Source organism: Oreochromis niloticus, linkage group LG22 (genome assembly GCF_001858045.2).
Source record: "Oreochromis niloticus isolate F11D_XX linkage group LG22, O_niloticus_UMD_NMBU, whole genome shotgun sequence".
Classification (NCBI taxonomy): Eukaryota; Metazoa; Chordata; class Actinopteri; order Cichliformes; family Cichlidae; genus Oreochromis; species Oreochromis niloticus.
In genome coordinates, this window is record NC_031985.2 from 31,312,855 (window position 1) to 31,374,603 (window position 61,749).

Genomic DNA, 61,749 nt, shown 5'->3' on the forward strand with positions numbered 1-61,749 from the left:
AAAATGTCTTGAGATGGCCTCTCCATCGCAGGTCAACTTCTGCCATTTCATTTGGCTCTTTAGACAGAAACTGGCTGCCGCAGGCAAAATGACTTCAGACCAATAAAAACACACTCTGTGTGCAGAGATGCACAACATCTACAGAAAAGGGGGTATGTCAATAAAACATTATTATTATTACTACTTATTTTTATTTATTTATTTGTTTTAGTTCAGCCTTAACATTCCAGATAGTCGGGAAGAGTGTCGGAGCTTTATTAAAATGAGCTCACTGAGAGGAAAGCTAGAGTTAGATAATGAGACAAATCGTCTCATCGTTGAAATAAATTCATTCAGCCCGCAGTGAAACCTGAACGTCTGATCTGCTAATCCAACATATTCCACTAATGTTCTAAAAACCACTGGCTGTATATAAAAGATGGCCATAGTTTCCAGGTATAATAAGCAAAGCTAACATCTATGTGCTTCTGTAATCTGTGACTGTCCTCATTAGTTTATGGTCTCAATAAAATCTCACAAAGACTGTATACATGGTGGATCACCCACTGATTTGGCACGCCACATTACCAAGTCTCAATTTTAGCGTTTTGGCCATCACCAATCTCCTTCTGATGAGGAAAAATCAGTGATTGTGTTACATTTTTTGCTGTTGGAGACTGATTTCAAGTAGTTGCAGCAGCCAGTTGGTGACCCAGAGGTTGAGCAATTAATTGCCATCCAAATTTATGCAGATTGGTTGAGAACATGCTGCAATCAGTCTGTGCCGAAGAGCAAAACTCATCTGTGATGTGTCTCTTTACAACAGGGGCTTGACTGAACCAGCTGCCAGCTGCTGGCATTCAGGTTATATTCCTATATGAAGCAAGGTTGCCAGGTAACTAAGTTACATATACTGCAGTCCTGCAGCAATGACATCGCTGTTTGTGGAGGAAATTCTGAATTTTTGTTTCAAATCTGAATACAAGAAGTAAAAGTAATTTCTGTGTATATAGACAGCAACAGATTTGTGATGTTATCACAGTAAACTGACATATTATCTCAAACAGATCGCATTTAATTGTCAACTTGGCCTCATTCAATCAAAGACTGACTCCATCTTGTTGCTGTTTTTGCCATTTTATTGCAATCTTGATGCATCAAAGTTGCTGTGAAGACAGCAGTTGGCTGTGAGTGGTTGCAGACTGGGTCCCAAACCTCGAAATAACCGTTTCAGAGGCAACAAGATTGCAAATTTACTGCAACAGTTTGCAACCATTGTTTTCCCTGAAGTAGGAGACAAGGCTGCCAAGGAAATCTTTTGTGTTCCCTGTTGGCAAAGTTATTGCCTGTATGAAAATTAAATGTATCCATGAGTGTGTTATAGTAAGATTCCTTAAAAATATGTACTAGCGCTGGTCTTAAAGTCCACATTCAGTTCTTTCACTGAAACTTTCTTCTCAGCTCTCTTTTTCAACAGAAAGCTAACGACTCACACCTCTCAAGACCGCTCTCTGTTGTTAATGACTCTGTCTTTAAGCCGACCAATGGATGTACCACCTTGGGCACTCAATCGTTAATCATGAGGGGACAAAAAGGGAGCAGACAGAGAGAGATGAATGAGGGGAGAACGTGTGGGCATGGGGGTGGGTGATTATCTCGGATTGGACAATGACTCCACTCCAGTGACTTAACATGGAAAGAGGAAAAAGGCATGATCAGAGAAAAAAAAAGAAGGAAGAGAGCAAGAAGGTAGTCTGACAGATCCTTAATTAGCTGTGGGATGGAGCAGGGGAGGAAAAAAGAGGAGGGAAGGAGGGAGGAAGAAGCGTTATCACCGATCAGACATGACGTTAAAACTACATGATTAATATTGTGTAGCTAGGTAAGGTGAAGGTTTGCATTATGCCACCTGAAAAGCTCTGACCTGTGGGGGCATGGACTCTACAAGACCTCTGACTGCGTCGTTTGCTTACAGAAGCTTCGTAATGTGAAACTCGGGGGAATCTGGAGGTCATGTTTTAATGCTTGAAAGTGAGTCACAAGCCGTTAGTCATTGAGCACATGCTTTCTGAATCTCAAAATGATAAATAATAAATTACAAAATGACCTGAAGGTGGTCACTGTCCCCATAACCTCTTCAGAAAAGTGTTTAGTGAGCTCACTTTACAAAGAATGCAGGTTTAAGGCACTTCTGCATTGGCTTCACCACATCCTATATCAGGCGTGTCCAAAGTCCGGCCCGCGGGCCAACAAGTAATCTTATAAATAGAATAGAGTATGGCCCGCACTTCAACTTTTGCTTGAGTGTATTGCACTTCTTAGTTTTAACACCAGGGGGAGCTGCTGCTGATCAAGGCAGTTGCTCCACCAAAAAGGACAATCACAGAAGAAATTTACCCCCAAGTTACTAAACATGGCAGAACCAAAGAAGCCAAAGGTCGAGTGAATATTTCTTCAAAGAATTCAAGGGGAAGTGTGTCTGTTTGATCTGCACTGAAACTGTGGCAGTTATGAAAGAGTATAATGTACGACGTCATTATGAAACCAAACATCAGGCCTATGCATCCTACACTGGTGCTGAGCGAGAGCAGAAAGTAAAGCAAAGGGTAGCTCTCCTGCAGGGTCAGCAACAGTATTTTTTTTTTCGTGCTCAAATTGTCCAGGAAAAGGCTCCAATAGCAGCTATGAGGTCGCCCAACTCATGGCAAGACATGGCAAGCCTTTTTCAGATGGAGACCTCATAAAACGCTGCCTCGTTAAAGTCACCGAAATAATGTGCGCGGAAAAAGTGCAGGACTTCAACAACGTCAGCATGTCCAGAAATACAGTTGTGCCACGCATTGAAGACTGTCAGCCAACATTAAACTGCAGCTGTCTGATAAAGCTGTGCTTTTGATTTTTACTCCATCGCATGCGATGAGAGCACTGATGCCACAGACGCCGCACAGCTGCTAATGTTTTTTGCGGGGAGTGGACGAGAGCACGAGCGCTTTAGGTGAGTAAAAATATATTCCACAGTACCCGTGTGTTAATAAGCATGCATGTGCAGGTACACATGCTTCAAATATCAATAATGCGCATCAATTCTGTCACTACCCTGCTTTTGCGCACCACTTTCTTATATGCGTTTTTCTTGTTAACACACAGAGTACACACCGCTGTGCACAGCGCACGCACACGCAAAGTCAGCTGATCTCATCTGATGCAGATCTGCTCCTTGATCAAGTGACATTTGTCCGGATTTTTGCCACGAGTGGCGTCGGACCAGCACCGCAGCTGGATGGCCCGATTTACATACCCAGCGCAGCTGATACTCCAGAATAATTTACTAAAATTATATGGACTCATGTTATTAAGTCCAGTTCAGTCTGTTAATGTTGATAACCGTTTCAAACGAACGTTAATAGGTGTGTTGCTAAGCCTAAGTACTTAAATAACAAGCTTGAAATGTCCCCGTCCCATTTTCCCCTTTATTGTTTTTTCTCTGTGCTGTAAATCTTCTGTCCAAGAAGAAATCTGCTGCTGTTCTGAGAATGAGCTACCAAAGCTTTTTCTGAATAAATCAATAAAGATCCATTTATGGAAAGCTGTGATGAAGGCAGTTTTGTCTTTAATTCAACAATATAACACATTTGACCACTTTTAAGTGATTTTTAATACAGTAAAGTTAAGGTTATATACCTAATTTCTAGTAAGTGGCCCAGCCCCTCCTATATTTTTATGTATGTGGCCCTCAGCGAAAAAAGTTTGGACACCCCTGTCCTATATACTGTCTATGGTTGTATGTGGAAAAAGTTACTAACAGGCAGCTAGCATGAAAATGGTAATTAGAGTGGTACTTAAAATTACCATTCATGCACTCCCAGACAGCAATACAGCACTTTATTCTATGCCTTTTAGTACTACTTCAAGCCGATGCACTGGGGACTTTATCCGGTCTTTAAGTCTGACGTCATTAGCCGTGCTTGGGCCCAAACTCCGCTGCAGGTCTCTAACTCACAAGATCACTGCGGCATCACTGAGAGTTAAAAACTGTCTAAATTCTTTCATCTGTAATAAAATGATCAGCGTTGCTGCTCTACCAGGTGTAACAATTAAGTTTAACATCCAGGCATCCATGAAAACAGAATTTATGAAATTTAACGGAGTTAGAAGTTAGCAGGAAGTTAGCTCGCTAGTTTCTATCTAAATATAATATACCATGTTCTGACTGAGCGATTTCCAAAACAAATTAAGACGTACAGCTCTGCTATCACTTCCGACATAAATGAAGAGAGGAAACTAAACAGCAGTGACATTTGTAGGGTTACTGAAGTTGGGCTAGCTGGTATATAATGATGTGCTACGTGATCGTTAGCGACACAACTATGTTAGCATAATTAAAACAGTGAAGCTGGAGGATGAACGCTAACTTTTTTCCACTCGATAAAAGTTAACGTGAAGGTTCCTGATGGTTGTGGACAAATGCAATCGCATGGCAGGATGCTGTAAACGGACCAAACGTCAGTCAGGAGAACAACTGAGATAATCCATCCACAATACGAGGTTAGTCATTAATATACTGCTGCATGGGCTGGGCTGTAGTTACGTCATAAGATTTTAAAAACTGAGCTTTAAAATGAATCGTGGTAATAAAAACTGAGAGAGGCCAACAGTGATCACTGACTATTTTTAGGGGCTTGTTGAGATTGATCGCCTTGAGGCGACTTTTGTTGTGATTTGGCGCTATATAAATAAAATTGAATTGAATTGAATAGAACAAGATACAAAGCATTAAAACATGTTAAAAACACAACAACCTTAATAAAAGCAGAGTAGTTTGGGCCCGGAAGCAGGATTCATTACGTCATCACTTTAAGACCGGATAGGTTTCGGTATCTTGCCCAAAGATTCTTCAGCATAGAGACTTTCCCAGACTGGCTCTGGTAATTGTTTGTCACTATGACGAAAACTAGCAAACATCACCGTCCCAAACGTCACACACTGAGGCAAATCCTACGTAACGTATTTACAGTTTAGACTTAGCAGATAAACTTTTATCCTGTTGCTTCAACCACTTATAGCAGATGGCTGTCCCTCCCTGAGCCTGGTTCTCCCAGAAGCTTCTTCCTATTAACATGGAGTTTTTCCTTCCCACTGTTGCCAAGTGCTTTCTTGAATTGCCATTATTGGGATTTTCTCTGTATTATTGTAGGGTCTCTACTTTACAACATAAAGCACCTTGTTGTGACTACTGTTGTGATTTGGCACAATATAAATAAAACATAATTGAACTGCTTGAGCAGAGAAGGAGATGAGCCACTGAGAAGTCTGAGGAGAAACACTAACCAGGCCATCCTTAACTCCTGATTTTTTTCTCTTCTGATAACAGATTTGTGTAACGAGTAATATACGCTATGGTGACTTTGACATGCACTATGTACTGGTTCAGATTTACAGTACAGATTTCAAACAGCACTTCACAGTGACTGACACACTATAGGGCATTACATATTTTCTAAGTTGACTGTTTGAACACAGCCAAAGCAACATCCACATGAATGCCAGGGTCCAGGTTTCCCATCAGTGAGTCCACTGGGGACAAGGCTGGGATTGGGGCCATCTTCACTGGCAATCACACTTCTGTGAATTATCTGTTTCTAGCGCTTGTTAGCGTTATTTACAATTACACTCATGAACTGTCTATGAGAGACGGGCGTAGCTTCCTGGCCCAAGAATTAAACCCAACACAGGCGCCCTTAAACCTGCATATTTTTATGGCTGACATTAACATGGCTGACACTTCTCTGGTGAGTTTATGAGATCAAGTCATTAGTTTCAGGTCTGTTTGAACACCAGGTGAAGATAAATTTGTACTTTATTATAAGAGTCAGAAATGAGGATTAACCAGGCTGTGTTCATTGGCTAATAACTCAATAATAATAATAATAATGATGGATTGCATTTATATAGCGCTTTTCAGGACCCCTCAAAGCGCTGTACAATTCCACTATTCATTCACTCTCACATTCATACACCGGTGAAGGCAAGCTACAGTTGTAGCCACAGCTGCCCTGGGGCAGACTGACAGAGGCGAGGCTGCCATATCGCGCCATCGGCCCCTCTGGCCAACACCAGTAGGCGGTAGGTGAAGTGCCTTGCCCAAGGACACAACGACCAAGACTGTCCGAGCCGGGGATCGAACGGCAACCTTCCGATTACAAGACGAACACCCAAGTCTTGAGCCACGATCAAGACTTGAGCATGCAGTGTTCCTCACACCTAAAAAATACTTTTCTTTTTCCTACTGCATCAAATGTATATTCTTTTCTTCCGTCATAACCTGTGTTCTTACCTGTTTTTATACCTCAAATATACCTTTCAAATCTCCTGTCTGAATGTATTTATTTTTCCCATACGTTCAACTTCCACTCAGCCTGTTTTTCAAATTGCTTTTCAAGCGTCTCCACTCTAAATTTCCCTCAATTCTCCATCTAGTCATCTTTGATCGCCACACCTTTCTCTGACTCTTTTGGCGTTTCTTTTTTCCATCTCCTCTCCACATGTTCCCATCTTATTTCCAATCGCTTCATCCCTCTCTATCTCTTTGTGTCAGTGAGACATGGGTGTGTCCAGGGATTGGCAGCTGGCAACCGACCCCATCTCTGTCACCATGGAAACTGGGTCAACTTCTCGGTAGCCATGGCATTGAAGCAGCAGTGTGTGTTCTCCTGCAACAGGTGTGTTTGTGTGTGTGTGTGTGTGTGTGTGTGTGTGATTCAGTGACATGACTGTGCAAGTTGGGGGGATTCTGGAAATAGACAAGCCCAGGAGATGAAAAGCACACATGTGAACAGGTGTGTGTACACGTGTGTGTGTTCCTTGATTGTGTTCTTGTGTAAGTCTAGCATCTGTAAAGACATTAGCAACTTAAAAAATTAGCAAAACATTACTTATCGTCCTGTTCTGACAATGCTCTTCTCCTGTAGTTTAGTGAGAATGTTGATAATAAGGTTCCTCGATTAAGCTGATAACTACCTCAGGGCCCACACACATTGCTGCTAGGACTGAGGTGCAGACATGCTCTGATGGTTTTTTTGCTTGAAGGTGTTAAATGTGTCAAAATATACAAGTCATTCTAAGCTTTAGCAGCTATAACAGTTATTATTTTTATTAGTAATAGTAGCACATCTTTATTAATGATCATTAACTTTGAACACTAAGATTCAGCCTGACTTTTAACTCAGTATCGTGTCAGCAGTGGTGGTGTTATAGAGTGGGGGATATTTTCTTGGCACACTTTTGACCTCTTATTACCAGTTGACTTGAGTATTATTGTTGACCATGTCCATCCTTTAATAACTATGGTGTACCATCTTCTGATGATTGTTTCCAGCAGGATAATGGTCACTTCACAAAGCTCAAACCACCTTAAACTGTTTTCCTGTGAAGTCACTGCAGTCAAACATTCTCCACAGGCACCAGATCTCAGTTCATGACCAAAACATCTGATGAATTTTTCAGGCTCACTGTGAAAACTGGGCCATGAAGAATGAAGGCAGTTGAGTAGTTGTACCTAACAAAGTGTCCAGTGAGTGTATACATGAAAATTACCCAATTTACTTGATGGCTTTAGGACCTCATTAAATACTTTCCAAATGTTTAATGATCTCAAATGCTACTTCCAAGCTCATTTGATACAGTTTGATGTTTATATTTTAAATTATATCTTAATTATTATTTAGAGTAAAATAGATAAATACTTGGTGTGGGATCAAACGGTGAGGGTGTGCACCAATAAAAAAGCAAAAACTTGATCGCAGCCTGAACTTCCTGTCTTTTAAGCAGAGATTCTGTTATTGCAATAACAATCAAAAAGCACAAGTACATTGTAACAGCTCTTTCATAAGCGCTTCTCCAGAGTCCAGAGAACAATCTGGTTCATGAACCAAATGTTGTTCATCTACAACGCTGTCTTATCCATTAGTGCTGATGATGATAATTCCCCAGCAATCCAAGTCTTTTTAATGGTTCTTTGATGCAAATGAAGAGAACAGAGTCATTCTTGAGAAGCATTCTTTGTATCATTGTGCCCAAATTTCATTAGTGTGATGTGTACCACCCACCGAAACACTGCAGCAGGCCGAGCACACCTCCACTGCAGGAGTAATCCCCGGTGATGGCAGCATCCTCGGAAAAGACAGAGTACACCTCCACACATCCAAACAGCTTAGAAAAGACTGGAAGAACACAACAAAGAGGCAAAGGCACTGACCCAACCTCCAAACTCCCCAAATCCCAATCCAATCAAGCTTTCGCAAGATGCACTGAGATTAGCTCGCTCCACTGAGGCCCCATCCCAAAACCTACAACATCCCAGCGCCAGACACAACAGGACCCACATCTGTGTCGCAACAGGTAAGAGCACAAGAGGGGCCGACGCAGTATTAGCAAGCTGGTTGTGGGTTGAGGTCAGTCACGTGGCTAAATGTCAAACATGCAGACTACTGGGGCATGCTACAATTTACTAATGTTCCCTGGATGCCTCACAAGCTGGCTATTTGTAAATTACTATTGAAATGAGCTGCACTGTTGAACTGAAAGAGCAGCAGGTGATAGGGAAACACCACTGCTACCGCTAATGTTGCTGTCCAACAATGGTAACTCACACTGTCACCAGTTCTCTGCTTTTTTTTACTTGCCTCAGAGTGGTAAATGTACAAAATAGACCTCTGACTCTTATCTTTTGGTAAGATAAACTTTAACATCCAAACAGAGAGATGTACTTTTTGATAGAAATAGACGATTAACACCTACAATGATTGTATTTGTAAACCATGTTAGACTGCTTCTTTAGAACCATTAATGGCCTTTCTTGTATCAAAAGCTAGAAATATTAAAAACTGCTTTTTTTTTCAGTTCCTGAAATAATGTTGCGGCACCATTAGCTCAACTAGCTAGCTTGTTAGCTAACCTTGTGTCAGAAAAAAAACACAGTTCTCTGCTAACAAACTTAAATCTCGAGCACACATTATTACTTTGAAGAGCTTTAGTGCTTTATGTTTGATACCAGAGCCTCCTATTTATTCAAATGTATTGAAATTTCTGAAATTGCAGCCTGTGATGCTGCGGAGGTGACAGAAACCAAAACATGTAAAAGGACTGCACTGACGTGTGTTTAAAAGAAGCTCAGGATTCTTCAGTGTTGTGCAGGAAATAAAAACTGACAGCGTTGTGTGTTTAATTTACATGATTCATGTAATACTGTAGATACACGTTTCTTATAGCTTGTCACTTCAGTAGTAGGTTACTGTCCTTTCTGTTTTGATAGTTCGGGCGTTTTTTGTGAGTTTGTGCCGTGTTATTTGTTTGTTTGTTTGTTTGTTTGTTTTTCTTGGTTGTTTTTAAGTTGCAGTGTGTTCGAACTCTCAGTGCCACTGTGGAAAAAGCCCACATTTTAGTTTTCAATTCAACATTTCAACACAAAATTTAAATTCACAGTATGAGTAAATTAAAATAATACATCTGTTCTTCTTTTTTTCTTAAGAGTACGCTGCTTTTGCCCATAACACTAATGCTAATTTGACAGGACATGTTCCTTTGACAGCATCATTGACAATACAAATAACTGAGCATTAGCAGTGTAATTAAACCACAGCAGAAACTCCACTGTGTGTATAAGAAGCAGCAAGTTGTGGTGGCTAAAGGTGACTGCTATCAGGAGGCTACGGCTAGAATCAAAATGTTTGATGCCTTAAAGGGGATCACGATGCAGGAAGGTATTTTATTACAATAGAATCCTGTGATTTAAAAATCCTAAATTAAACTGTTTCTATTATTTCAAACACTTCTATGAAAAAAAAATGTGGAAATGTGCAAGATGATCATTTTAATTTCCTATCCAGCATATAGACGTTCTCTCCCCTTCTGTGCTGACCTCCTTTCCTCTCTCTGCTGCTCTTTACGCCATCCACTGCCCCTTCTTTGTTCCAGCCATGAATTGACTTTTGTGCCAGAACAAAGTTGGAAATTTGTTTCTATTCCTGTGGATAGAAAATGTATTACGGCAGACAGAGGGTGATGTATGTTACAAAAACCCTAAAATAACTGCCGGGGTAAATTTAGCTCACTGCTGGCACAGTAGAACAGAACATACACGGGCCAACATATGTGACTGTGAGTTAGGCTCCTAAATGAGCTGCGACTCTGAAATTACAATGACAAAGATAACAGGTGGTCATTTGCGGTTTGTTTGCATGTGCGTGTGCGGAGAACGAGGGCGAATGTGGCCGAGCCAGAGGCGAAGGTGACAGGATTTTCACTTCAAAGGCAGGCAAGAGCACAGCACAGATTAAAGCACGGCAGGAATCAAAGAGCCTCAGGCGACCGGCAGCACACAGGTGTCTTCCGTATGCATGTGTGTAAGCTTGTTTGTCGTGTCGTAGAAGAGGGACCTATTTTTTACCTCCGATCTTAGAACAACCTCTCTTGGTTCTTGCACTCTTTATTTTCCTGTGAAATTTAAGACTTTTAGGAGAGGGGAGCAGAGGTGATCCTCTGCGGATGTTCACAGAAGGTGAAGCAACATTCAAGCACCCTTTATGCCACTATTCCATTTTCCACAACTGCAAGGGAGATTTTGGTCATCCGAGGGATTACGGCTGTTGGTTGAGTACCTTCCATTTTGTGGTGATCTCACAGACAGCAGTGTCACTACGCCACAGGGGCGCTCAGTGCTCTCGTGTCCTCCAAGTGGTTTCAGTACAGACTAAAACAGTATAACACGAAGAACAAGGTGTTGGAACTGAAGCTGCCCACGTGCAATCCTGGCACTGACATGTGAACGAGCGCTTTTTGCACAAAAAGGAAAAAGAATATCCTGCTGCTCAACATTTTTTAACATTATACTAATGCATTTACACAGAGCAGATGGCACGGTAAAAATAACTTAGAAATTTGTTCAAGTTCTGCCAACTTGTTGGATTTTGGGAAATTTAACAAGCTATTGAATCATGTAACCATAATATTTGGGGGTTTTCTTAATATGACCAATTATAATATAACCATTGTGGTAATTAATTTACCACAATGACAACTTAATACCACAAAAACTGTCAAAGGAGACATTTCTACTTGATTGTATAAAGTGACAAAACAATCAGAAACAAACAAAAAACAAAGGGATGTTAATACTGATATATGTCACGTTTATGCTGTCATCTTACAGACACACAGCTGTATACTTCTTACAGAGTGAAATGATTTAATACATTTAGATTCATGCTGCATGGTCACTGCACAATAAACTAAAGCTGCCAAGTTACTGTTATAATAACCCAAACAGGCACATTTCTCTATGGTTGTGTGCAGCACTACTGTGATGAGGTCAGAGTGGAAATTACAACACTTCTGTATCTAATTTCAACTCAACAAACAGCTCAGTGCAAGTTATCAAGTACCTAAGGTAAAAACACGTACTGTCTGTATGTTAGATAAAAGTGCAAGAAGACCAGATGAATATAAACACACTTACTGTTTATTGTGTGCTGTCTTACTGTGGAGATACTGTAACAAAAACAAAAACATCACATTTCTATAGTAAATGGTGAAAAAACTGGAACTTTTCTCCCTTTTAACTGTTTCTCTCTTATATAATTACTTTGGTGTAGTATGAGAGGCCATGGGGGAGATCTTTATCAACTGTAAAATCTATGAAAATACAAACTCCAAAATTTAAGCCCTCCTCCACATTTAAAAGCGTCCAGTTTGCCAGATTGGAGTCCTTGCCGGGCCAATTCTAGCCCCCGAGCCTCATGTTTGACACCCCTCCTCTGAAGGTGCTGCTTTTCCCGTGAGTAGAGGTCAGGCCACTCTACTTTCATGCATAGTGGTGACTACAGTGGACAGCTATTCAAAGGCTGTTTTCTTGTATTTGTGTCAGCGTTGATGGTATACTTGCACATAAACACAACACACAGTGTAAATTATTTATTTATTTGTCAAATTCATAAGTCAAAAAGTATGTTGTCCACCTAAATGGACATGTAAAAAACTCTTTGAAAAGTACGTTTTAAAAACTGAAGTTCAAAAATCTTTTTTTCATGCCTAAAGATGAATAAAAATACTTATGAAAAAATCCTGATTGAGGTTGTCATAATTCATGCATGAAAGGGTTAAGGGCAACATCAGTAAGACGGAGCTGAAATAGGTGACTGGGTTCGTAGTGATGGAGAGATAAACAGCTGGATCGTAGCTTCTGCTCCACTGCATGAGGAAACCAGAGGAAGGAAAACCTCAGGCACACGTGGGCGTTTGTCATAGATGGAAAGACGTTAAGAGAAAAGAGAGGAAACCACTTTGGATTATTGACATTTGCCTTGTTTCTCACATATTAAGTGAAGTGTGCAAAAGTGGCATTACGGAGAAGGAGAAATAGGGCGAGCAATTGTACACACACTCTCTGAAGTGCCTTACCCTAGCCTGCGCCAGAGTGCTAACCATGTACAGCCATTAAAGCCCCCCTCCCCTACCGCCCACCCACCCAGCGTGGGCCACAGGGCTGAACCTCTCAGCCTCCAATCGCTGCCGGTCACCGCTCTCCACACACCCACTCACCACTCCACCGCCGAGGAGAAAAGTGTGTGAACTCCATTTACTGCCCCAACTGCTAAAGTAGTATCATGCAATGCTCAAAGTGTCTCATGCTCACACTGAGCCGGGAGCAGAATCCATCAGCGTGACACCCCTCCCCTCTCCCCTGCCTTTGGCTGTTTTCCAAGTACACATAGCCATGCACATGGGTAAACACACACATGTGCACACACACACACACGCACACAAATACACTTACATAGGCTGGTAAATGTCTGCCTTAGCACAGGCAGCCATAGCAACACGTTCAGCAGTGTTCTTGCTCTTTGGCTTCGGTGAGCATCACAACGAGGCCCACTCACGCACAGGCACACATGTACCCACCTCTTCACACACACACACACACACACACACACACACACACTGCACATGCAGCCAGTGTTGTTTTATTTCTATGTAATATTTCTGCAGGTCTCAAAGGGGATTTGGTGTCTGTCTCAAGAGGAGGACAGAAAAGTCATGCAAAAAAAGGGATTTATACCACTGCCATCTACAGGTGAAACACTGCAAATGCAGCTTTGTGGTCTGCTGTTTTTTGGATTTGCATGGAAAAATGGAAAGGTAAAGCTTTATGTCTGTTATGCTTACCTTTTGATTGTGCATGATTAAAATGCCCACATGTACTGTTGTGCCATTGGGCTGAACAGCTGAGAACTATCATGGAAAAGTACAAAAGCACAAACACCACAATACTGTTTAAGAAAGCACATCTAATCACAGTTTTAGTCTGTTTCCATCCTCTTCATCAGGTTCACATCACTGTATGAGTTAGCTCAAATATCAGCAGGAAAACTAATGCATTAAGAAAAAATAATGTGAACACTTAAACATAAACTTTAGTCAACTCTGGTTCCAAAACTGTGGGTATTAATCTGTTCTTCCCTCTCATCAGGGAAGTTTTCCACCAGATGTTGGAAACTGGCACAAGCGTTAGTGAAGTCCAGCACTGATGGTCAGAGTAACACCTGGCACGCTGTCTGTGTTTCACTTCATGCTAAAGAAGCTTCCAAAACAAATCATGAAAACTGTTTGATTTAGCTCTGTGTTCAGGATCATGGTGAAACAGCAAAAGGAACAAAACAGCAAAGTGTTGTCCAAAAACATCATCACATGATGCTGCCAGAAGATTTCTGACTCTGATCTAACAATTGATGTGTTTCAAATTTTATTACTATGCAGGCACAGGCTGATGAAGGACACTTTCAGCACCACGGTCAGCAACAAGCAAATGCACTGCAATGAGCACCTGTGACCACTAGAGGGGAGTGTGAGTTCATTTTAGCATCATTTAGACCAGGGGTAGGGAACTCCAGGCCTCCAGTCCTTGATCCAACACAGCTGATTTAAATGGCTAAATTTCCTCCTCTACATGTCTTGAAGTTCTCCAGAGGCCTGGTAATAAACTAATCATTTGATTCAGGTGTGTTGCCCCAGGGTGAGATCTAAAACCTGCAGGACACCGGCTCTCGAGGCCTGGAGTTCCCTACCCCTGATTTAGACTATTTAACCCTACACTGGGGATACAGCAGCACAAGGGAAACAAGGAACTGGGCCCAGTCCCATTCACAAACTGACACCCTCTGAGGCTGTCCCAATGTCAAAACATCAAGTGCATGAGAGCACTGTGACTGATATTAAACATGGAGTGGCAGTGGACACCTTACCAAAAAACAAAAACAAAACATGTGAAGCAATGTGCAAGTGACCGCTGCACAAAAATGTCTTTGTCTGTCCATTTTTTTATCCTAGTTTAAAGTTTAAACATCCAATATGGAAACTTTAAAACTCTTTAAAATAAAAAGTTTAATCTCCACAAGGGGGCAGTGTTTTACCAGAAAAGTACACCTGTTTAGGTATAAACAAAAAAATGCACAGCACCTCCTAAACGTGTCTCCACATCCTTACCCTATAAGCTCAAGCTAATTTTAATACTCAGTCAGTGGATTCAATAATGTGATTAAAATGATCACAAAAGCTTTTCCTTGTTTTTTCTTGACAGGATCAGGATGCTGGTAAGATTTCTATCAACTTGTTGTTCACAGCATACAACACAACTGAAACCCACATTCAGTAATTACAGGGCACCTTTTTAAGAATATGAGTCAGATCCAGAGCAGATTTAAAGGTTTTTTCTCTTTTCCCATGCTCCACCTCTCCACACAGGTTTACGGAATTTGGATTGGTAGCAGTCGACATGTCTCTGTGGCAGTTTTGACCTTAAATTCACTGGTCCCTCCTTGGTGGCGCCCCTGTCTGCTGGACCAATCAAAGTTCTTAAAGACCCAATATTTGGAGTCTTCTTAGCTACTATTTAGGAGCAGCTACTCTCCAGATACAACACACCACAGTTCACATTTTTACCTGCATTTCCTACCAACTTGTTGCCTTTATAGTCCACATACTGCAAAGCAATGTAGAAAGTGTTAGTGCTACACATTCAGTTAAAGCCCCTCCTCCTCACAGGGCAGTCCGGCCCTCGTTTCACTACTACAGGTTTAGTTCATTTTATTTTCCTAATTTCCTCAATACACTGGATGCTGTACGTGAAACAAAGTTACACTGACAAAGAGAACATGTAGAAAAATTTAATGATGGTGGACATGCTGATATTGCACATTAAGTGATATTAAGGTCACAAAAAACTGCATAGATTTTAAACAGCATTATCTCCCAGAAATGTTACATTTAAACTGATAATTACATTTTTATTTTATGCATAGATGCAAAGTCAACAAATGCCTTTCAGGATTTAGACTCAAGACTATGTCACAATATTTCAACAAAAATTGGAAATAAATACTTGCAGTAAATAAATGAAAAACATTTTCCTTATTTTTCCAATGAGCTACTGTCACTGACGACACGCGTCTTGATTTGAAGTGTGAATGTACTGAACAGCATGAGGCAATGTAAGCACTGTAGCATCCTGGGTAATGTTTCCCCGGTCATTTTAAATATAAAGTAAATATTTAACACTTTAGTTTAACAATAACTAAAGTATCTTCACCTTGTAACTCTCCAGGAGCTGCACTATAGTCCCCCAATAAAACAAAAATATTTTCTAGCTGGGATGTTTTTATCTCAGGTTGAACTTTTTAACCAGCTTAACCACTTCTTGTGCAAGAGCACGTGTGTTGTGGACAAGCAGGACTGAATGCAATGCTGACTATTCACTGATATTTGCCACACTGTGACAATGTTCAACTCACGGCCATCAGAGCAGACCAAACCTGCCCAATTCTGACAAGTGCAACGGATGTCTAACAGCCATCCTACTACTAGGTGGGAACCTGCCCAGGTGCATCACTGTTGCAGTTCAGTGCTGTGCACCATGTTCCTCTGCACCATGTTCCTCTGCCTCGATGTTCAGCTGCTTTGTGAGTCCATGCTGGACTGCAGATCTGCTGCAACATTCAGAGCTACTTTTGCCAGAACCGCAGCAGGTAAACAGCTGGTTCATGTGCCGCTAAGCAAAAGTCAAAGACTGTAGAGCAGAACACGGACTGCTGTCAGCAGGTGCTGTCCATGAAGGTGGACCTCTTCATACACATGATGAGGCACTTGTTGTTGAAGAGCAGCTGGTTTATTGCTCACTGAGTACTTTCTCATGAAGTACTCACCAAAGTAAAACATTTGTAGACGAGAAACGTATAAATCTAACTATTAAATGATTTTGGGGTTTTTTCTATTTGGGTGGTTAGCCACATGTGAGTCCATGTAACCCCAAACTGATGCTACAAATACAATCAAAATCTCTGGAAACCAATGAATCAGCACAAAAATGGAAAATTCCAACATAAACATTGTGCACCGACACACTACAAACACTACAAGTCTGTAATGTGTGCATTTATCATATGGAGAACCTGCGATTAGCATTAAGACATCAAAACTTTGAGAACTCCTGGTCTCCACATCGGTAAAACTCAAGGATCCAAAATTCACATCATCTTTTGATCTGCATGTGTGTAGTAGACACACATCCACAGACGTTACTGAGGTAAAGGTTGTTAGAGATAAAGGGTAGTGATGTGCCAGTTAAAGTAAAGACAAACATCATAACAAGCAAACAGTGGCGTTTTGAGAAGTTAATAAAGCTTTTATAAATGCACCATGCTGTTGATTTATTAGACTTCCCTGTAGATGCATTTCTGCATAACAGCTTAGCCATCAACCCAGCCTTTAATAAGACAGGCTTGCTTGTAACTGGCCGAGGTTCAGAGAGGTATTTCATTAATTACATGTTTACAGCCAACAGACTGTCCTGAGGAGAAGCACACAGCTGAAGTAAGACTTCTGTGAATGCTTCCAGTCACAATGAGAGAGGTCAGCTTTGTCATGCTGGAGTACGAGGCAGAACTGTTGTAACTGATTGCCCAGATTGTACAGGTGTACCTAATGAAGTGGTCAGAGGCTGTACTTCATGAGTTGGAAAAGTGGAAAATGAAACTGTCTGATTGGAGGACATTGTTTCCAATTAATCTCCAAGGTTACCCTGATTGGATATGATCTGAACAGCACATCATAGCAGCTGGAAAAATAAGGACATGTTAACATGAGATCCACTGCTTCAGGTGGGACTTCACCATCTGAAGTCCCGCTTCAAGACCGATGAAGTGTAAGGTCACAACAGGAAACAGCTCATTGGACAGATGAGGCGTCTGCCTGGCGTCACTTTGAAGACGCCTGCGCCTCCATACCAGCCTGCGTCATGAGCTCAGTGACGTTCCTCTCAAGGTCGTTGATGCGGGTTCCCATCTGATCAAGTGTGAGCATTAAGAAACAAACAAGTCTGCATTTATGAGAAGCTAACTACATCTACAGTATTTTCATTTTTTCCCAGCCGTTTGAATAACACCACCTCTGAGACAAGGAGCAGAGGTCAGAGGACACATTTGTCAAAACTGCCACAAAAATTGAACAAAAACACTGATAACACAACAGCAGCAGTGATGACGACGCTGGCACAGAGTCTGTTTACACACCGCAAAGAGGCGGAGCTGTGACCGACACTGTGAGCTCAGGTAGAGTGAAAGAAAACGTGCTTCTAGTGCCCAAAACAGCAGCGCTGTTCCTGTGATCACCATTAAAACCTTTACTGGGAAAAAGCGAGCGGGAGTCTTTCATCAAAGCACCTGATCAACAAACTCCAACATGAATAAGAGCAAACTTTGTAGCTGCCCCATCCTCGCTGATTGTTTGACACAGAAAAATCTGCAGTAAGGCTCCAGAAGTTGTGTTAAACCTGTAGATGGACTGTTCACTTTATTCATTCATTATACAGCTCGCTGAAGCAAACAGGGGTGAGTCTAAAGGGGGGGCATGGGGTGTAATAGACCATATTTTTTCCAAGGCCTTCGAAACATTTTTCTGATTGAAAACGAAATAATACAAAATATTGTGTTAACTAAAACTATGTTAATATTTTAAAAAAAATAAATAAATAAAAGCTTTTTTCGCAAGCTAATAAAACATACATGAGCCATTAAACTCTGAGCCACTGGCCTGAGGGTTGTTAGGTTGGACACTGAATTATAAATAATGTCTACACCATCATTGGCTCCTATTAACATCAGAAAACCTTCCAAGAAGTAAAGGCAGATTTTTATGCTGTTGTTTAAATACTTGAGATTAATATATATTTTTTAGGATTTAAGAAAATGTTTTCTTTTAAAAATTAAATTTCAACATGGCACATAAATACAATTAAAGGGCTTGGTTGGGGTTTTTTCACAGATATGTATGCAGTTAAACTTTAAAACACTGCAATTTCTAAAATGGAAACCACTGAGCATTTTATTGTGAAAGACCCATGTTTTCTCTTTTGTCTTATTAATTAGCAATTACAAATATTCAAAAGTATTTCTTATCCAATTAGTCAATTAATCGATGGAATAATGGACAGATTACTCCGTTACTAAAATAATCGATAGCTGCAGCTCTGTTAGCTTTTAATAACTATTTGATCCCCTGCTGTAAATTTGTAAGTTTGTTCACTGACAGCGAAATGAACAATCTTTTATTTTTATGACAGAATATCGACCAGAAATCCAGGAAAAACACATTAAATAAACGTTAGAAACGATTTGCATGTCACTGAATTCAAACATAATATGACTCAGTACTCGGTGGAGAAGCCCTTGTTGGCGATTTTACCTATTTAGAATTAATGCGTTCATCTACCTGCATACAGTGCGTTCAGAGCACAGGTGACCCGCATATTGCAGCAGGGCACTTACATCCAAACCCCTCAGGGTGCTTTTGTCTATTTTTGTCTGAGCTTTGATTTTATTGAAATTGCTTTTCAATAAAAGATTTACTGCAATTTGAAGCTGCATCTCCATTACTGTGTGTATTTTCTGACTACATCAGCAACAGTTTGAGTGTTTAGTTTTTTGGGTCACTGCCATGCCAGAAGACCCTTCTGCGGTGTTTTTGCTGAGGGAAGGGGTTTATATGTGGAACATGGCTCTGTCTGTTGGCAACTCTATCTTGTAAAGTCGTCCTGTGCCCTCAACAGAAAAAACACCCCCAAAGCATAATGTCTCCACCTCCATGCTTGACTGTGGGGATGGTGTTCTTCGGGTCATATGTAGCATTTCTCTTCCTCCAAACACAAAGAGCTCGACTTTGGTTTAATCTGACCACAGATTAGTTGTTCAGTGGTAAACTTAAGACAGGCCTGTACATGTGTACATGCCGGTCCATACCCTCCTCAGGATAATCCTCATCCAATGATGCAAGATCTTACATGCAGCTCCAGACCCCGGGCGAGCAGCTGTCACCTCCTCACCAAACTTCTTGCTGTTGGTCTTGGGCAGGTCTACAATCTTGTCCCCGATGTCCTTTGACAGGACAGCTCTGGTCTTGCCCATGGTGGTGGAGAGGTTAGAATGGAGGACATTGGGCGTTTCTCAATATGCGTACTTGTGCGTACTTGCGTTCTCGTGTACTCGTGATACGTCATCAGTCGGAGACCAAGTACTGTTCCAATTCGAAGCACGCATCAAGCCGAGAACGCGAAAAAGTCCCGGATGTGTTCTCGCTCCGCCCGTTTTATCGAGCATGCATCAGTGTGGACTTGGCACAGCTAAATATCCCAGAATGCATTTCGTCCAAAACTCAACAGCGGACTCCCGGCACATCGTTTTCAACCCCCCCCCTCTCGCGGTCTTCTCACTACTCAGGTTAAAGAAACCCCAGCAGCTGTCTATAGTATTGAGTGTCCACTAAAATAGAAATAAAAGCGTTCTAACATCTCACCTGCTTGTTTTTATTAAGGTATGTACACGTATGTACATGTACACTATTTTTATTAATAGAGGTTTCACTACTGAGGTTAAACATGATATATCAGTCACTTAGATCACTTCTAAATGTTAATGTTTGGTTTATTTCAGTGTTTTATTTGTTCCTGAGTAAACCGGTTTGGCTGTGATTAAAGTTAAGCTTCATAACATGTTACTCACAGTTAAATTAAGAGGGGACGGCAGTAAAAACTCCGGACCTGTGACATCATCACGTACGCAGGTGTTCCAATTGTACAAATCGCGAGTCCGTGCTCGCGTTCTCAGCGGGTACGTACTCCCGTGCGTTCTCGGCGAGTACGTACTCACCGAGAACGCGAGTACGTACTCGCGTACTTGAGAATTGAGAAACGGCCATTGATTCTGTGTGCTTTATACACTGAAATAGTTGAGACCTGGAGTATCTGTAACTGACTGACTGAGGTGTGCACCACAAGGGCAGACAGCCAAACTGTGGGAGTCAGAATTCTAGTACACTAATTTCACCCGGTGACACTCAAATCAGTGCAAATTCATTTATAACCATTCATTTCTTCGTAAGTGAGCAAACTTACAAAGGATCAAATACTGATTTCTCCAGTATTTTCTCGCTAAACTTGTACAACAGTTGAACAGTTTAAGAGTCTCGGTAGCGCTCGGTCGCCCTCTAGTGGCCACGTGTTCATTGACAGGAGTCAAAGTGAAAGTCTCATTAGTGAGCTCATTGCTCTCAGGTGTGTCTTAGCAAGCAGAACTTTGAGCTGACTGACTGCGTGGATAAAACGCGCCTGAAATGGAAGAAAACACGGCTGGAAAAAAAGGATATGTTTGGACTCCAGCTGTTCAGAGATGCTCTGGAATCTTTGCTGAAGTCGCTGCATGGTTGCCTCCATCTAAACGGACGAGAGAAGGAAACCCGTTTTTACACACATGTTTGCCTGCCCGGGTTGTGCTTTTTACAATATACGTAGGTCACATGAAACAAACTCACCGCCTCGGTCATGTCTTCAGCTGCTTTGCACTCTGTTTTAGACATGGTGTCTCCAGACACACACACAACCCGCTCGGCTGCACTCAAACAAGCCGCACACACGCCTGACCGGGATTGTTTTGCCGCACCGGCCTGTGAAACCAAGGTTAAAAAATCCCAAATGAGTTTCCTTTCTGTGACGCTGGCGGTGACTCCCTTAACTTTGCGGTATGCCGAGTTGACACAAACTTCCGCTTGTGGCGCTCGTCCCTTCAAACTAAAAGCGTCGCAGGGAGACTAAAGATCACCCTGAAGACTACTTAAATGGAAAACAAGCTTCATTCAGGGACTTCACGCTGTGTAGAAGAATAAAAGAGGTCTTAAATCTGTGTGCCAATCTGTGATATTACCAAGGTGTAAATGCCAAGTAACTGCTTTGACATGAGGGTAGGATCATTTAGTCTTTTTGATTTGGATATAATTCAGTCATCAGTGTTAACTGGTGACCATTGTGGATAAAACAGACATAGAATAGGAGCACGTCTAACACCAGAGATTTCTAAGAATGGGTGGATTCATCCTTAAAGTAGTCCAGAAGAGCCAGCGTGGGTTTAAGACGACTGAAAGATTAAGAGGGGCCAGAAGTTGAGGTTGTTTCTCTCTGGCCCCTGAGACAGGCTGGTGATCTGCCCAGGGTGTACCCCACCTCTCACACCGTATTTCACCCTAAGCCAGCTGGGATAGACCCAACCCAACCCTAAATATAATAAGTGGAAGAAAATGGATAGATTGGAATTTATGCTAATAAAGTCCACTTAATTTAATTGTTAATAATGAGGTAGGTCACATTCAGGGGGATAATATTGATACTATGACCATGAAGACAAACTGTGAGTTTGAATTTAAGCAGCAAATCTGTAAAAGTAAAACTCTTCACTCAAGTAAACAGATTAGAAAACACACCGCGCCACATGTGTGAGCTGGAAACTCTGTTGAATTCAGTCTTGCGCTGTGGCAGGATGTCTACAGTATAAATGTCCACAAGGCATTTCATCCAGGCAAAGGCGCAAAGCAAAAAACAAAAAACCAAAAACCCACTTGTTTTCCCCAATTTCCGCCTTTTATTTTGAAGGCGAATGTTGTTACACTTCCCTTGTTGTAACAGCTGCCTTTCTCATCCTTAATTGTGACAGTGGCGGAGATTTGTATGCGTGCAGCACATGGGACAAACATTTTTTTAACTCTTTGTAAACTGGTTTATCCTGTCAGTCAGGTCGCTGTGGGTTTTGTTACTGTGCCCCCAGAATGAGGCTTTGGTTTTTATGTAATACATTATCCTGCTCACTGTGGGAGATGAGAGAAAACAGCTGTCTGCCATGAGGGTTACATAACTTTTATTAAGCCTTTATAAATCTTTCTTTATTTCGGGGATTGTCTCATTCACTCCTGCTGAATATAATACATTTATACTGTATAACATCATTACAAACGCTTGTTAAAATGGACTGCAGTGATTAAAGGATGGACTGTACAAAGGAAGAAGTCAGCTAACATAAACCAGGTTACATGAAATATTGAAAAAGATGTTGCTCTACAGTCAGTGCAGAAAACAGGCAGAACCAGATGTGTCACTTTGTTTTAGGCCTCTACAGTTGCAGTTGACTAAAATATTCATTGTCTGCAGCAGGGCCAGATTAACCTGCTTGGTGTTCTCAGGGCAAAGACTTCGGGTGGGGGTGGGGGACTGTAGTTGTAGCTGTATGCTGCACACTGAGGACTGCGTCAGAGATTTGTAAAAGCACAAATGTTTCTTAATGCTCTTAGCAAGTGATAGAAATAATTAAAACTGTCCACTGCAGCTTGTGTCTGTGCAGCTCATTGAGCATCTTTGTTCTTTGTTCTGCTCCCCTTTTCTTTCATCTCTTTCTCCTAGTTCACCCCCTAAAAAGCTGAGGCAGGCTGCCCAGCGCTGACCCTGGATCTCTTCCTCCCCACTTTCACCAAGTACTTTGGAATTCTCTCTAATATTATACAGTCTTTCTAAATAAAATACAGTTAAACTTAGTGATATTTGTGGTTTTTGTACTTCTTCAGATATCTTGTTTGAGACCTCCTGCTCTGCAGTTTGTGTCACTGTTTACAAATATAAATCCATATTAAAAAGCTAAGAAGAAGGACCTGCGAATGTGAATGTTTTAGTGCTTTGTAACGGTCCGAATGGCCCAAGGGAAAAGCTGTTTGTGAGTCTGGAGGTGTGGGACCTGATTGCTCTGAGACGCCAACCAGAGAGCAGCAAGTCAAACAGGTGGTGAGCCAGATGCAAGTCACCTGTCATGGCGCTGGTTTTCCTGAGATAGGAGGAGCTGGCAATAGTCTCCAGGGGGTGCAGAGGGTAGCCAATGAAATTTTGGGTAGTGTTAATTTCCCTTTGCACAGCCTTCCTGTTATCATTTGTGCCCCCTGCGTACCAAACACACAGGCAGTAGGAGAGCACGCAATGCACTGAGGAGTGGTAGAAGGCCAACAGCAGCTTCTGGTACAGGTTATTCTTCCTTTGTCCAGGTGAGATCAGCGGAGATGTAGGTGCCCAGAAACCTCTCCATATATAATGAGAGTGGGGAGAATCTGTCTATGCCTCCTGAAGTCCATGATAAGTTGTTTTGCTTTAAAGATGCTCAGTTTCAGGTTGTTTTCTGAGCACCAGTGAGAAAACTCTCTACCTCTACACTATCTCATCTCCATCAGAGACTGATCAGAGATCCGTCTGACTGACTGAGGCTGGTTGATGAGGAAGTCTTTGATCCAGGAGCAAGTGGCAGGGGGGATCTGAAGGTAGTCCAGTTTGGTAGTAAGGATGTCTGGTATTATGGTCTGGTATTATGGATGCGAAGAGCATCCTGTTCCCCAGATTTCCCGCCGCTCTGTGAAGGGTGATGGTGATGGCATCCTCCATGGACCTATTTTCTCTGTAAGCAAACTTGTGGGGGTCGAGAGAGGGAGGTAGGCAGTCTCTGATGTGCTGAGACACTTCATGACTACAGACGTGAGAGCTATAGGTCTGTGGTCATTGAGGCTTTCTATTCCAGTCTTTTTGGGGTTGGGAATGATGGTGGAGGCCTTCAGACAGGTGGGAACAGTGGCATGAGTCAGGGAGAGGCTGAGCAGGCTGGTGAGGATTCCTGCCAGTTGGTCTGCACAGGGTTTGACCACTGGCTCTCAGTCTCCTCCCGACCTCATGTTCCTCATGTTGCACCTCAATCAGATGTTTTTGGTAGCCATCAACAAGCTTCTGGCATAATTCTGTCTGAATATTTCACCTGTGCTTGTGGCAGAATAGACTGAAACTGGTTGGTTTTCCTGGTGCCAACCTGTTTTTTATGAGTAGTCCAGGTTGAAGTGAGGGCCTAAATATATATACAACTTTTTCTTTCTTTTTTTTAAGAATGATTTGTTGAGTATTCTTTGAAGTGTGCGTTTTTTCCAGGCATTCCAAAATGCAAATTGGATATTTAATGATAACAGATTCAGAGCCCAAAATTACCATAACACTCACGTTCTGCCAAACAGCTGACACAAACTATATGTTAAAATTCTTTCTTTTATTTATTTACTTTTTTTAGCTAACCTGCTAGCTAGCTAGCCACATACAGTTTGCCTGTGTGTGAACTATCTTGATCAAGTTGGATAATCTTTGATTGAGCGCGTGACGTGAGACGTTCCAGGAAGTGTTGGGAAACATTACAGACGGGCAGGACAGCGAAGAAGAAACGATGGTGATGTAGGGACACTGCAAACAAAAAATGCTGTTTTATTTCAGGTTTCTTCACATTTCAGGGGCTTTTTATACATTTTCAGGGGAGCCGTGTGTTTCCTATAACGACTCAAGTTCAGCCAATGCTAAAACGCTCACAAGCATCAGCAGTGTTGAGTCAAGGAAATGCGAAACACAGAGTAAATGACCGTACTGCAGAGACTGCACAACCGCTGCTTTTGTACCGAAGCTATCGTGTTTACTGCTCATTGTTTCCGCTATTGTAACGTCAGCCCCGGATACGTCGTTTGTGCTTCACGGCTCTGTTTATGATGGCGTGGCATTAGCTGCTGTTTCTCAGTCATGCGTGGAAAACACGGATGCTTCTCTCCTGATCTCAAAGCCACAACGCGGAACCGGAGGAGGATCAACAGCCAAAAATAGTCTCTAGAGCCACTGACAGCCAGCTGACGTCTCTTCGCTTATTCCGCCGACGAACAGCATGGAAGATGAGTTGTTTGACCAGATCCTCACCGTGTTTAACAACCTGGTGGCGTGGGTCGCTGCCGGTGCCATGGTGTTCGGTGGGGTGGTGCCCTACATCCCCCAGTACAGAGACATCCGCCGGACCCAGAATGCAGAGGGCTTCTCCACCTACGTGTGCCTGGTGCTGCTGGTGGCAAACATCCTGAGGATACTCTTCAGGTAACAGACTCTCACATCCTTTGAGAGCTTGTGAGGTTGGTATGGGAGGCTTGGGATATTCTCTGATATTCAGCTTTTAAAAAAAGAAGAGATCCTCTTACCTCCATGTTAACCGCCTCATAGAGGAAAAGCTGCCTGCTGGGTTGAATGCACTGCAGTCACTGTCTGCTGGTTACTGTCAAACACCAAACTATATTTTACCTCTGAGCAGTATTCAACTTATAGCAGACACTGTTTTTTACAGTGGTTATAATAGTGGATATTAAATGAGGCCACAGAAATAATGATGTAGAGACTTGTACATACAATGTGGATGATAAGAGGCACAAAAATACACAGTATAAGATAAGAGCTGTGCATTGTGGCTCTGTAGTGCAGTAGTTTGCATGTTTGCCTAACAAGCAAAGTTTTCCTGGTTTCCTGTATCTCATCCTGGTTCCCAGGATGAGATACAGATCCCTTGGCGGTTGTGTCAGGAAGAGCATCTGGTTTAAAAATCCAACAGGTTAAGTATGCAACGCTGCCTGCTGTGGCGACCCTGTGTGAATAAGTGAGCAGCTAAAAGTAGCTTTAATCATGCAAAGCTACTCTATTAGAATCCAAGCATTGATACACTGTATTGCCAAAAGTATTTGCCCGTCTGCTTTCACACACATATAAACTTAAGTGACGTCACATTCTTAATCCATAGAGTTTAATATGATTTCGCCCACTCTTTGCAGCAATATCAACTCTGCTAGGAAGGCTTTCCATATGGTTTAGGAGTGTGTCTATGGAAGTTTATGATCATCCTTCCAGAACCACATTTTTGAGTGCAGATGCTGATGTTGGACAATAAAACCTGGCCCACAGTCTCCATCTAAGTCATCCCAGAGGTGTTCTGTCAGGTTGAGGTCAGCCAAGTTCTTCCACACCAAACTTGCTCATCCTTGGTATGCTGAAGCAGTAAGAGTTCCTTTTGCTGGAGCTAAGGGAGCTAAGCCCAACTCCTGAAGAGCAACCCCACACCATAATCCCTCCTCCACCAAACTTTACATTTGGTACAGTGCAGTCAGACAAGTATCGGTCTGCTGGCAACCGCCAAACCCAGACTCGTCCACCAGATTGTCAGAAAGACAAATGTGATTTGTCGCTTCAGAGAACACTCCAGAGACCCTACTGCTTTAGGGTCCAGTGGTGGTGTCCTTTACACCCCTGCATCCAAGGCTTTGCATTGTGCTTGTTGATGTAAGGCTTGGATGCAGCTGCTGGGCCATGGAAACCCATTCTGTGGAGCTTTCCATGAACTGTTCTTGAGCTGATCCAAAGACCACATGAGTTTTGGAGGTCTGTAACGACTCTACACACTATGCCCCTCAGCATCTGCTGACCCCACTCTGTGATTTTACGTCGCCTGCCACTTCATGGCTGAGTTGCTGTCATTCGCTTCCTTTTTGTTATAAAACCACTAAAAGCTAACTGTGCAATATTAAGGAAAATTTTACAGCTGGACTTGTTACACAGGGATATCCTATCAATGTACTACACTGGAGTTCACTGAGCTCCCGATAGCGACCCGTTCTTTCTGCATATCTCGCTGCTTGATTTTATACACCTGTGGCCATAGACATGATTAGAATTCAATGATTTGAATGGGTGAGTGAATACTTTTGGCAATATGGTGTAATATGCACTTGGGACTGAGTGTAATAGGTCCCCTTGAAGGTCTGGTGACCAGCAAATGGGTGAGAGAACCGGAGGGTAAATATGAAATCTTAAAATCCACATATTGTTTTCTTCTTCTTTAGATTTGGACACTACTTTGAGACGCTGCTGCTGTGGCAGAGCATCATCATGATCTGCACAATGCTCATCATGCTGAACCTGTGCACCAACGTCCGCATGGCCACTGAACTCAGCACGAAGAGGCGCTCCTTCTTAGGTCAGAACACCCAGGCGGTGCCCCTTTACAGTGCAGATAAGGCTCAGTGTGTGTGAGTGTGTGAGAGGCTGGTGATTGTTGCCTGTGATCTCCTGTGCAGGTTTTTTTTTTCTAAAACTATATAATAAGCTTTCAAAAGCTGGTTTTATATTGCACTTAGTTCAAATAACTAATATAGGATGTATAAACTTGTTTTGCTAAAATGCAAGTACATCGGAATTTTAAGCCTCAAGCAATAACATTTTTTTCACCCATTGAAAACTGATTTTTACATTTACATTCCAGATTTTTCAGTTAGTAGAAAACACTGGGTAATAATGAATTATCCAGATATGTCGATCTGTTGTTTGTCCGTAAGGGGAAACACGATGATGGGGTAAAAAATATCACTAACCATGAAACTTTCCAGGCTGATTACTGACATTAAGGTGATTACATTTTGTAATTTTTGTCATAAAGTTATTCAGCAACCCATACGGGGAAACGCTTGATTCTGTTTTGTGACATTTATCCCTTTGTACACAAACAGCTGCCCTTTGTTGTCTGACAGGTTATGTCTTTGAAGCCTGTAACGCGTGTTGTACGCAGTACTGGGAGTGCTGCAAGTTCCTGCTTACTTCAAGGAAATTTGACTAAACCTGGCTGCTAATATGAAGAGGCTCAATGTCAGATGATGGGAGAGTATCAGTTAAACTAGTGTGGGCAGGATTAAATATAATCCAGTGTAAAAGGAAAACATGGAGACACTGTTTTATGATCAGAGCCTCACACATTTCTTTTTAGGTCAATAACAATAGTTGGCGCCTCTAAAATCTGATACTTCGGCAAATATACATAGACAGATTTGCCTAAAATTTGTATTGTGTATTTATGTATAAATCTTTATGAGTCATTGCTAACACAGCACAACAGTACAGTTTAAATGCGCAGTTATCTGCAGCCGGATCAGCTGGTTGTGGCGTTTGAAATGCTAACAGGAGAGTTGCCCTCTGGTGGACAAACTGTGCAACATCAACACAATGTTTCTCCTGTCAACTTTTTTGTTGTTGTTCATTTCTCAGTTGTTATAAATGCTGATTATTGGCAAAAGCTAATACCGGCCAATAATATCAGCATGCCAATATAACTGGAGCATATGTCAGGAAGTGCAGTGCAATAAAACAAGAGTTTTATCCATCAGCCTTTAGGATAGATTGTTAATTTTACTAAATGTAACAACATTTTTGGGCTTTGTTACTTTAACTGAAGCTTCAGACTCGCGTCTGAATGCAAATCACATGAGAAAAACAATAGCTGTCCTGTGATTCTGCTATCTGACATCTAAAATGATCACACAGAGGAAGTTTGAAACAACAGGAAGTCTCTTGTCTCTCTCGTATGTTCCACAGCTGGTGTCTGTCGGTCACTGCTCACTCACTCAGTGAACAGTGCACAGAGAGAGACAGAGGGGCCGTTTAGTGCCAGGTTTTTCTGTATTTTGGCCAAATGTGTAGTTAGTGCATTTTGCCTCAGTAGGGCAGTGTAGCTTCATGTTTAAGTGTCTACACCAAACAGCAACTGTCAGAGAAATTCCAAACTTCCAGTGAAGCAAACCTAAGATGTGAAAAACAAAGTTAAAAAAACTGTTGAGTTAGATGGGGAGATTGTTAGGCTTAGCTTAAATACTGAAGTCAGGGCTAAAGGCTTTATTTTTCAGTTTTCGTACAAATGTGTGTATTTAATCCACAATCATTCACTGCTTCCTGTAACCTGGAGGACTGTATAGTGAGCTTATCTGCAAAATTGAAGGAGCAAATACATTGGAGACTACAGGGTTAATTTTCTCAGCATTGTGAACTTTATAATTGTAGTCACGCAATTAAAAGATCACCAGTCAACGTTAGCTTGATCAATAAATACATGCCAAGCATATTCATTTAAATAAAAACACACAAATGCTTTGGTAGATTATATTGTGCTCCTCTCTTTCATCTTTGGTCTGAGATGTGATGCTTAGGTCGTGGCCATCGATTGTACTCTAAACTCTTTTTTTTTTTTAGAGGTTTTGAGTGCACTATATAAAAGCTTTATACAGAACATGAATAAAGGCAATGAGAAGTCACCCACTGATTTTTGGCATGGCATCAGCCACAGTATCAGTCTTTTGGCTGATACCAGGTTTGTTTTATGGAGTCAAATGTGACCATACTTGGATGGGCCAAACACAGTATGTAGGAGCGAGCATTAGGTGACAGTGGGATGGAAAAACTCCCTTTTGACAGGAAGAACCCTCTGGCAGAATCAGGGTCAAACTGAGCCATTTGCTGCGACCAGTTGGGGGGTGAGGGGGTGGCTGTTTTCCATTGTGGAAGTGATTAATGCAAATGATTAAATGCAGAGTGGTGTATAAACACAGAGAGTGAAAGGGAGTGAAGAAGAAACACCAGGAAGCTCCCAGCAGCCTTGGCCTACTGCATCACAACTAAGTGATGCTTCAGGGTCACCTGATCCAGCCCCGACTATATATTGAAAAAAGGAAACATTTAATTTTTAGCTTTTTCTTAAAGTAAAGAGCGTGTCTGTCTCCTGAATCCAAACTGGGAGCTGGTTCAGAGGTGAAAGCAATGTTTAAAATAACAATTTTCCCAACATCACATGTTCCTATAAATGTGTGTGTATGTGTTTGTTTGTTTGTGTTTTCTTTTGTGCGGGGTAGTTACAGAAATCTTTGCTATTGAACATATAACTGAAAAGCTTCACAGCTCTGCATCACACCATCTTGAAATATTAAACCCGTGTCAAGTACATGTGACACTACAGATAAACATCGTCCTCAGCAAGCCAGATATCGGCTCATTCCAAGGTCTGGCTAATAGATCCGTGTGTGAAATATACTTTTATGGAGCTTTTATGTATCTTTTGGTAGTAACAGCTACGTTTAAAGTTTGAATAACATGATGAAGGCTATTTTGTGTCTTCCTATGCATAAAGTGTAAGTGGAACAAAAAACTGTGCCAGCAGTGCAGCAGAAGCTGTGAAGATGAGCAAGCTTAGTGCAATAAATGCTAAAACACATAAAGTAAAAGGAATGTACGAAAATTGGAAAAATAGAACTTTGGACTTTGCAGATGTCACCAGATTTGTGGATTTAAAGGTGGATAAAAACACCTTGATGAAAGGAATTAAGTTGAGCCTCAAAATTTTATTGATTGCTGTTTATTAGCTATAAAGGTTATGCATCTGAGCAAGCTAAGCAGGTGGGAACACTCCTAACCTCACAGATCACTGGTGTAACAAATCACAGAATCAGTGAGTTCTGTAATTTGACAAAGATCAACTCCAGTTTTGCTGAAGAAAACCAAGCTCTATTTTTTTTCTTTTTTGTCTATATATTTGTTGTTTTTTTTGTCTGTAGCCACAGACATTAAGGACGAAGAGGTCAGAATCCCTAAGAGGCTCTTTCTGGGTATGTACTTACTGTGTCTGTCATGAAACATCAGTCGTAGTTCATCTGCCTCTCCCATCTCCACTCCTGTGTGTCTTGTGCATGGTGATAACCCTGCCTGGCTCTCATTCACAGCCCAGCCGTCTCACTGACACGACTAACAGTTTCCAATGAGTTGACGTGAAGCATGAGCCCCTTTCTCTCGCATGTTTTTGAATGATCGAGCACATTAACCGTTTGTCCATTATAGACACTTTTGTGATGCTTTACAGCATGTTTCACTGCACGCCCTTAGTGCACAACAATGTAGGAAGAAAAAGAAGCTAATGCTGTTACACCTGCATACTGCCACTAGTTTACAGTAGTTAGTGTACTGTTGTTAGTACAGTATGAAGTAACTCAACGAAATATACTCATGTTACTGTGATACTTTTGCATTTTGAAAAGCAATAATTGATCTTGACGAAGTGCAAAAGACAAAAAGGAAAATCACTGCATCATGAAACCCAGTCACAAAATGTTGTTGTGTTTGTTTTGTTGTTGTGATTTTGTTTTCTCTTTCTGACATGTCGTGTTTTCTGATTTGTCTTTGTGTTCGCACCTCAGGGTCAGCATACAAGCAAAATTGACTTTTGTGTATAAATAATAACCTTTAAGCTGCGGCATGTTGATTTTTATTCTGGACTAATACAAAAGGCTGCAAAATCAAACACTAATGACTTTGACACTAATGATTTTGAATTAATGTTGTCTTCCTACTGGCTGACTTCAATACTTTCAGTACAGTGTAAACCCAAACAGAACTCAACACATTTAAAGAGGACTCAGGACTTATGTTGCTGAACTTACAAGTCAAGCTGCATTTAAAGTAAACTCAAATATTCTCATTTGAATTGACGAATCCCAGCATATTACTTGGGATTAAATTAAAATGGTGACACTCGTGTGTTACACTTAAAGTATATTTTGTAGTTCTTTATTTTTCTGTTGACCAAAGAATTGTCAGAAAACCATACTTGTTTTTCTGACATGGTGTGGATCGTCAACTTGGCAACCCACTGCACTCTTGGTGTCACAGTTTTGCTAATCTAATATAAAGGTAAATGACATGCAGTCTAAACGGAACCCATATATTTTATTTAAAAAATAAACCATAGGAAGCATATGAAATGTTTAAGAAAAAAACAAACAAAAAAGTAAAATATATGCTTTCATAGTTTAGGTTATTTACATATTTGTCTAACAAGTGAAAAATGTCTGGTTGAATCCAAGGAGGAGATACAAACCGCCATTTACCAGTTAACCACTGTGTAGCATCTCCTTTTAACAACAGTCCAAAAAGCATGGGAACTGATGAGACCAGTTGGTGGATTTCAGGAAGATTAATTTTGTTACATTCCTGTGTAATTTAGGATTCTAGCTAATCCACAGTATTTGCTCTTCTTATTCCTATTTGTTTTATTTGTTTCATTTGTAATAGTCGAAATGACTGTGGCATATAGAGTACCGCCTAAAAGACTTTAGCCACCCTTCATTTTTTTATATTTTGATAGGAAAATGGAAATGATGATTTATCAAAATGTGCAAACACATATGGAAATGCATTTTTCATAGATTCAATAAAAGAAATGGGAACAAATTATTTGTTCTGGAGACAGCGTGTTGGTATCAAAGTGCCTAAAGATACAATTTGTTCTTTTTAGGTTATCTGTAGACACAACACCCATTCAGATTTTAGTTAGGTGCCTTTTTTGTGTTTGAATGATTGATAGGTCAATGATAAGTGGCCTAGCAAACAAAAGCAGTCCTCTGGGAAGCGTCAGGTGTAAAAACTGGCTGCTTATTCCACTCACTTTCAGATCAATGTCCAAAGAAAAACTTCAGGAAAGCCTGGAGAACTATTGCTCAAGACCGCTTTTCTATAATGACAAGAAAGTCTGGCTCCTGGGAATTAAAATACTAATAAATGAGAAGTACTCCAGATTTGTACACAGTCATATGCATATGTTTAAATGTGTATATACTTGCAATTGGTATACACAGTTCAATTGGGACACAGCATTGGTGAAGAGAGGGCTGTTGTTTTTGCGATGGACACTAGATGGCAGAAGGAAACAATAGATGTATGAATTGAAAAGGCAGCGAGCACTTTTAGTTCAGTGTGTCCTAATACAGAACAAACTTTCCTGTTTAGTATGTAGTGCACAGTAGACAACTTGGACAGAATTGCTGTTTTCCTGTCATGAAAAAGTCAGAGCGCAGACTTTTCATTAGCGTCATTGCTTCTTTGATTCAGTGTTTTCTGACCTGTGTGTGTTGCTGCTGCGTGACTTTGACCACATGTGGAAGCTGCTATCGCTGGGCTTTGAATGGTCATCGATCAGTTAGCTCTGCCAAGTGTCATTAGACCCTTGCTGACAGAAAGCCATGTTCTTTGATCGCAGCTTTGCTGCCTTGCTGCTGTTCATTGATTCGCTAGTGAAAATATCAAGAGCAAGCATGCTGTAGTCCGCCGTCGATAAAAAGTGAGAAAACACACAGGGAGAGAGGACTGTAAGACTGTTGTTAGATCAAAACTGCGGCACAGAATAACACATTAGAGGGAGCAGATATTCGGTTCACACCATGTCGCTCTGTAGTGACTCACTGTGGTGCTGTTTAGTCCTCAGGACAGTTTCTCAACCTGTGCATTTGTCTGACTGTCCAGTTTGTTCCCTTCGCGTTCTCTGAGCCTCAATAATACCTCATTTGTTCTCATAAGAGCACAGCGGCATTATCACACCAGGCACCTTCATCAAACAGCAGGACATTTGTACCTAGACAGACAGAAGGTAGGTGACTTTTAATAGAACTTCCCAGGATGGCCCAAAGGAAGCTGCAATAGATGTGACTAGCTGCAGCCTTTCTATATACAGGTGCCTCAGACTCACTCACATATGTGTGCGTCGGTGCTGGACTGTAAGTCTTTTGTTTTGGCATGTGTAGTTTTCAGAGAGAAGTTAAGTCCTGGTGTAATAGCAGCTCAGTGTGATTTATGTGCAAGACTGCCTGCTGCAATCCTTTAAGAAGATTAAAAGATCAGATCATTTGGCTGTGTCTGAAGAAGAAATGCCGGCGATCACTCAGGTGGAGGTAAAAGGATTTGGGGGGGAAAAAGCAAGAAGACAGTGCAAAAGTTTGTTTTTGAGTCAAACTTTTTAGAGGATCTATAAAAGGAGAAATTGGATGCCTTTTTTAAATCTGCAGCAGAATAAATATGAACTTTTAACAAGGAAACCAAAATGTGAAACTCCACTCCACCATGACAGGAACTGTGTTGGTTCCCTAAAGGGTGCAGCTCTCTCCGTCACATCCACACTTTCATTTGTTTTGAGCTCCATTCAGTCATCTAATTTGATTTTTATATTAGGCCTTTTATTACTTCTGTGAATGCAAATATCAGCACATCTACACAGAGTTCAGGGAAATGAGAGAAGTTTAGTATGGAAACGCGAAAGCTTTAACAACAGTTTTAGCAGATGGGCCAGTGCACTTGCACTTACTTTAACTTCTGATCTTTACTAGGCTATCAGCTACAAAGATACATATGCAGGGTGTAGTTGTGAAGAAGCAGAGTACATATCTTTACTTTGTGCTGATGGTGTTGCCCTTTCTTTTGGAATCATCATGATTAACTTAATGATGAAGAACATTCTGCTTCCTGACATGTCTTCTTAAGGGGCGTCCACACAGGAAGCAACTAGCAGTCACATGACGACCGGAGACCAAATGAGAGTTCAAGGGACTTCAAATGACTGCTAGCAGAATAACCATTGATGACATGAACCGGGTCCAACTGTTAGGCAAGCGACTGAAGCACCTGCCAGTGAGAGCTAAGGAAATTTATGACATATCAGTGAGTGCTAATCACATTAGAAGAGTACTTAAGCAACAGAAGCCTACAATGTCCACTAGCGACTGGCCATTAATGACAAAGCGATGAGCAGATCACTTCCTTGACATCCTACTGCGAAATTCGGCTGGAGTTGGACACCGCTGGTCTACATAAACACAAATTCACTCAGTGTCCAGTCACAACCACACATCCCTCCACAAGTACTGACAAGGTTGCTGCAGGACGGCAATTTAGCTGCAAAATGACCATCACCTATACAGTGTTGCAGACTGAATAGAACTCGAGAAAATGGACTGGTAATATTAACTAGGCTTTTAGACTGAATAGCAATACACAATGTGTAACTTAGTATTTCTGTGAAGTCGGCGAAACACAAGCCGATCTGGGTGGTAAACTCACTGTTCACATTACAGTTTGTCTTGCGGGGAAACTTAATTCTTTATGTTCCTTCTCAATCATGTGGCTACACCCAGACAGTATACAATCCCAAATTTTCTTTTAAAGAAAAAATTAATTAGTAAAAGTCCAAATGTTAAAAGAAGCCTCTTTTGTAGCATTTTTCCCACAAAAAGAAAAGCATCCCTGTGCTGATGTTGTGAAGAATTTAATAACTACAGTTATGTTATGTGATTATGTCACAATGATTCAGTGGTCCCATATCACAGAGATGTTGGCCTAATGATGTTATGGAGGTACATGGCAATACAAAAGATTTCCATTTCTTTCTATTGTCTGGGAATGGCTCATTGCTCATTTTGGTCCCATGGGGGTCTGCACCTGTATAGCTTCATTGGGTTTGGCAGCTTAGAATATATCACCTTATCCTGTAGGTGAAGTTATCCATTCCCTACAGGCAGGAAGGAGCTGAACTTTTAGGCTGAATGTGGAGGAAGTTGCTGTGACTTGGCAGTGAAAGCCTATTAGTCACCGTGAAAAAGCTACCTGTCCAAATTTCAGAAAATGAAGCCCGCTGCAATCCGAGGTTCAATTTCCCAGGTTGTTATAACCGTCTTTTATAATAATGTTCTCGTTTCTCCCACGGGTGCTTTTGACTGACAGCCATTATTTCAACTACCCCCTTAGACTTTTCTGGGGCCTAAGTGAAGCTGGCAGGAAACAGCCGGTAAACAAGCGATTGAAATCGCCAGTTCTGACCCGTGCCTTCCTACACATGTACCGCAACCCTGCAGGACTACAAACTGAGACATTCGGCCACCGCGGGGAGTCTATTGTGTGCAGCTTCAGTCTGTTCCCACACAGTGCCACTACGGCTGCCACACAGCATGGGGATTAAAGAGGAAGGCGAGAGTTCCCCGGGGCACGCAAGTGGCACAGCAAGAGAGGGTGTATGGTAGGGAATGGCCAAGGTACACTACAGTGATAAACATCCATTTGTGGTCCCTGTGAAGTGGGCCGACAGACTACTTTTAAAAAAATGTTTGCTACTTTTTAGTGCTGAAGGCAAATAAGTCTCCAGAAATTGAACATGCAGGATTGAAAGCTGATTACGAGGCAGCACCGACGTGAAGGAGTGTATTTACTGAAATAGGAAGCTGAAATTGCACAACAGTGAAGATGCATGTCCCGGTCACAGTGTTTGCCTTTTATTTGCGAAGGTTAACAGTCTTCATTTGAAAGGTGTTGCAGAATCGGTGAGCATGCAGTCAGGTTGCAAGATGGAAAAAAATGAGGCTTTCATTTCATGCTAAGGCATGAAATGAAAGCCTCTCCAGCCCCCGGTTCCTTACATCAGCGAAAACTGGGAGAGAAGTCAAGAAAAAGAAATCCTGTCGATACATTAGTGCTCACACATTTACATCGAGAAGGAGAACAAATGATGTTACGGCTCAAAAAGGTTAGGGTGCAGTATGAAATTACCTTTATTAAATTAGCCTTACACAGTGCAGCTTTCAGGTGCTTTTTTTTTTTTTTTTTACTCAATTCTATAGGTAACACTGCACTTCATACTTGTTTAGACAAGCTACTGCTATAAGGAGCAGAAAGAGCTGATATAGGAGAGGCATTCCACTTCCTATTAATTACATCTACACATCCATTTTCTTAACCTGGTGTATCATGAGCTGTCATAAGCTGGGTGTTCACAGAAGAACTCAGCAGTCTTTCACGGGACTAACAGAGAGCATTCACGCTCATGTTCACATCTGTGGCTAATTTTGAATTAATAATGGGAGTGTGATGCGATGCAAAATACTTTATTTGACGTTTTTTATTTTTATTATTATTATTTTCACATTTGCACCCACAGTCAATTTAGAATCACAATATATGTAACCCCATCCATGACTGTGGACTGTGGGAGGCAAGAGTACCTGGAGAGAATCCACTCTGACACGGGAAGAACATGCAAACTGAGCACTTTTTATTTTTCAGTTTCCTGAATAAGATATAGGACATTGGAATTGACGTAACGGCGCAATGTATTGTGGGAGCACGGCGCCATATTTCTGGGCCATGAATCAAAACAAACCCTGTGTTGGAAGGACAGTTGCTAGAAACATGCTTAAAAGCAGCTCAAAAGAAAAAGGGCGGTATAGAGACAGATTGCTGATATATCTGAAATCAAACAAAACCAAACCCTTGTTCTTTAGATTTTCTTGCAGGGAAGCTAGTTTTACCCATAAAGCTTAGCATTCTCCAGATGCATGCTGTTGGTAAAGGATGTATACCGGGACATATCTTCTTGATGGTACCATTTCTTTGAGGTCTGTTTAAAGTCTGTTAGAAGTGCATATGCGGAGTTGGTGCTGTTTGGTATAGTGTTTCCATGGGCAAGTCTGCTTGCGGACACCTTCATCTGGCCTTATGCTCACCATCTGAGGTTGAAATTTATGTCATTGTGACCCATGCAAATCCTAGAAAAGTTGGGAATGCAAAAACTGTAATGCACTTTTAAGAGGAAGCTGGTTGTGGTGGTTGAAGGTGGTGGTTGCTGCTGCTAGAAAACCTCTGCTTCTGTTCATTTCATGCCTGAAATCAATTTGGTGGATCCCATAAAATGGCTCATGAGCTATGACATCTTCCAGGAAGGTATTTTACTATAATCAAAAACTCTAAAATATCTAAAAATGTATAGCTATATATATATATTTTAACTATTTCAGTTAAAAGCATGATGAAAATTACCAAAATGAAGAATTTTACCCCACAGAATTTCCAAGTTAAAATTATAATAGTTATAGAAGTTCTCAGATCACACATAAAAATAAAAGGTAGCATTTACAGTTTAACTATATGTTGCTGAAAGAGCCAAACTTTAACACTGAGTACTTTTGCTTTGTTTGGGAATAAAATGTGTTTTTAACTTCAGTCCCCATACACCTTTCAATCCTGAAACACAACCATGTTGTTGTTGCTAATATGCTAACTGGATATAAGTTACTTATTTAGACATTAATTGTAAAAAAAAAAAAATTTGTATAATTAAGCATTGTTGCCTCACAGAAAAAAGGTCCTGAGTTCGTCTCCGCCATCTGGCTGGGGACTTTGTGTGTGCAGTTTGCATGTTCTCCCCATGTTTGCGTGGGTTACCTCCAGGTACTCCAGCTTCCTTCCACAGTCCAAAGACATGGAGTTAGTGGGGTGAATGGTTGTCTTTCTGTGTTAGCCCTGCGTCAGATTGGCGACCTGTCCAGGGTGTACCCTGCCTCTCACCCTACGGTAATGGATGGATAATTTTCTAATTTTATATAATGTAATGTAATGTAATATAATATAATTTTATTACTGTGTTATGGCTTAAAAAAAACAATTTGCAGAATTTAGTTTTGGTCTTTATTCAAACAAGAATGTGAGTTTACCGGATCATTTTGGCTTTGTTAGCTAGCTGGCTATCTAAATAGCTACCCAACGATACAACAGGTTAGTAAAACATAATGGCACAAACAGTGCCTTGCCTACGACTGCTACTATTATCTAACTGTACATATGTATGTTTTACTGCCAAAACTGGCACCCATTGTTTTCATTACCTGCAGTCACATGTGGTTCCTACCATATGTTCAGTTTTGTACTTGGTGTGATGGCTTTAGCTTCAGGTTGGTGTTGAACGATGTTTGATTGCCCTTCATCACTTCTGACTATATTTGGCTGTTATCACAGAGTGCCAGCCTGGCGCTGGCTGGCCCAGATTCATAGTCCTTTGGCTCAGCTGCAAGCAGGGCTTCACAACCACACCAGATATCTACACCTGCAGTATAAACACTGCTTTAGAGCACACATAACAGCTGTCTGTGGGTATTCTTAATTATACTCAGAACAGGAGTAAGTACATGCTCCAGCGTACCACTGAAAGCTCCACTTTCCTTTTGTTCAATCCTACATTGTGTTACCATCTTGGATACTGATTTTTTCCCATGGTAAAATCTTAGTGTGTACTGGACCTGCTTTGAATGGCTCTTGGAGATGTATTCAATTACATTTGTTGTATTTGTTTAGCTTTGCTTTCAAAGAGATACAGTTGAATTGGCTCAGTTTTAAAGAGCTGGGTTTCTGGCACAGTTGCGTAAATATATGTGGAAATGCCATCGAAATGTCAGAATCGGTTGCCATTAATTCTATAATGACACAACCATCCATTCACTCTTAAACTCAAATGTCATAAACGTTTCCACTCTTTCACTTCAGATTTTATCAAGTCTGTGTGAAATTTAAAAAAAGAAAAGAAAAGAAGAAGGGCTTGTCCAATTCTGGCATTTAGTTGAGCTAAACAATGGTTGGCATTTGGTATTGTTTTCTGTTTTTCTTCTGCAGTTCATAGGCTTTTCTCAGGAGGCCTGTACAGGCCTATGCAGTTGGCCTTCTTGGAGCACTTAGATGTGCCACTTAGATAAGCAAAGCCTCATTTAGACATGATTAAGTGAATCAGCTCGATTACATTTGTTGCTTGTAGAAATTGCATTTGAGATGCAGTAGTGGGAGTTCAGCTATGATTAGACTTTCATGGTTAAAGCTTTCACTCTCCTCTTTTCTCAGTTGTGTGTTGTGGTTTCACTGCCTTAATACCATAAAGATATATCGTATGTATTTAGTCATCAAAGACTTTTTAGGCAAAGTTGATTTATTGTCACCGTTTCCTTCAGTTAAAGTTGAGTCTTAGGCAATGAAGCCAGGAGACATAACAGTGTGATTAGTATTGGCTTGTTTGCTTATTACAGGAAGACAGTGCTGTTGTGCTCAGAATCTTTATCTAATAATTACACACACAAGAATGCAAATGCGAGGCGTTGGGACTGATAACAGGGTTTAAATCATTCATCAGTGTCTCGATTCCCATTCATCCCATTACTACATCGGAAAAAAAACATAACCTTGGCTGACCGTCACACACTCCTTTCACAGTTTTTCACCACGTTCTCTCTTCCTCCCCCCATTCACTCATCAAGACCTCAAGTAAAATGTTTCTGTTTTACAAGAATCTTAATGAGAACTGATTCCAGTGGGGCCCAGCTCAGATATTTGTTGCATGGTAACACGGCGTGTTTTCTGATTATGAGAAGGGAATTGTGGCATATTAAATTTTGCAGTTATTTAATGAAATAAATAAAAAATGACAGCAGTAGTTTGTTTGATTTTATCAACTTGAGGCTTCAATAAATAAATAAATTTTAAAAAAAGAGGATTAGTAGATGATCCCTTGTCTCCGGTGCTGGAAAACAAGAAATGGGAAATTAATAGAAATTGGCACCACAAAATTGCCTGCACGACTCTTAAACTATGACTCGAGCATCATTTCCAAATGCTAATAAGCATTTGGGATTTTAATTATGAATATAAAAATTCTGCCCTACCTATAAGAAAAAGAAACCTTCTACACAAGAAATATTACAACCTAATGTGCAGATTACTAAAAGGTTTGCAGAGCTCATCCACTGGGAATGAACACTTTTTGAATTAAATTACGAGTTAGAAGAACGTTTACCCCAAATGCAATGATTTAATGACATATTCTGAGGTACTGTTTTCAGAATTTTGGCAATAAAAAATATCTCAACAGAGTCAATCCAATTAAATTCACCTGATTAGGGTCAGGTATTTGAATTTCCTTTAATTACATCAGATGAAAGTGTCTCCACAGTAAAAGAAGGCCATATCTTCCTGGTTAGGGGCTAATTTAACTCCATCTGATTAGGTGTAGGTATTTTAACTCACCTGGTTAGGCTTAGGCACTTAGCAATTAGGATCAACCCAGTGGTTCCAGTGGTGACCATTGGGGTGCGGTGAACAGCATTTCCTGGTTAAATCACTGACTGGGTCCTTTTGCATGGAGTTTGCATTAATCTATATATTGATGTGAGATAAATAATAAGCTTGAAGTGTACAGAATAAAGCACTGCATCAGTGCATGGTTAAATGTGACCTATAGTCTGAAGGACTTTGAGTATTCACTAAAGCTGCATCAAAACATGGAGCATTGCTTATCACAGATCACTGTGAAGCCTGACGGTTGGTCAGTAGTGAACATTCCAGGAGCCAGTTATCTGGGAAACCATCAAATGTTTTTATTGGCCTGTCAGATGTCAGTCACTGGTATCATGTATGTTCATTGGTTGCCAGTTTTTTTTAAAAATCGTAATCACATGAATTTACTGACTTTTAATAGTCTCTGGTTTTAACAGATGCAGCTTAAGATTGGAAAAGCAGTATATAAATAAAAGTGCATTCCATAGTTAGGATTAGACCCTTAACAACCATCGTTTTCCTTCACATCACTGTTGCACTGTTAAAAAGAATTATTTTAAACTCATTTCTGTGTTATGTTCATGTTATGCACCTTTAGATTTTGACTGGAACTACTTCTGGTCATGGAGTCGTTTTGTGGACTATGTGCAGTGCGTGCTGGCCTTCACTCTGGTGGCAGCGTACGTCACCTACCTCCTCCTGGACTCGGTTTTGTTCGTGGAGACTTTGGGATTCCTGGCAGTCTTCACCGAAGCAATGCTGGGTACACCGCAGCTCTACTGCAACTATCAGAACAAATCCACAGAAGGCATGAGGTACATCTGTTATTTTCATAGAGAATCCACTTCATGTATTTAGTCATGTGGGGATACAATGGATAAAAGCTTGGATCTGTACATGAAGAGAAAATATAATACACACTGAACCTATAGAATGTTTTGCTTAATACCCATATGAAATAAGTTACCAAGACATTAACACATTGTGTCGATTTTTCTTTCTGTTTGAAAGCAGACTCAGAGCAAGCATTGTGGGAATATTTGGATTACAAGAAAGGCAGACGAAAGCAGTGCTGAGCTCTTAGATCTTTATCCCAATTGTATCAGCAATGACCTTCTAGAGCTCAGTCAAAGTGCTTGTAAAGTTTTTAGAGGGTTTTATTAACATTTATATTCTCTTATATACATCCCAGTGACTGAGCCCTACTAAAACACAAAGCAGGCCAGTTATTAGACGATAGATATGTGCTCTGCTGTTTTGGCGTTGAGCTCAGATGACAAGTTGAGGTATCTCCAGGTGTTTTTTGGTCAAGTTACTGAGCCAAAAGCTTTGTTTGTGGACAAACCAAAGAGTATCTAGCAGCATTTAGAGGACTTGGAAGTCATTTTTTACCCTTACACGCAATCTGGAGCAGCAACAATACATGAAAGCCAAACCTCAACTTCTGTAGAATCACTAACCAGTTAGCTTTGAGTTGTCGTGTTACTTGCAGCTAGTTTTATGAATGGGCACCATTAGAAATACTGTAACAAAAAAACATTACACCAGGCAGTGTATTCTGTGTCATGTTCTCATGCTTTCAGGTTGGTTGGTATGTAGTCGGGATGGAGTCACATTGTTAGATTTTGGTCTTGTGCTTTCAGACCACTTAAGGTTTTACAGTGTAAGTAAAATTTTTGGAGGAAGTCCTGCCTACGTTGTGTGTCTGTACTTCAAGAACCATAAAAGTTCTTATAAATCACTGTTTTAGGGCCATTTTAAGCTTCTCCTACAGGGTAGGTACTCTGTAACACAAGAGGAGCCTTTTGAATGATGTACAGTCATGTGAAAAAGGACTGTAAGTACACTCCATGATTCAGTAGTTTTAGTGGCAATAAATTGAAGTCATCATTTTCTGTATGATTTAATCAGTCTCTCACATCATTATAGAGACATTTTAGCCCACTCCTCTTTACAGTGTTGCTTTCCTTGATTAATGTTACAGGCAATCATTTATGAACAACTCTCTAAAGGTCTTGCCACAGATTTTCAATCAGGTTGAGGTCTGGACTTTGGGCCGTTGTAGCACCCTTATTCTTTTCTTCTTCAGAAAAGAATAAGGCGTTCGGTTGTAGATTTGCTGCTGTGCTTGAGATGATTGTCCTGTTGCATGAGATGACCTCACATTTGACTCTAGAATACTTTGGTAGACAGAGGAGTAACTCAGTGGCTGCAAAATAGCCCAAATATTCACACTTCCACCACCGTGCTTGACAGTGGGTATAAGGTGTTTGCGCTGATGTGCTGTGTTTGGTTTTCGACAAACGTGTTACAGTGCACTTCGATCTCTTCTATAAAAGGACCAGAAGTCTTGTAGTTTGTTCAGTGCAAATTTGGGGCGATTTATCTTTTTTAAAGGTCTTTGTTACAAATAAGCTACAACCATTAAGCTTGTTCATGATGTAATTAGCCTATTGTTTAATTACTTGTTGCTTAGACATATAAAAGAGCCAGCAAGAGTTTGTAAAACAAATGAAATTCAAAAATTAAAAAAAGGAATCAACTTTAAAAAAAATTCTGACTTGGAAATGAACCCTTCAATTGTTCAGCTGATATTGTCTATTTATGTATGCGAGCCTGCAATTTTCAACACCACTGTCATCATGAAAGACACATTGATCCAAGTTGCTTGCTAGCCTGTTATTGGTGGTGCAAATCTAAATGGGGAAAAAGTCCTAGAAGGCAGGCAGTTCTCAGAAAAGCACCCTAATTAGCAGTTCACCCTTTGAGGTCCCAAGAAATCTTTTGTCCAAAAACGCAGTATGACACTGTGAAAGTTAAACCACGCCTCCAAATTCAGTTGAAGGATGTGTCCTGCTGGGACCTGGGATTTCTATTTTGACTGGATAACGAACACTTGACCCAAATGTTCTCACCACTGAAATTTCAAAATTAAAGCTTCAAATCTCTCATCTTAGAATGGAAACAAGGAACCTTACACACTGTATTCCTATTCATTTTAGTTGTTTATCAGACTGTGTTAACTTTGGCAAACAGCCCCATGTGACGGTAGACTACAGCCGCCCCAAAATCAGAAGTTAGAGATAATAAGACCCAGACTTAGAAAAGCATAGACTCAGTCTGCAGGCTTCTCAGAGAAGTTTGCAGACTGTAATCAACTTTAAATGCAGAATGGTTATTGGCCGCCACGCTCTTATTTTCATCAGCTATTTAGGTCTTCAGTGTAATTTATCGAGAGTCAGCCCAATGAAAATTAAAACAGATTTACTCCTGTCCTCGATTAATGATAATGTCTTTGCCCTGTTAAATAATGTTTCTTTTGTGAGTGCTGCTTCCATCACAGACAGCTCTGTGGCTACTGCAGCACACCGTAATGATTCCAGATGATATTGTCGCACATGTGATCATTAACACTGACACACGCTTATTATCTCTGGCACCTGAAGTAAGAGCACGGCTCACAGCAACAATTTGTTAATTCAGCGTGAGAATTGGCTATCTGAAGTTTTGCCTGAGAATCAATATGGTAATGAGGTATTCTGTTTCCCCGCGTCAATTGCTAATGTGTCATTTAGGCTCATTAATGAAGATCTGCATCAAGCCTCAGGCTGTAATTAGAGACTGTGATATAATATTGATTTTTGAAAGCATATACAGTTTCAGAATTGGCTCTAGCAGCTTTCTGAGCCGTCGCCAAGCCCTGGTAACTGCTTTTTGGATTTGTATACTTTGCTACAGTAATTGCAGGCATGGATTTAAAAAGAACCCACAGAGAATCAATATGATTAAACCAGATTTAGATAAAGATGTTTAAGTTGCTAAAAGTAATTGGAAAGATTAAACTGATGATGTCCATATTAAAAGACTTGTTCATCTGAGATTGTTCACAGAACATGCAATAAAAAGCTTTCTCGCAGTGTGTGTCCTGCCTTAGAGCAGAGCCCCCTCACACACACACACACACACACACACACACACACACCCTCCTCTCTGCTGGTTGACTTTCTGCGGCAGACAGATAACAGAGCTCCAGCAGGGCTGCCTGTCCACTTAACTGGCCATGACAGCTCCCACGCTGGGCCTTTCCATACCCTCTCTGTCCAATGCCTTATTTATTTTTGATTTCCTTATATTTTCTGCCCACCCAACACTCTCTCCACCACCAACATTGTCCTTTAAGCTCTCTTCACTGTGTGATTGCTGAAGGACCCCACACTCGGTTGTTCTTGTATTGCTAAATCTGCTGCATTTTGTGATTTATGTGTGATTAGGAAGTGTTTCTCACTTTTTTGCTAGCATCCTCTTCCCTTGACAAACTTAGCTGTTTTCTACACTGCATTTCAACAAACCTGTAGGCAAAGGTTGTAAACATGCTTTTGGGTCAGGGCAGGTATAATGGTATCTCTATGGTGCACTGGAGACTGTCTGTGCTCTCAGTTGTACTCTGTAAAATGTATTTTAGATGCTCTGAAGGAATATGTTGGTTTTTGTGCTGCTTTTATGACTGAGTTTCTTCTGGCCTGTAGAAAATAATTTTAGTCTTCTGAAGTACTGACAGCAGACAGAAATGTTTGTCATTGATGTTGATAGGAAGAACCAAATACGTTCTGCTGTCAAAACAGCAGGAAGAATTTTTTGTGGGAAAATACATCATGATGGAATTACAGGCAAATAGCCAACAGCAGTTTTAATTGTAGGTCCAGATTTAGTCACGTGTTCCACCAGCACCGACTCATTTTTGGTGTACAATAGTACTATCTGTATTTACAAAAAGATTGCATGCAAGAAGTGGGAACTCTCCTTTACACAGTCTTGTCATTGCAGTTGCTGATTTTTGTGACTCACCGTGTTGCTTATGAATTCCTGGGAGTTTCTTTCTCATGTTGATTCACTCAAGTAAACTCGGCCCTTTATGTTACACACTGTTATGGCCCGTCTAAGGGTGGCCAGACCACAACATAAGAATGATCCATCCTCGTCAGACCCCAAGGAGCCACATCACACAACTGGTAAAGTTTCATAATGAATTGTTTACAATATGTTGATTCGTTAGGCTAGCTTTTCTTTTTTGTCAAACAAAAGAAAAGCTGATTATAGCTTTTCTTTTGTTTGACAAAAGAAAAGCTATAAAAGCCAAAACAACAAACAGAAGGAGCCTATCTTGAGGATTTACCAAACCTAACTAACCAAAAGAATCAAACTAAATGAATGGAACTTGCCTCCCTAAACAGGAGAAAGCTATAATCAAACAAAAAGGCAGTCCACCCTTACATACTCCTGTATAAGGCGAACAGCATTGGGCATGTAACAAAAGGTCTGCCGGTTGGAGTGAGGCGAGGATGAATGACTGGACGTCCATGACGGTGTCATCACATGAGCCATCTCCAGCTGGTTAGCCAATCCGTGTGATCCGTCTTCCGGATCCACCAATCACGGAGAAGTACCTGCACACTGAGATTTGCATATTAAACAGCATAATAACAGGAGTCGTAACACACATAGTTACATGAAAAAGCACGTTTATTCTGAGCTCTGTACACTCTTACTACTTCCTTAAGAATTAAGAGGGCAGATGCATTATTAACACAATGCTACAATCTCACCGGGAGTGGTTACCCAAGCAAAATGACTCCAAGATCACATCAGAGAAAAAAAAAACAAAACAAAAAAACAAGTGCTATATCTTAGCATGTTAAATTTTAGGTTTCTACCTTGTTAGACACCAGGTATGAGCTGTCAAACAAGTGACCACTTCAGATGTTGTGGGTAGAAAGAAAGCCTAACTACAGAGGTATGGTAAGCACTACTGTAAGCTGCAATAATGTAGCTGTCCAGAATTTTGAGATAAAGTAAATTTTTTGTTGTCTTATAGTGTGGATCAATTCTTTGCAGTAAAACTAACCAAAGTCTAACCAAAGTATTTTCTGCTGTGTACAGTCAGTTCAATGAGTAATCATATAGGATCTTTGGCGCTGCATCTGTAAACCACCATTATGTTTTCATGGGATCGCAAGTTATTGAATAATTAAGCGATTAAGGTAAAAAGCCACGTGTGGTCTGCTTTTGTGTAACTTTCAGGAAGATTATGGAGATGAAAGGGCTGGAGCTGTTTCCAAGTTTTTCATTTTCATTTGGCAGTGTTCATCTGCATACAGTATATAGTCCAAAGAAGTTTCAATACAAGTAAAAGGAAAGTCATCATTAGGCTGAAAAAACAAGAACAAATCGGAGAAAGTAATCTTGATCAAATTAACAAACTGGTACATTCTTAAAAAGAAATAATGCACAAGTAAACTCCATTACACTAAAAGCTCCAGAAACAGTAAACTAAAGTGAAATTAAGAGCTGAGTTAAGGACGCTGGGGAGGCCGGCATAACACTGTGAAAGCTTAGTATCAAGAGACACCTTCATGAATGTAAATGAACAGGGTGTAACTCAGTATCTGTCATTCCATATCAAATTAGAAAAACTTGAAAAGTTCCCACTGGATAAAATAACCTTTGCATTTTTAATTAAAAAAGTAGAAGAAGCTACTTTCAGCACTCCCTTATCTACAAGGACTCCATAATAGCTGGAGCAAGCCTTTCAAGAACCCAGTTTACATGGAAGACAGCGCCAACTTCTGCTAATAATAATGTCAGTGTATGTGTTTAAATTTAAAGAAATATATTAAAGATATATGCAGACTAATATGTTTTTTCTACATGAAGCTAAAACAACCATATCAGTTAACCCATTCAATTACATTATATTTATATAGCACCAAATCACAACAACGGTCTCCTGAAGGCACTTTATACTGGTGTAGACGCTACAACAATACAATTCCAAGCATCATAAGAAACTAAATCTCATTTTCACCATCGAAATCATGGAGTGTATCATAGTTTCAGTAACAACGCTGGCAGTATTTAACATCAGTGATGTAGAGTAAATGAAAAGCACTGGTGCCCAGGATGTTGTATTTGATTTCTATTAACTCACTAGAGAAAATTTCAAAAAGTGTATTTTATGTAAACTTTCAAGGGTTATATCACCATGTGGGAAACCAGATTATAGGATGTGAAAGGTCTCTGCTTTTAGACCAGGCAGAATGGCTATCCATGATTCTTACTCTGTTAGAAGAATCTATTTATTTGAAAGTTTTACTAACACCAGGAATCAGCATAACTAATTGCTTGTTTGTGTGGGACCAATTAAAGCTTTTTCCACTATTTAGCAGAATTAAATTATTAGTATAAAATATGAACCTGCTAATAAATCGTGATCGTATTGATTAAGCTATATGAAGCAGGGGGAAATTGTCATTGGCAATGGTGATACAGTCTCATTAGTTCCCAAATGATAAACACAGTGTAGTCCCTGTTTCTCTGTTATCCATAGAGTTAGTTCAAATAAAGCCAAAAGAACTCCAGCCCCCAGTCAGTGAGAAACATGAAGCTTCCTGTTAGTTCTGCTTTTTCTTTTGTTACCTTACTGCACAGTCTGAAGGTAAATCTTCGTCAAAAGGAGAGGAGGACATTGTCATTTCCAGTCCTGTTTATTGTTTGTGTCCTCTCCTTCCCGTGAGCACAACCTGTTGAGTCTGGCAGGCTGTTGCTAGGTTACTTACCTCAGCCAACAATCAAGGTAGATGTGTGTGTCTGTGTGTCTGTCTGTGTGTGTGTGTCTGTGTGTGTGTGTCTGTGTGTCTGTGTGTGTGTGTGTGTCTGTGTGTGTCTGTGTCTGTGTGTGTCTGTGTCTGTGTGTGTCTGTGTGTGTGTCTGTGTCTGTGGTGATATGAAGCAAAAATCTATAAAAGAAGGATGTTGTGTTTTCAATTTACGATTTTCAAGGTTAGTACTTGGCTGCAGTGTTACTATCAGGTTTGTTCTTGTGCTCGGGTTATGTGTAGTTAAGAGGAAGTAAGAAATGCACACATGTATTTTACAGAGGCAAATACAAGCAAACAAGAGAGCGGCTTCCTGTAAGTGCCTGGAACTAAAAAGGAAAAAAAAAAAACATGTCCACATGGTAAAGGATAATGCTGACTTCCTCTCAATTAATGGCCCAGGCAGCAAGCTCCCACTCTGACTGTAGGTATATTTTAAGTTACACCACTTCCTAGTATTTATATATTCAGACTCACAGTAGTGCACTTCTCCACACTCCCCAGTAGGCAGTGGGTGGAGTTGAAGCGGGGTAGAAGTTACTATGAATCATTTCAGATGTACTCAGCATGTAGACATACAGCATCGCTGCACCAGACGGGCGGTAGCAAAGCTGTTTTGTTATCGTTGTTGTTGTTGTTTTTAATCATGAAGGGAACTCAGGAAGACGGCTCATGTCCATGAAGACAGATCTGAAACCGTGTGGTAGTTATCTGATTATTTACCCTCAGGTGTCATATTAACCTCATCAAGCATAATAAAGCAAATTTGTCATTGGCAGCCTCCAGTAGTGATGTTTTTTTTTTCTCATAAGGATAAAGTGAATGCTCCCCATCATCTTCGTCAGCCTCGGCTTGTATCAGCGAACGTTTATACTTCTTATTCCCTCCTGCAGCGTGCTGCTATTTGCTAAAACTGAAAATTTCACTCTGACAGGGTTTTGGGTTTTTTTTGGCTTTTTTGGCTTTTTAGGAGCCAACACAACATCAATCACAACAGGCCTGCGTAAAAGGAAGCAAGTTTTAGTTTTTGAGAAATTTTTTTGAAAATGCTTGAAAAGTGATAAATTGAACCATCTGTTACTCCTTGAAAATGACACTTTAAATTACAAAACTACTAATGTATAAGTGTTTTTTCGGGGGTGAGGGTTGCATTAATTTATTCTAAACAAAACCTAATTTTAATAAATGACATATTGATTAATATTTATTTTTAATTCAGTTTTTATTGTTAATTATGAAATCCTCATTAATCAAAAATTAATAAAGTCATTAATTTATAAAGACGTACGTAAATTTAAAACAATCTGAATCTGGATCTAATTTTCTCCTATGTTAATGTTTTATTCAGCACAGTGGTTAGCACTGTTGCCTCACAGCAAGAAGGTCCTTGAGTTCGATTCCACCATCAGGCCGGGGTCTTTCTGTGTGGAGTATGCATGTTCTCCCCGTGTTTGTGTGGGTTCTCTCCGGGTACTCCGGCTTCCTCCCACAGCCCAAAGACATCCTTATTATTAGTGTTCTTATTAGTGTTCTCGTAAATTGGAGTATTTGCTTACATAATTAGCATAATTGGCTTTTTAATGCATTTTCTGACATTTAATTCTAGAAAGTGACAGAAGATATGTTAATACGAGTTTAAGTGCTGTTTAATAGATCATTTAGATGTTTTCTTGAATCATGTGGGTGCCACTGGTCTTGGAACCAAGTGAAACTATCTCAGCCAGTCTACAATAAATATTTGTGAAGGCAGATACTTTAAGGAGGACATTAGGCTGGATTAAAGGGGTGTTTGTGGCATGTGTATCCTGTGTTTTGAGGGGGGCTGTGGTAACAGTTTTCAAGCTGCTGCTATTATTAGACAGTACATACTGATGCTGACCAGCCCACCATTAAACAAATAAAACACAACAACACATACAGGCTCGCACAAACACAAAACACAGAAATGGGACATCCAGACAGCCAACTGCAGCCTTATAAGGTTTGTGGTTTTGAGCTGCATCCCAGTATGCTAGATAACGGTGCCAGAGCCTTATTTAGTCTGCAGGCTGCTGTCTGCACACGCTGCCACGTGCCTTGGGTAGATCTGAACTGACTGCTGATGCAGCCAGGCCGTCACCTGTGGTCTGGTGCGTGGCACCGCTTGTGCGTAGCAGAGCTGTCAGGCAGAGCTTCGGATCACCGCAGCTGGAGAATCTTCAGATCATTCGTCCAACACGAAATCCCTCCATCTGTTCCATCACTCCTGCTTTCTCTTTCTTAGATGATTAAATGATAATGGAATTGTTTCTTTCCAATCCTTCAGGGTTACACCTCTGAGAATGAACTGTTGATCTAAAGTCATATTTTTGTAAATAAATGTATGAATGAACAACCAGCCAGCGAAGAACACAAAGAACAGCAAAATGATATAATCTTGAAAATCTTTATTTAAAGAAAATTAGTAAATTAGTAGTTGTGTAAAAACATATGCGGGCCTTTCATAAACCATCTTCTGATTGAATTTTGTCTTTAATGGCACTTAAATATCAGTAGATGGTCTAATCTTTGTTTTTGTGATAAAACTTGTCATATTTGCTCAACTCAGCATTTAAGTTGAATAGAAATAGTATTTTCTTAATGTTTGGATTAAGAAAAGTTGGACTCGATTGGGATTGTCGAGTCAAATATTTTCCTAAAACTTGATGGAATGACCCTACTGTTTTTGTTTTGTCTTGTAAAAGTGCAAACGTTCAAAGTTCAGCTGAGAGAAATACGGAGCCTTCACAGTAGAACTTTGTATAACTTTGAGTCAGTATAGAATCGAAATGGCAAATCTCATAGGTGAAGCTGTTAATGTGCTTTAGCCAGCCTAGCTGTACATCTGTAAGCCACTTGGCAACCCACCATTGGAAAAGCTCCTCCTGTAATGCTACAGCTCTGTTGTCACTGCTGCTGTGTTCTTCATAGTGAATTTGTTAATGCTTCTTTACCTCCGGGTTTCCACAGTTTCATATCCTTGCCTTATGCTTTTTACAAATTTGTGCCAGACAATGAATTGAAATTACATACTATGTTTGAATATTATGGTTCCTACTAAAGTGTGAGTGAAGCACAAAAAAGAAATGTGCTAAAAAAAACAACTAAAAATAGATGAACAACAGATCCTCTGTTTTAACATAAACCTTATAGCTGTATACTAGTTTACTGTATGCATCATATTGTGGAACTGAAATATGCTTTTCTGATTAGCTGTTGATGTCAGCATGCTGTGCTCTGGGTTGAAATGGCAGAAGTGGAGAACTACAGCGGCACTGAACCAGACAGTTTCTACCATGGCCTCTGCATGCGCTGTGTAGTAACTCTGGGTTTGTGCTTTGTCCCAAGAAATGGCAAATAGCACAGCTGAGGTTGAAGCACCAAGTGCCGGATTTATTTATAGGCTTTTTAAACAAAGATGAATGAACTGGCACAGGACTGCTAGCATTTTAAAACTGTGTTTTAGAAAAACACAGTTTCATTAACAAGGAAAGATAAATCAAGTTTTGTCCATTGGAAGGCAGTGGAAGTTTGTCTTAAATGTGGCTCTCAGTATAAACAAATAAAACAGCAAAAAAACAAAAACAAAAAAACACATGAATATATCTGATAAAGACATTAATTAATTTCTTGTTCAGTCTAAACTATTCCTGTATAACTAGCTGCATGCAACATATGCATAGCCAATATAATTTGATTCAGGGATTTTTTTTTCTCTGCAGAGCTGGAAAGAATTTTACGGAAGAGGATTAGGGCCACTGGGGAAAAAAATGGGCACATCTTTTGTTTTTCTTCTTTTCCAGAATTCTGAGAAAAAAGTCAGAATTATGACTTTTTTCTCAGAATTATTTTTTCTCAGAATTCTGAGAAAAAATAAGCTGTAGAAGAACTTGATGCTTTTCTGCAGCTTATAACTACTCTGTTTACAGTCTTTGCAGGTTTTATTGGTGCACCATGTTGAAAATGGATGCAAATAAACAGACAGTTTGTACTTAGCCAGTGTTACCATACCATGCATCTGGAGCCCAGTGTAGAAACTGTGTGGTCAGTGCAGCTATGCTTCTCCACTGCTGCCATTTGAGCCCAGAGCTCAGTTGGCACTCTCCGTCCCTCATTTGATATGTCTCAGAGAAGGTGGCAGATAAGTAGCCAGACACCCTCTCCCCACAGCCCTGCCTTTGCTACCTCTTATTAGGGAACCAGCAAAGGAACTGATCAAACAAGAATCCTCCCTCTCTTATCTTTACATCCAGGTTCAGCACCATAACTAAGACAGCAGCCACTGAGGGAGGTGTGGGTGGTGGGGTTTTTGGGGGGATGTTTGGAGGGGGTTGTTTTCACAGTGCTAACAAGCTCCTCATGGAGAAAGAGCAGTGTGAGGACAGCAGGTATAGGGAATGCAAATACAAACAGGTATAGAGAGTTGATGGGAGGCTGAGGAGAGAGACATGCTTAAAAAAATGGAGAAAAAGATGCCAGTGCAAACATTTTGAAAAGCTTCGGGGAAGGAGCTGGAGAAATGTTAGAAAGGAGTGTAAGAAAAATGACAAAATCTGCAACAACAACAAAAAATCATCTTAAAAATACACAAGTCTAAGGTGAGGTTGGGGATATAAATAATGCAAGAAGGGATTTGGCTCCAAAGCTTTGCCCCAGTGTGGCTAAAGCACACACAGTTGGGGTGACAAGCCACTTCTCCACCCCATTCCCTCTTACATTTGTTAAGAGGCTTATAGAAAGGCAGGAAATCTGCTAACACAACGATTCATTGTTTCTTCTTTATCTTCATATCACCATGATTCACCTGCTGCAGTAATCAAAGCGTCACACTGCGACATGTTTATTCAGGATGCTGTATCAGAGGATCCGCGGGGCACTGGGAACCGCAACAAAATGTACTTTACTTTCTTAGTGGAACATTCATATCAGACGGTGAAATATGCCCTGAACATCAGCCACAGGTCAAATGTTTCTGGGTTTTTTCATAACGTACACAGTAAGCACACTGTGCTTTATTGCTTTTGTGTAAGCTAATGGTGTGAGCATTTTTTTTTAAAGTCAGCATTGAATCAGCGTTGAATTCAGTAAGATTAATGCGGTAAAGGTGTTTTGCTGAGATCACACATGACTAAGACAGAGTTGTTTTCCCTGGACTGTGGAAATGCGTAACCAGTTTAGTGTACAACACATCAAAGCTGCTTCAAGGTTTGACATCTTGTACATACCTTGTTTGTAACGAGTTATCTATTCTGCCTATTTTCACCCAGAGAAATGCCCTCACTGGATATTTTGCCTTTTTCAGACCACTTGCTGTAAAACTTTGAAATGGTTAAATATATGAATCCCATAGAGGACAACAAAGACAGAGATTTAGAATCTGCTTTCCATAATATCAATAAAAAGTTTTTCAGAATTATAGCTATTATTTGATTAACAAAAAAAAGCTGGTCAACACTTAAGTTTAATGGTTATCAGTTCTAGAGTATGTGAACACTGATTCTAGGGGAGGGATGTCACAGAATTTTTTAACATTGATGGAAACTGTGTCCTGGTATTACACACTGAAGGCCAGTTTGTCTCTGTCTGGTTCAGCTCAGTGGGTGACATTGATTGAATGTTCATTGGTAATCACATTCATTGCCTAGCAGTGTCAGGGAAGAAGAAAACCTGATTAGTTTTTACAAGTTGATAAAAGTAAAGGCAAGCAGCCTAATGAGTGACAGTCAGGAGTTCCAGCCATCAATCCATCCTGATGCTTAACTGGGTGGGGATCGCAGGGAAGCAGTCTAAGCGGGAGCATCCTTAGTCCCTCTGCCTAACCAGTCCTCCAAGAGGGAAACAAGCTGCCCAAGAAAGAAGGAAAAAAAGGAGCGTAATCTGTCCAACATGTGCTCGGTGTGTCCTGGAGCCTCTCCTGGTAGAGAGCGATCCAGGACAATCACCTAGAGGCTTTCTAGTCAGATGTCCAAACATTATTTTGGTCACTACCCAGATGAGGGCAGAAATGTGAAAAGCAAAAAGGTAGTTCACTACTGATCAATTACTAAAGGCTAAATACCACAAAAGTTTGAAGGAAATGCTTTCTTCTGCTTTTTCACAGTTTTTAAATCTCCGATAAACATATCTCCATACCCGGGCAATAAAGCTCATATCCAGCAGTATCTCACAGAGTCAGATACCACTGGATATAAACCAGTCCTTCAAATTCAGGGTAGCAGTTGCCTCAATGTCAGAAAAAAAGATGTCTGCAAAGCTCATTCAAATAGTGCTGACCAACCAAGCTAACACGCTTGAGTGAAAGGATTTCAGATATCTCAGCATGTGTTCACATTGTTGTAGGCTGGTAGCTTTAGGAGGCTCATCTGACAAGTCCTCCTTCTGTATGTCTATGAGTGGATTGTGGGCACACTGCTGGTTCAGTCCTTTCTTTGTCTGCATTGCCTGTGTGTATTTCTGCCTCAAACAAATAATACAAAAAAAAAAAATGCAACAAGAAAACTAAAAACAGAGGCGAGCGTACCTGAGCTCTGCAGAAGGCGATAGATTTGTTGATGCTGTCATGAAAGAGAGCGGGAAACACCCATAACCACCAAGCCAAACTTTTCAGAGAGCTTTACAAGCCTATTTGAACTGATGTCCTCGCATTACTTGATACGCAGCTGTACATTATGTGTTTTTCTATCTTGGGAGAGTATAACATGTATGAGAAAGTGTGTTTTCAGACCCCAGGCCTTTGTTCTTTTTTCGCTGACTCTTGTTAGGCTTCCTTTTCCATCTCATTAGTTGAGTACACAGTGCTTTCCAGTGCCAGTGAGACAATGATGATTATGCTTAGAGGAACTTTGGCTCTTCCAAGTCACGTGGGCGCTCATCTCCAGTCACTTGTAGAGCGATATCTGCAGAATTCATGCCTGGATTGTCTCACGTGCACCCTGTGAACAGCTCGGTATGAACTGGAAGCAGAATTTTATAGTTAGAAATGTGCCACGGGATGCAAAGTTAATGAGAAGCATGCAACCTGAAGAGATTCATTACTTCAATTTCCCCTGGTACTTATTGTGTCATATTTCAATTTCTTTCCTGCCTGCATCTCTCTGACCTCGTGTCCTGCTGTCATTAACATGTGGTTTTGGTGACCAAATGGAGTAAAAAAAAAATCAGTCCAAGTAGAAATGAAGCCAGGATGCATAAAAGGTCTGGTCAAAATGCTAATGTGGAAGTTTATGTGCGGACAGACCCAAAGTGTTCAATATGAGAACAAATGATTCCATCAGTAATTTGGTTTACTTTGTATCAACAGTCTAGAACTTATTAATACTAAACAGTTACATTTTGCACATATTCCTCAGGATTCTGTTTTTATTTCCTAATGACATTTTTTGCCAAATAAACTTCATTTGGACACGTTTGGTTTTTGTAACAACCATGTTGATGCAATTACAATATTATGGAAAAAGTCTCTCATTTCCTTATGCTTACTTGTGATGATGGAAAATGTTTCAGTAAATAGCTGCACCCATGTGCAACATTATGTGGAAATACAGCATAAAAGGCAAAAAGAGAGTTTGTACAGATGTCAATATTTGGTATGACCTTCTTCATTCCTCAACACAGACGGAACGGTCTTATTTCTTAAGGTAGTCTTCTGGAATAGTTCTCCAGGCTTCTTGAAGTACATTCTCTTCCAAAGCTCTTCTTTGGATGTAGATTATTCAAATGTCTGTCAAGATGATCCCACACTGCTGCTGAGGTCCAGGCTCTGCCGGATGCCAGTCCATGACCGATAGTGTTCAATTTTGTGTTATTATATCCGGGTATGTTTTTACTGCACTGGCAGTTTGTTTGGGATCATTGTCATGCTAACAAATTAAGCCTTTGCTAATCTTATACTTTCCAGATATTAATTGGTGGATCAGAATCTAATGGTACTTTTACGCATTTATAATTCCATCAATTCTGATAAGATCGCCAACACTGTTGGCTGAAAAGCAGCCCAAACCATGACAGAGCTGCAGCTGTGCTCTATAGATGTCTTTAGGCACTGTTATACCTCCCTCCTGATATCCTCTGTACATACCTGCTGCCACCGACTTTCAGTCCAGTTCTTGTGTAGTTTGGCATACCTCAGCATTTTCTGTTTCCCTTCTTTAAGAGAATAGTCACTAACAGCATTTCTGATGCAGCTTCGGCAAACAGCACCCCTAGACACCTAGCCTGTTAAATCACTTTGCTTTTATTGAGAATTACCACAGCACGATTCTTTATGGGACTTTTAAAGTCTATTATGTTTTAAATAGGAAATAATGTATGGTTTGATTAGCCAACTTGTACTAAAAAGAAAAACTGAACAAAGACTGTGAAGGCACGACAAAGCTCTACAACATTGTTGTCATGTTGTCAGAAGTGCTTGTTTGAAAAATAACATTCAAAATAGTTAAAAAGTTAAAGAAAATTAACTCCAGTAAATCTGGTAACAAAATAATGATACAGAATGGTAACGTCACAGTAATGGGCTACAATATTAATGTTGTTTTCTCTTCTTCTCTTCTTGTTTCCATCAAGCATCAAGATGGTTCTGATGTGGACCAGTGGTGACACCTTTAAAACGGGGTACTTCCTCCTCACCCAGGCTCCGGTGCAGTTCTGGATTTGCGGCCTGCTGCAGGTCTTCGTGGACATCACCATCCTCTTCCAGGTTTACTACTACAGCCGCTACCCGCAGAAACCAGTGTCACACACAGTTTCCCACACCACCAGTGCCAAAGCCCTCTGAGAACATCGGCATAATCTCTGAGGACACTACAAAGCAGCAGCGAAGAAGGCCTTATCGAGGCACTGTGGAAATGTATAAACACACACACGCACCAAAGCATCTTGAGATGATGTAGGCTGCTGCTCCCCCTCACCTCCTAGTATAAATGAAGACTCCAACGCACTCATAAATAAGGCAAAGATACACAGACACCAGGTGGTGGCAATGTCTCCAGTGATCCCCGAAGGACACTTGTTACACACAACGTCAGCCTGTTTTATTTATTGTCCTCTTGACTTTTCAAAGCGGCCCAATGCATGCTAATAGGAATGCAAACGTCTCTGAGAATACACCCTTGAATCAGCCTGTGCATGTGGAGAATATTATGCACACACAGCACATGAACATCCAGCGTATGCAAACTGCAGATGCATGCACTGAAATCAGTGCTCAAGGAAAAGTGGACCAGCTTGTGTCGTCCTCAAGATGAATGTTGCTTGGAACTTCTGCCTTAAAGCACCCACATTTTCAACATGGATTGCTGAATTGCCAGTAATGTGTTACAAATCAATCAAAACAAAAAAAAGAAATGTTAATATACAGCATTGCTGAATGTACAAAATGGCATTTGTTGTTGTTTTTTCCCAACACCGTGGAGAAATGCCAGTCAGTCTCCTGCTTGTTGGACACCATATGCTGTCATATTCAATCTTGTACGACAAAAATACAGAAAAGCAAAGTCAATCTAACATCACCAAATGAAGAAAACTCCTCAAGTTTGGTCATGGATGTGAGTGGCCTTGAGACTAGCAAAAAGATGAGCGAATTAGCCTTTGTAAGCGAATGCCAAGACTTTTATACTAAAGCCCTTGACGACATTTTATATATATTTTCATCATTTCCAAAACGTCCTAAATAAATGCTCAAAGATGTGTTAACATCATTAAACTTATCCCGCGAGCCTACAACTGCACTTCATAAAGGTAAAGGAGTAGTTTAATTTTCTATGTCTGGGACTAGCAGCTGAGTCATAGCTCCAGGCGCTAGTTTAGCTTCGCGTTCAGTCTGAACTCATCTTTAAGATGACGACCGCATTTATATTAGGGTCGCATCATGGGCTTAATTTAGTGATGTTTGTGGCTTCTGTTTCATTTTGAACATCATCCTACATTCATGCTATAACTGCAGGATAACAAGAAGCTGTTTTTCCGTCCTCAATTGGATCATGTTTTATTCTAAGGCCTCATGACAGCTTTGCATTCACCACAATAGACTAGATTTTCTATTTCTATTGTGTTGCGAGCCAATCTCGCCAACTGACGGCCAGAAGCTGAGCGCTCTAAAGCTTTTTCAAATTATATGTAATCATGTTTTTACATTTGCTTGCAGCTTGATGCCAATATTTCACTGAGACTTGTTTGACAAAAAACAAACAAGAACACTCAGAAAGTGCGGCTCCCTCTGAAGAGCAAGGGCTAAAATGTTTTTATTACAATATGCTGACGTCAGCCTGTTACGGCATCGTTGTGAGGTGTCATATTGAAAGAAATATGTGCGTCATACAGCTTTCTCCATTCCTTTTTATGGGATAAGGTATGATACGGTTTCAACAAACTGGAATCTGCAACAGGCACATCCTGTTACAGCACCACGTTCAAATTCATCAAGCTCTTTAGACCGATCCATTCTTTTACAAACATGTGTAAAAGCACACGGCGTGGATAGGTGTTTGATTTTAAACACCTGTGGTAATGGCACTGAACACACCCGAATTCAAATGTTACTTTTGTCCGTGTCGTCTATCTTGCTGTGGCATTGAGGTCCATCGAGCTGCAATAGACTGTGATTATATAACAAAGACAAACTTTGTTGAGTTTGAAGATGACCACTATCAGGAGGCTGCTGCTAGAAATGCTCTGCTGCTGCTTGTTTCCCTCCTGAAATCAGAATCATGGATGCCCTGAAGTGACGCTGTGCCATTCCTAATTGTACAATCATAATCCATAACATATCTAAAAACTGAGCTACATCAGTTATTTAAAGCCATTCTAAAAAAAGAAAAAAATCAATGACATAGAGCCCCAATCATTCTAAATTATTTCACAAGTACTCCCTATGTAACCAGAGCTCCCATGAATGGGAGTCCTCAGTGTTATTAGAATTTTTTTTGATGTTCAGGATTGACCAGTAAAGTGTAAGTGCGCAAACATGATTTCGCTCCTTACAGCAATAATAACGTTAAATACGTTTTATGAAAAGGCTTTTATGCAGGACCAAGTCGATATGTTCTGTGAGCGGTGTTGGTCACAGAAATGATGTCTGAAGCCCAGGCTGTAATAAACTGGAATTATGCCTTAAAGAGATGAACTTCAGACTCACAGTTCAGAATTTGCTCAGCTAAGATCGTACCTCTTCCTCATATTGGCTGTGGAGAGCACTGACCGGCCACTTTATCATTGATGGCAAATCCAATAACATCCTTTAATATCCCCCCGCTCATGACCCCACATCACTGTGAGGTCCTCTGTGAGGGCAGGTTGTACTCATCGTTGTTTTGTCATAGGAAATTAATTTCCTGTTTAAACGCAGAGGCAGCCACATGATTTTTTTTTTCTTTGCGTTACTGTTGTTGTTTTGTCATTTCTCTCTGGGGAGGAATGTCAGACCAGAAGGTGCAGGACTGTCAGCCCTTCAGTGATCTGAGTACCACAGCAGACCTGTCCTCGTCTTCAGAAAGAACAAAACGGCAACAAAAATAAATCTTTTCGTTCCGCCGAGAAACGACCATTCTCTGCTTCTTCTTTTTTTTATAAACACGTTGGGTGAGTATTCGGTAGTGAGGGATCGGTCGGGGTATTTTTTTTATGTTTACATTTTTTTAGCTTCCGTATTTATTTTGTCCTTTTTTTTATTAACTCTTCAGGTGCCAGTGTAAGATTGCCTGTTCTCTGTCCCGACAGTGCTGAGCCCGAGTGTGTTGTGTGAGTTAATGTGAGATACCTGACAGGGTCCTGTTGTGCGAAACAAGATCAAACTGACCTCAGAGTTCCACTTCTGTGACTGTTTCACTGCACGTGATGATTTATCTTTGTTTGCTCCGTGTTTTTTATCACTTTGCTCATTTATCATGTGAACATTTTTTCACATTTTTTGTTTGTTACTATACCAAAAATATCATTCCGTGAGTATGTTTATTATGTGTTTTTGGTCTTTTGGTTTTTTACCCTAGTACAGCTATTGATGTCTCTATTTTTATCCATTTTCCTTTTAAACTGGCCATACACCTGTAATTCCTGAGGCTGTTTAAACACCCAGTATTGTCAAGAATTTAATGTGGCATTGCCTTCCAATAAAAAGGACTCAGACAAACTCTTACATCGTGTCTTTACTTATTGTTTTTTTTTCCTTTTGATGGAGATGTTTTTGTGACTTGTGACGACATCCGTCGTTGCTCTGATCAACAGTGTCGCTCTGGCAGGCATCAGTTGTCAAAGGAGGAGTAAGTCATCAGCCATGGTCCTTCTTTGGGCTTTGGGCATATGCCATCTGAAGCAATAATAAAAACATAAATCGTGATGTGCTTGGCTTTCCACACCGAGCTCTCTGCAGGCACAGAGAGGAGGCACAACAAAGATAACAGAGTCACCAAACAAAAAAGGATCAAAAAGATGGATTTGAAAAAATCTTTTCTGAACCAGATTCACATTCAAAGTGTGTTCCTATTTATGCCTTTCACTGCACCATTAACCAACACATATCTGTCTCTCTGAGATTAGGCCTGATTCATGCACACACATATATATTTACTGTATATATAAACTGAAACGACACATGGACCATGACTGACAGAAATGTGTTTAAAACTTATCTCTAATTTAAAGTCAAAGGTCAGGACCTCATACACACAGGCCTGGAAATAAAATTCTTTGTTTTCAGTGCCTCGGGGAGTTCAAGCGCATGTGAGAGAGAGAGAGGCTTCCCTTTGTGATAAATGCTGAAAACATATGAGGCGCTCACTTCTGAAACTCCTCTAGGGCCTTGTGTTGTGAACGTTGTCGCATCAAACCTCTTCACAAGCGCACCTCTGCGTCAAACCGCCGCTGACAGGTGGGTTCTTACCAGGGTACTCCTCTAAGATTCAATTTATCTGCATGGAATGAATATATTTTAAACAAAGTGACTGCGCTGCTCCACAGAGAGCCACTCAAGAGCTTTTTGAATGTGAGTGGTGGTGTTCACAAGCAGCATGGCTATTGTTTAGTACTGGAGATAACAATTGGCCCAGCTATTAGAATGCCTTTAGAGCAGTAACGGGATATAAAGTGGGCCAATTATGGTTTTCCTATACTGTTACAATGGTAGATGCTCATACCAAACAAAATGGCAAATAATGAGGTTTGCCTACTGACAAGTTATCCATGTTAACTACAATCTCAACTGTCAGACTGCTTTAAAGGCACTGTTTCCGATCTTTTCTGTTCTATTAGACTATCAGCTATAGATTATAGTTTTTATAGATATAAAATATGAATTGCACATCACTGTGACATCACTCATTAGTTTTGAAG

The 61,749-nt window shown here is 40.6% G+C and overlaps 1 protein-coding gene and 1 long non-coding RNA gene across 3 annotated transcripts; both read left to right on the forward strand.

Moving 5' to 3' along the window:
- The first annotated feature begins 2,942 nt into the window (after positions 1–2,942).
- Positions 2,943–3,363, forward strand: LOC112843431 (uncharacterized). The gene is made up of 2 exons (XR_003215754.1): positions 2,943–2,974; positions 3,127–3,363. It is a non-coding gene; the product is annotated as an uncharacterized LOC112843431 (long non-coding RNA).
- Positions 3,364–24,556: 21,193 nt separating this feature from the next.
- slc66a2 (solute carrier family 66 member 2) lies at positions 24,557–60,556 on the forward strand. 2 transcript variants are annotated; one of them, XM_003443804.5, is made up of 5 exons: positions 24,557–25,321; positions 27,109–27,242; positions 30,637–30,687; positions 41,358–41,574; positions 56,992–60,556. In XM_003443804.5, exons 1-5 carry the CDS (start codon positions 25,119–25,121, stop codon positions 57,200–57,202), a joined length of 816 nt encoding a protein of 271 aa, XP_003443852.1. In that variant the 5' UTR covers positions 24,557–25,118; the 3' UTR covers positions 57,203–60,556. The 2 variants fall into 2 exon arrangements, with proteins under 2 accessions (XP_003443852.1, XP_005450817.1); XM_005450760.4 differs by lacking the exon at positions 30,637–30,687 and having other exon boundaries at positions 24,558–25,321.
- The last annotated feature ends 1,193 nt before the right edge of the window (positions 60,557–61,749 follow it).

Coding starts and splice junctions, on each gene's coding strand:
- slc66a2 (XM_003443804.5), top strand. CDS start 25,119: ATGGAAGATGAGTTGTTTGACCAGATCCTCACCGTGTTTAACAACCTG. Junction 27,243..30,636: donor GAAGAGGCGCTCCTTCTTAG/GTCAGAACACCC, acceptor TTTTGTCTGTAG/CCACAGACATTAAGGACGAA. Junction 41,575..56,991: donor AAATCCACAGAAGGCATGAG/GTACATCTGTTA, acceptor GTTTCCATCAAG/CATCAAGATGGTTCTGATGT.